The 64,637-nt window shown below is 34.6% G+C and overlaps 2 protein-coding genes across 5 annotated transcripts; both read right to left on the bottom strand.

The window, feature by feature from the left end:
• Window positions 1-32,989: 32,989 nt before the first annotated feature.
• LOC115704565 (thaumatin-like protein 1) lies at window positions 32,990-35,566 on the bottom strand. Of its 2 annotated transcripts, XM_030631772.2 has the most exons (4): window positions 35,295-35,559; window positions 34,512-35,205; window positions 33,427-33,536; window positions 32,990-33,307 (listed from the first exon to the last, which is right to left on the bottom strand). In XM_030631772.2, the coding sequence occupies exons 1-4, from the start codon at window positions 35,353-35,355 to the stop codon at window positions 33,300-33,302; spliced, it is 873 nt and encodes a 290-aa protein (XP_030487632.1). In that variant the 5' UTR covers window positions 35,356-35,559; the 3' UTR covers window positions 32,990-33,299. The 2 variants fall into 2 exon arrangements, with proteins under 2 accessions (XP_030487632.1, XP_030487628.1); XM_030631768.2 differs by having other exon boundaries at window positions 32,990-33,536; window positions 35,295-35,566.
• Window positions 35,567-38,990: 3,424 nt separating this feature from the next.
• On the bottom strand, window positions 38,991-44,139 carry LOC133028929 (uncharacterized protein At2g29880-like). Of its 3 annotated transcripts, none has more exons than XM_061108009.1 (4): window positions 40,879-44,139; window positions 39,944-40,304; window positions 39,751-39,823; window positions 38,991-39,678 (listed from the first exon to the last, which is right to left on the bottom strand). In XM_061108009.1, the coding sequence occupies exons 2-4, from the start codon at window positions 40,274-40,276 to the stop codon at window positions 39,155-39,157; spliced, it is 930 nt and encodes a 309-aa protein (XP_060963992.1). In that variant the 5' UTR covers window positions 40,277-40,304; window positions 40,879-44,139; the 3' UTR covers window positions 38,991-39,154. The 3 variants fall into 3 exon arrangements, with proteins under 3 accessions (XP_060963992.1, XP_030487636.2, XP_060963993.1); XM_030631776.2 differs by having other exon boundaries at window positions 38,991-39,675; XM_061108010.1 differs by lacking the exon at window positions 40,879-44,139 and having other exon boundaries at window positions 39,944-40,791.
• Window positions 44,140-64,637: the final 20,498 nt, after the last annotated feature.

Here is a 64,637-nt window from a genome sequence, read left to right as displayed (position 1 = left end):
GGCAATGCCAGAATGTCCAAATTATGACAAAAGGCATTGGATTCCCTGCACCTCTCTCTTCTTTTCATGTTTCCGAATCGGAATAGCTGCAACAATTTGACTTTAAAATGATTTTGGTATTAAATAATAGCACTTGGATTGGACTGTGTGTGATTATTATATATCTACACTTCCTTTCTAGTCGTTACATAAGGGGAGCCAGATAGGTTAACCCTATTAAACGTGGGTTAACATTAAGGACTCCAAAAATTAAAGAGTAATTTGCCGTATAATTTCTATAAGTATTTAATTTATTGTAACCAATCTTTAATTTTAAAATTTTAATAGTGTTATAAATAATATTAATTATGTGGATGTCCAAATCTTTTATTTATTACCATTAATGTAATCAACATTCCTTTTTTCTTAGTTTTCCTTTCTCTTAGTTTCTTAATATTTGACTCTTGTATGTATATAAATAGGAGATCACCTATTGGAATAAAACACTCAGAAAATTCTCATCTCTTCTCTATTTTCTTTCTCTAAATTATAATATTACATAATACTAATATTTCATAATACGTTATCAGCACGAGCCTCTAACCAAGGTATGACAATGTTTTTGTTATGTGATCTCGAATTGCTTCAAAGTCATGATACACTAAATATATATATATATGTATATATATATATACTCATCTGACTGAAACACATTCGAGTTAACCATTTTTGTTAATGAATTAATATTTATACAGTATATGTCTATGCTTATATATATCTATACAGATGCTTATATATTATATATGTGTGTTGACTTGTTTATCATATTATATTGTTTAATCTTATTATCTTATTCTATATTGTACTATATTTTGTTGTATTTTTTTTCAAAGTTTATGTATATGTCTAATAATTTACACTTTATATTGATATAGTTTTATCCATGGCAAACCTTGCAAAACTTGATTTTGTGGCACTTGATATTTCTGGAAAAAACTATTTGTCATGGATTCTTGATGCTGAAATCCATTTAAATGCTATGGGTCTTGGAGACACCATCAAAGATCAAAATACTGAAACAAAACAAAATAAGGCCAAGGCTATGATTTTCCTTCGCCATCATCTCCATGAGGGGTTAAAATCTGAATATTTAACCGTAAAAGATCCTCTTGTGCTTTGGCAAAATTTGAAAGAAGGATATGACCATCAAAAAACTGTCATATTGCCAAAGGCTAAGAATGATTGGTTGCACCTGAGGTTGCAAGATTTTAAATCAGTAAGTGATTATAACTCTGCAATATTTAATATCACTTCTAAATTAATGTTGTATGGAGAAAAAGTTACTGACTATGAAATGTTAGAAAAAACATATACTACTTTTCATGCCTCTAATGTGCTCCTGCAGCAGCAATATAGAGAGCGAAATTTTAAAAAATATTCAGAATTGATTTCATGTCTTCTAGTAGTTGAGCAGAATAATGAACTTTTGATGAAAAATCATGAATCTCGCCCAACTGGGTCTGCTCCATTCCCTGAAGTGAATGCTACAATTGCTGACAATCATAATCATAGTCGTAGTCGTGATCATAATCGAAGTAATAGACGTGGTCATGACCATAATCAAAGTCGCGGTCGTGGTCGCGATCGCGGTCGAAGCAATGTTTGGCATCGTAATGGTCAAAATAAAAATTCATATACTCCAATGAAAAGCACAACTACTGAGAATAAGGGAAAAGGTCCTCAAAATAATAATCATAGAAATTCTGAAAATTTATGTTCCAGATGTGGAATAAAAGGACACTGGGCACGTGCCTGTCGTACGACAAAACACCTTGCTGATCTTTATCAAGCATCTGTGAAAGGAAAGGAGAAAATAGAAGCAAATTTTGCCTATCAAGATGATGGTTTTCTCAAAGAGCCTTTGGATATTACGCACTTAGATGTTGCAGATTTTTTTAATGAAGATCTCATTAATAACAACATGAATATCGATAATGGAGATGAGAATGTCCACAATTAGTCACTTTTCTTTGTTATATTTTTTTTTTAATTATTATCATCTATTTACTTTAAGGTGTTTATTTTATTTGGCATGTTTATGTAATGAACTTTTATTATTTAAGCATTTATATTTTGAACTTATTATATTTTTTTTTGTTAATGAAGCAATGGACATTTGTCATTCTATACATGATTCTACAAATAATGGTGATGATATGTGTTTGGTGGATAGCGCAACCACTCATACAATACTTAGAAGTGATAAATATTTTTCAAATTTATCAAGAATGAAGGCAAATGTTAATACAATATCAGGCACTGCAAATTTAATTGAAGGCTCCGGAAGAGCCATTATATTGATGCCTAGAGGAACAAAAATTATTATAGATGATGCCTTATTATCCACCAAATCAAAAAGGAATCTGTTGAGTTTCAAAGATATACGTCGTAATGGATATCATATTGAGACAATAGATGAAAATAATTTTGAATATCTTTGCATTACATCTATTGTTTCAAGAAAAAAATGCATATTAGAAAAATTACCTGGTTTGTCTTCAGGTTTGTACGTTACACGTATAAGGACAATAGAAACTCATGTTATTGTGAACGAGAAGTTCACAAACCAGAAAAATTTATTTGTTATTTGGCATGACCGGTTAGGCCATCCCGGTTCAATTATGATGCGTAGAATAATAGAGAACTCACATGGTCATCCATTGAAGAACCAAAATATTCTTTTATCCAGTGAGTTCTCATGTGCTGCTTGTTCTCAAGGAAAGTTAATCATTAAACCCTCACCGGTAAAGGTTGGAATTGAATCCCCTGGATTTCTTGAACAAATTCAGGGCGACATATGTGGGCCTATTTGCCCACCATGTGGACCATTCAGATATTTTATGGTATTGATAGATGCATCAACTAGATGGTCACATGTTTGCTTATTATCTACTCGTAATGTAGCATTTGCAAGATTGCTTGCTCAAATAATCTGATTACGAGCACAATTCCCAGACTATGCAATCAAGACAATCCGCCTTGATAATGCTGGTGAATTTACATCACAGGCTTTTAATGATTATTGTATGTCAATAGGGATAAATGTTGAACATCCTGTTGCTCATACACAAAATGGTCTAGCAGAATCATTTATTAAGCGCCTCCAATTAATCGCAAGACCATTACTTATGAGAACAAAACTCCCAATTATAGCTTGGGGACATGCTATTTTACATGCTGCGACACTTGTACGCATTAGGCCAACATCATATCACAAATTCTCCCCACTACAATTGGCTTTTGGTCAGGAGCCAAATATTTCCCATCTAAGAATCTTTGGTTGTACAGTATATGTTCCGATTGCTCCACCACAACGAACAAAGATGGGTCCTCAAAGGAGGCTGGGAATATATGTTGGGTATGAATCTCCATCTATCATTAAATATCTCGAACCCACAACTGGAGATGTATTTACAGCACGTTTTGCTGATTGTCATTTTGATGAGACAAGTTTCCCAACTTTAGGGGGAGGGGAAAAGAAACAGCTGGAAAAAGAAATTATATGGAATGCACAATCATTATCTCAATTTGATCCTCGTACAAATCAATGTGAACTTGAAGTTCAAAAAATAATTCATTTGCAAAATATTGCAAATCAATTACCAAATGCATTCACTGACCTAAAGAAAATTACAAAATCACATATTCCAGCTGAAAATGCTCCAATTCGAATTGAAGTCCCAGAAGGACAATTAATTAATGATTCTAAAGCACGTTTGAAACGTGGTAGACCAGTCGGTTCCAAAGATAAAAATCCTCGAAAAAGAAAGGGAGCAAATAATCAAGATGGCCCTAATGAAGAGGCTGAAAATTTCGAGGAAGATGTTGACATAAACAAATCTCTTGAAGAGATTCAGGTACCTGAAAATATTAGCAATAATGAGATCTCAATAAATTATGTCAATACAGGAAAAGAATGGAACCGACTCGAAGTAATTGTCGATAATATTTTTTCTTATAATGTAGCGCTAGAAATTATGAATGAAAACGAGGATCTTGAACCTAAATCTATCAAAGAATGTCAAAATAGAAAAGATTGGCCAAAATGGAAAGAAGCAATTCAAGCAGAATTGAATTCACTTGTTAAACGCAAAGTATTTGGACCTATAGTCCAAACACCTGAAGGTGTGAAACCCGTTGGATACAAATGGGTATGTTTACGTAAAAAAATGAGAAAAATGAAGTTGTGAGATACAAAGCAAGACTTGTAGCTCAAGGTTTTTCTCAAAGGCCAGGTATTGATTATGAGGAGACATATTCTCCTGTGGTGGATGCAATAACATTAAGATATTTGGTTAGCCTGGCTGTGAGTGAAAAACTCGATATGCGATTAATGGATGTAGTCACAGCTTATTTATATGGATCACTAGATAGTGATATTTACATGAAGACCCCTGAAGGATTTAAGATGCCTGATGCATATAATTCAAGCAATCGAGAAATGTGCTCAATTAAATTATAAAGATCATTGTATGGATTAAAACAATCAGGACACATGTGGTACAATCGACTTAGTGAATATTTATTAAAAGAAGGATATAAAAATGATCCTATTTGCCCATGTGTTTTTATAAAAAGTTCAAGTCCTGAGTTTGTTATCATTGCTGTATATGTTGATGATTTGAATATTATTGGAACTCCTAAAAAACTTTCAGAAGCTGTGGAATATCTAAAGAAAGAGTTCGAAATGAAAGATTTAGGAAAAACAAAATTTTGTCTTGGTCTACAAATTGAGCATTTAAAATGTGGAATTTTCATTCATCAGTCAACTTATACTGAAAAGATTTTGAGACGGTTTTATATGGATAAATCACACCCATTGAGTAGCCCAATGGTAGTTAGGTCACTTGATGTAGAAAAAGATCCTTTTCGACCTAGAGAAGAACATGAAGAGCTCCTTGGTCCAGAAGTACCACATCTTAGTGCAATAGGAGCATTGATGTATCCTGCTAATTGTACAAGACCTGATATAGCTTTCTCTGTCAATTTATTAGCAAGATTTAGTTCTGCTCCAACATATAGACATTGGAAAAGGATTAAGCACATACTCCGCTATCTCCAGGGTACTATTGATAAAGGATTATTCTATTCTAATAATTGTGGGTCACAACTTATTGGCTACGCAGATGCAGGATATTTATCTGATCCACATAAAGCCAGATCTCAAACTGGCTATTTGTTCACTTGCGGTGACACTGCTATATCCTGGCGATCAACAAAGCAAACTCTGGTGGCTACTTCCTCAAATCATGCTGAGATACTTGCAATTCACGAGGCAAGTCGAGAATGTGTTTGGTTAAGATCAATGACACAACATATTCGAGGAACATGTGGATTAACATCTAATAAAGAAGTACCAACAATTCTCTATGAAGATAATGCTGCTTGCATCGCTCAACTTAAAGGAGGGTACATTAAAGGAGACAGAACTAAACATATTTCACCAAAATTCTTCTTTACACACAATCTTCAAGAAAATGGTGATATCGATGTTCAACAAATTCGATCAAGCGATAATCTTGCAGACTTATTCACGAAGTCATTACCAACATCAACTTTTGAGAAGATGGTTCACAAGATTGGAATGCATCGATTAAAGGATCTCCACGAATGCCAAAATGAGGGGGAGTAATTTCATACTGCACTCTTTTTTCCTTGACCGAGTTTTGTCCCACTGGGTTTTCTCGGCAAGGTTTTTAATGAGGCAGTTATTATGGACATCCAAGGGGGAGTGTTATAAATAGTATTAATTATGTGGATGTCCAAATCTTTTATTTATTACCATTAATGTAATCAACATTCCCTTTTTCTTAGTTTCCCTTTCTCTTAGTTTCTTAATATTTGACTCTTGTATGTGTATAAATAGGAGATCACCTATTGGAATAAAACACTCAGAAAATTCTCATCTCTTCTCTATTTTCTTTCTCTAAATTATAATATTACATAATACTAATATTTCATAATAAATAGTAAGATCTTCTAAATTTATATTCTCTCAGCACTTAGTCATTTCTATTTATTTTTGACAGTTAAGTGTCATATAGGCATATCCATATGGACACATTGTACATGTGTCACAATTTTATGGGTATGCATAATTTAATTATTTAAAAAATAAAAAAATAGTTAAAAACCATTTTAATTTTTTCTTAAAAAAATATGTACTTTTTTTACTAAATAAATAAAAAAAATTAAAATTAAACTAAAAGAAAAAGAAACCCCCTAACAAAGCATGCCTCCCTCACTATCCTCTCTCACTCACTTCTACCAAGCCAACCAAACGGTCAACCACTAGTTGCCGTCGATGGAACCTATTGGGCCCAAAATCTCTTCTCCTCCCTCACTCACTCTCCTCTCTCACTCACGTCTGCTCTGATAACCTTACGGAGCACCACCAACGCCTCTTCTTCTATCCCATACCTAAAACAACAAACTTACATTTGAAATCTTCCACACATTTCAGATCAAAAATACCAAAAATAACAACAAAATTTATAATCAATCTTAAACTCAAATTAAAAAAAAAAAACAATATGGGCAAATCAGGATGAAACTCTAGTGGTTTCTACAATCACAGTACACCATCGACGACGAGGATGAAACCCCAGTGGTTTCGCACCTTGGTTGCTACTCGAAAGATGAAGTGTTGGCGGCTTCGACGGGGATGGATCGACCTGGGCTCTCGATTGGGATGGATTGTTCTGGGCTCGCGACGGATTGGTATGAACTTCACGATGAAGGGACGAGAAGGAACGATGCCCAGGTGGTGAGGTTTGGGCCATAAGATGGAGGCGATGTCTGGGACGAAGAAAAATGGTGGTAGACAACTGCTTAGATTTAGGGAGGTGAGAGAGCACGAGAAGAAGAGAGAAATTTTTGGGAATTAGGGTTTTTTAAATCTTTTTTTATTATTATTCTTTAATTTTATAATTTATTTTTTATTTTAGATTAATTTATTTTTAAATTAATTTATTTATTATTTTTTATGGAATTAGATTGATTTATTATTTTAAATTAATTTATTTTTATGGCTAATTAGAATTTTTGCCCCCTGAACTTTGACATGTATAATTATCCATAATGGTTAATTAGAATTTTTGTCATTGAAGTTTGACATGTACCAAATCATGCCTCCTGGACTTTTAAGGTCGTTAAAAATGCCCTCTGAACTATTGAGATTGTTGGAATTAATGACTTTTGTCTAATTTCATTCAGTTTTACTATTTAAGTGATTGTTTATGTACTAAACCATGCTCCCCAGACTTTGATATGTACCAAATCATGCCCCTCGAACTTTGACATGTACTAAATCATGCCCCCTGAACTTTCATCCATGTTAGACTTTTTTACTTAAATTAGATAAAAGTCCTTAAATCCAACAATCTCAATAGTTCAGGGGGCATTTTTAACGACCTTAAAAGTTCAGGGGGCATGATTTGGTACATGTCAAAGTTTATGGGGCAAAAATCCTAATTATACTTTTATGATCAATTAGTACTCTGAGTTTGTAAAAATTATCCACTTTAGTACCCTTATGCATTTAACCTGAAGGAAATACCCTAAAGATTGTCCACCAGAGCTCGTAGTTGCTGGTATAGAAGAAGTTGTTGGTGCGGCTTTCTCAGGTTCAATGGATATGCCGGTCGAGGCAGACTTCTTTTTGGCAGTCTTTTTGGTTTTCTTTGAAACTTCTAGGGTGGAATCAGAAGTGACTTCCATGGGAGTTGTTCTCTTTTTATTACCTCGCTTGGCAGGGACAATTAGACTGCAGAGGAGATTTTCTAAACTATCCATGTATGCGAGAGAAAAAAATAATATATCAAATTCTATGTAAAGCAAGTAATACAAAGGTGGCAATATTAAAACTCCCCTTTAGAACATTACCATAAGTATCAGACGAGGAAAAACTGCTACAATAATTACTAGACTCCCTAGAATTAGGGATCATGTAACGGTTAGAGCATGAAATAGAGAAATGATTTGCCTCGAAGTTTTGAACCGTCAAAATAAAAGCATGTAAATTTTAAATGGAGAAAATATGATCGTACCGTTGAGGCATTTAAAAAGTACTTTTTAGGGGACAACTGTTATACCTATATTTAGAGCAGTAATAAAAGGTTGACACGTGTATCAAAGCTTGAATATGAACCATATCAAATTATGCATTATTAAATGTACTTAAATGACTCGTCTCAAAAAATATAGTTAATAAAAATACTCGAACTCGCCGCCATATAGTCAATAGGGAGACATGAATAATAACTATTGACTGACGAGACTAGTGAGATAAATAGGTCCATTTTGGCATAAACAGAATATATAATGGAAATATTTGGAATGGGTAGATAATGAGTTTGTAGCTCATTGACCTACATACTTGTGAGTATGTTCAAAGAATAACGACAACAACTTTAACATTCAGTCACCTTGCTCTTAACGTGTTGAAGTAACCATCTCTCTTATACCTTACTCAATAGTTAAGGTTGGCTGGTAGATGCACCATAACACACATTTCTTCACGAAGATGTTTAAAAAAGATATTATCCGAATGATGTGAATAATTGAGTACAGTCAGCATAACTGTTTATAGATAAAGACAAAGAGCGGTTAGGCGGTTATTTAAATTATCTCATGTGCACAAAAATAAAACATGGTGAATGTTCACGTTTTATGAGCAGTTACGAATGACCATATCCCAAAGGAATAACTGTCATCTTAGACTTCTATAAATAGTGACAGAATCCAGGGACTAGAGAAGGGCCAACCTTTGGAAAAATAAATAATCTTGTGATTGATTATCATTCGTTTCTGGATAACAGTTTTATTGTATTCTATATACAATTTATAAATTCTGAATAAGATAGACTCGTGTACTATAAAGATGTAACTTCAAAACCACGTAAAAAAATTCTCTTGTTATTTATTGCTATTCATTCATTTGAGTAGTCTAGTCTAAATAATCCAAATATATAATTATAGGATGAAAAAAGATATAGATACAATAGAATAACACGTAACAAATATAGGAATACGATTTTGTCCCGTGATGTACTTTCACGAAATGTATTCCGTGATGTACGACAGCGTTAGATGGGAGAGTTATTTGATCTGAGCGCTGAGGTTGATCTAGGGGTAATTAGGGTTAAAACATAGTAAAGTACCCTGAGGCCCATCTAATGTACCCCGAGACCTATCTAATGTACCACGAAATACATTCCGTGAAAGTACATCACGAGACAAAATCGTGTCCCAACAAATATATATTAAAATTTTTCTTTATATATAGCAATAATAAGGTTTCCTACAAATCTTCTCAATAAAATATTCAAAATAAGTACATCACGCTACAAACAATTCAACCGGTTACCAATTTTCTTAAAAACTTTACCCTTCCACAATTATCATCCATAAGGTTTAACTTTTTGACTTTAAAGTTCAATCCAACAGCTGAAATCAAATTGAGAGATCACACACCTTAAAATGAAGTGAGGTAATTGGCCTATTATTATTATTTGCAAAAGGAAGACTTAAACCAAAAGGGCCAAAAAAAAAAAGCATGACTCAACACAATATTAGGATAACCTGATCACGAAACAATATTAGTGACCATTGTAATAATATACTTGGCCAATTTATGTTCTAGGAAAATAATCCAATAATCCAAAACAACATCATAAAAGTCATTACATGTTTCAATTATCTCTCTAATAATATTGGTTAGATAAGAGTCACTATGATCTTTAGCTAAATATTTTTAGGATAAGAGATTGATAATCCGATACTATGATCAAGCTAGGAAAACCAAGTCTTTAACTAATTTAAGGCTCCTGAACCATACATAAAGGTCTGTTTGTCATTTTTGAAAAAATTGGAAGTTCTTTTTTGATAAAGTAGTGCTTTAAAATTATTTAGTAAGCAGTTAGAAATCAACTAATTAAAAAATTTATTAGAAAGTTACAACCAAAAATTAAACTGGTACAACTAACTTTTTAAATGTAAATTATTTTGAATAAAAAATTATAATAAATTTATTTGTACTAACATAAATTTATTTATTATATCTTAGGGTTTTTTTTTTTTTTTTTTTTTTTTTTTTTTTTTACCATTTCATAATAGTTTCTTCTTTGTATTTTTACGAAATTCTAAATAGAAATTTCGATTGCAATTAACGGAGCAACTTAAATCGCAACCAAAATTTGTATAGAAACCCACATAGAAACCACGGGAGAAATTACCTTAAAAAGCCAAACCGTAAATTTAAAAAAAAAAAAAAAAGTTAAAAAATAATACATATATATAGAGCAATTTTTCTATATTTATTAAAAATATATAATTTTTTTTTTTAAAAAATTAATATTATAATAAAATAAATAATATTTAAATCTTTAATTTTGTTTTGTTTACAAAATATTTATATTTTCATAATTTTATGTTAACAAATCACGTCAACTTAGAATATTTATTTTCCTAAACAACTTAAAAATTTGTATACTAATATTTTATTTTCAAGGGATAAAATATAATTTGAAAATAATATATAGTATTTTTAATTACTTTTTTTTTATTAAATGCACATAAATTAACACTTTTAAAAAAATAAACAAAATTATTAAAAATAAAAATTTTGTATTATAAATTTTTATATATTCATCATTATAATAAATTATATTATTATTGAAATATTTAAAAATTTATACCATTTTAAAATATATAATTTACTAAAGAGAATTGTTAAAAAGTATACTTAGTGGCTAGTATTTTTTTTTTAATATTATATAATTATTAGTGTAATTAATTATCGAATCTCATATAACTTAATAAAATAACTTTTAACCAATATCCTTACCTAACACTACTTATATATACATTGATGCTCAATAATAGTGTTGTTTCCTAAAATACTGTTAAGTAATTTTTTTTTTTTGCCATAACTCAGCTGTAGGCTATAGCCAGTTAGAGCCGCTTTTTCTTAGGGCCACAACTAGTATAATAGGAGTGTATAATTGAAAAGCGAATGATTTAAGGTGGGTCCAAACTCCAAACCGCACGATTGAAGGGAAGGGACCGAATGAGATTAAACCATGTCACCCTCTATTATATTGCCGCCTATTTTGGCAAACACAAGTCAAAAATCATATCTAGAAACCAAAGTATGTAATGTTGCCTTTGATTTTCAAAACCTCGTGAAAAGTGTCTTAAATTTAGGTGAAAGTTAACTTTTCTAAGGAACATAATGACAGTAATAAGTGCTACAAATTAGAGCTGTAAAATATTAATATATTAAATACAAATATTTATATTCTTTTGGGCCAAATTAACTCTCCAAGGGTATTCATTAAACTGTTAAAAGTGTTTAAATTGTCCGCACCACATCGTCCCGCAAAAAAATAAAATTTGAAATTTTTTACCGTGCGATTGCTGTTTGAATTTTTCCTAAACAGCGTAGTGCAGTGTGGTTTGCAGTTTTGAATTGTTAATATGCAGTTCAAACCGCACCGCAATGCACATTATAAAAGGGTTAATTTCACAAATGCACAAAAACAACAAAGAAACAACAAAAATACAGTTTCACGGAATTTTAAACATTTTTTTCGATTTTTTTTTATTTTATTTACATAAAATACGATCTTTTTATGTTGAAATTTTGTTCATTTGTTGTTAATTTTTTGTTATATGTATGCTATTTTTTTGTTATTTTTTTATTGTTATTTTGATGTTACTTTTATGTTGTTTTCTTGTTGATTTTATGTTGTTTTTGTGTTATTTTTTGAAAAACCGTAAAAATGTAAAAAAAACATTCTTTGAACGTAAAAATGTAAATATTTTACAAAAAATAGTGTCTTATGTAATTATTCCTTATAAAAATACTAATTTTTATATTTAGTTAGGTCTAATATGTAAATGTCCAATCCAAAACCCACTAATTATTGTATTATTGAAACTTAATTTTTTTTTGGGTTTTTTTTTTTTATTTATTTTTACACTTCAAAACAGTTTTTTTTTTTTTTTTTTTTTTTTTTTTTTTTTTGCATTTTTACAAAAATTCACATAGAAACCCCTATTGTAACTAGCGCTGCAACTTAAATTGCAACAAAAAATCGTATAGAAACCCTTATTGCAATTAGCGCTGCAACCACTTTAGAAACCCGAACCGTAAATTTGAAAAGAAAATTAAAAAAATAGTATATGGGGTAATTCCCCATTTTTTTTTATATTTATTTTCAAGCCTTATGATATTTTTGACAAGTGTTGCTCAAGATTTGTTGTATTTGCGATAGTTCAATTATTGGTGATACTCTAAAACGCAAAAGCCGCACCACACCAAAACATTTTTTGCGGTGTGGTTTTTGCGGTTTTTTAATTTCCCAGTGCAGGTGCGATTTGAGAAATTACAAAAACAACATATGCAGACTAGTTTGAAAAAATAGTCAAAAACCACACTACCCACACCGCGAACACTCCTACTACAAAATTAGGAAACCTCTACACCCACGAGGTGAGGTGTAGTAAATGATCCACTATAAAATCTGGAGTGATAAGATATTCTCTATCATATTTATCTAACTAGCCAACATACCGATCATTTGTGCAATTATTTTAAATATTTATTAGACATTTTAATTTTTTTAAAATTATATTTTATTTATTTATTATTTTTTTTTTTTGAGAGAAAGCTGTATCCATTTATAAATGAAAAGACAAAATCAAAGATACAAATTACATTTGAAATGAAGAACTTTTTCACAAAGCTTTCTGATTTAAGCCTAAAGCTTTGTGGAAATTAATATAATAAAATTACACAAAATTATATTTTATTTTATATTTGTTAATTGTTATTAATAAATGAAGTATTGTGAAAATTAATATAATAAAATAAAAGCTGTAAATAATATCTATTAAATGTTGTTAAGTTGAATAAATTTTAGTTTTCTTATGTTAATTTATAACAGCAAACACATTAAACAAAAAAATTATTTAATTAATAAAATAAATAACAATCAAACTTCAAAACCCATTAAATATAAGAATAATTACATAAGGTACCATTTTTTGTAAAATATTTACATTTCTACGTTCAAAGAATGTTTTTTTTACCTTTTTACGGTTTTCCAAAAAAAAACACGAAAACAGCATAAAATCAACAAGAAAATAACATAAAAGTAACATCAAAATAACAACAAAAAAACAAAAAAAAATAACATACGTATAACAAAAAATTAACAACAAATGAACAAAATTTCAACATAAAAGACCGTATTTTATGTAAATAAAATCAAAAAAATCGTAAAAATATTTAAAATTCCGTGAAACCGTATTTTTGTTGTTTTTGTGCATTTGTGAAATTATCCCTTAAATATATAAATTAAAAAACTTTATAGTTGGCTAACAAAAAAAATCACGATTCTTTGATGTGGTTTCTTAAAAATATCTTAAATACTATATACCATAATTTATGGAGTATGACTAAAAAAGTCACAATATAATTAATTCAAAAATTATAATTTAGCTATGTAAATTTAAAGAGAAAAACGTTTAAAGTCATTGTCATGACTGTATCTTACTTGTAATCACCATTATATTTAAAGTTGTTATCATCAACTTATCTCACTTATGGTCGATACTATATTCAAAATTATTATCTATCACTATATCTCACATATAGTCGCAAATCCATTCAAAATCTGATGTAATATTATATTTTACTTGTAATTATCACTATATTAAAAATTAATGTCATCACTATATTAAAAATTGATCAAACATGATCAAAATCTATAGAAAAAAAAAAAACAAATTAATAAAACTGCATCAATTTTTTTTACTATAATTCTCAAAATGATTGAAAAATATTTTTATGAGTGAGAAAAAAAATGAGAATATACCTATAAAAAAATATAAAAATGATTGTTGCTGTTACAACCGAGATGTAGAGTATTGCACATATATGGCTCGAATTCGTTAAATTTAGTGTTATTCTTTTTTGTCTTACTGCTTAATTCATTACTTAAATTCTTGAGTTTTGGGCTTTGTGCCCTACATATATAAAACTATATTTCAATGTAATCTTTTCTATTCAATTATTAATAAAAAAACAGATTGATTTTCATTACTTATTTAATGTGTTATTTGGTTCATGTGATCATTTATTTATTTGATTTATAAATTCATCCAAATCCTTATCACATTGATATTCTTGTTTATTGTGTAGTCAACACAGTAGAAAGTAATTAAGATTGTGTGATTAAATGTATTCCTATGATTTATCAGTACACATGGTTTAATTGATAGGATAATCTACAATGTAGTTTACTTGCACCTTCGATAAGTGCTATGTCCTTTCCAGGGCATTGATTAAAGTAAGCTTGGGTTTGAGGTATGGAGTATGCGTCGGAAGGGACCAATATTGAACTTGAATCAGTTGTAATAAACTTACCGTAATATTATTGAGAATATTTTACCAGGATCTAGATTAATTAACAAGTATGTTGATTAACATCCTAAATATGAATATCTCTAAAACAATGAAAATAAACACGTAAGAGTTTAAGAAAACCTTACATTAATTGCAGCGGAATATAATGACTCCTTCCGTTCAAGATCTCTAGCCCTTGATTCCTTTTGGTAGCAAAGCATTATCAAGATCTGAACCTAGATCTCTTTCTCTCCTTCGAGTTTGGTTGCCACCGTCTTACTCACTATGATTGAGTACTTTACTTGCTATGTGTGGGCATGACACTCATTCACTATAGGTTCGAATGGTGAAGAACAATGAAGGAGGCTAAAATCACTGAGGAAAGAACTCTCTCATTTAGGTTGAAGGAATAGTCAAGTTGACATTAGTTGACAAATTGTCAAGAGGATGAGATGAGAGTATCATGTTCCTTTTATAGTGTTTCAACTAGGGCTGAGGGTTGAATTATATGGATTAAAAAAAAACAAAAAAATTGGGCAAAAATACTCAAGTGTCGTCCACTATAATGGACCACTTTCTAGTTACAATTTTGCCACTTTTTCAACCACTTATTCTTCTTTCAATAATACCATATTTTTCAATTCAATCCTACAAATGTCAAAACTATTTATTTAATAATTAATATTAATTACTAAATAAAATTATCATTTATGTAATTTATTAATTAGACCATACAAAGTGTTATACTCAAAATTCGGTGAGCACATCAGAGGAAGACACGTGTCGAGCTGGGAAGAACAAATGGCTCAAACACGCAATCGTAAGTACACTTGGCATGGAACAACTCGTTAGTAACATAATTTGTAGAGTATGTTTATAACTCGGTTGTCTGAATGGTCTGCGAGACAAAAACGTACGAACTGCTAACTTATGTATCGACGAGAAACCATGAGAGTACAAGTGTGCACGATGAGGCTTCAACCTCGGCGCGTGAAAGAGAAACGATAACGATAAAAACACTTAGCGTATATTACATGGTATACAAACTAAGTATAAACAGTATGGTGAATCAAGATGACAAATAGCGAGGCATCTATCTCGCTGTAAGATGGCATGCATGCGAGGAAGATTATCTCGACACCAGAATATATAGTTGTCAGAGTTGAAACAATATTAGTCTCGGAAAGTCTGATGGCCAGCAACTGCTCGCATCAAAGTTAACCCGACTCCATTTCTAGCGAGGTATCCCCACGAGATAAGGCTTACCATATATCCTTAAATGTGCATTCATCTCAGCCTAACAAAAGCGGGATACATACAACTGTGTAAATTATAGTTAAAAACCTCATTTACTTAGCGTGATTTGTAATCAAAATCCCATGATTTGAGGGAATAATTGATGTAATTTTGTAATTTATTGTCCACTATGTAATTATTTTGCCTTAGAAAATCACTGCATCTATTGATAAAAGTTAAAGGGATTTTTTATGGGGTGTAAATGGAAATAGAAGTAAGTTTCATCTCCCGTCTTGGGAGAAAGTTTGCCTCTCCCAAAAATTTGGTGGCATTAGTTTCTAAGAGGGAAAGAAGTTGACAGAGAGAAGAAGACTCATTTTATTATATGTGTAATGCTTTACACGGCTATATGCCAAAAGAATAAAATGTTTAATACAACTTAAGTATATATAGAATAAAGGAGGCATCTGCCCTAGAGGATTGGGCCGAGAATGAGGCCCAGTGGGCCAATAACTTTAATACCCTCCCCTCAAGATGAACTATATATATTTTTTAAGTTCATTTTGGTTACAATGGATTGGAAATAGCTTGGTAGAAGGGGTTTGGTAAGTATATCAGCAATGTTGTTTTTTGTAGTGACATGAATGAGCTTTAGTGTGCCTTCTTGGATCTTTTCTCGAACGACATGGCAGTCAATCTCTATGTGCTTGGTGCGTTCATGAAAGACGGGATTCTCGGAGATATGAATGGCGGCAGTGTTGTCGCAATATAGGATGGCGGGATCTTTGTGAAAAATGCCAAAATCGCGAAGAAGTGCCAAAAACCAAGTGATCTCACATGTGGCATGAGCCATAGCCCGGTATTCAGCTTCAGCAGAAGAGCGAGAAACTGTTGACTGCTTTTTAGATTTCCAAGAGATGAGAGATCTGCCAAGAAAAACACAGTAGCCAGAGACAGACCTTCTAGTGTCACTGCAAGAGGCCCAATCAGCATCTGAAAAAAATTTGAGGTGAAAGTCTTTGCTAGACATATCAGTTTCAGCATGAGCAGATAAATTAGTAGAAGATGCTGAGTAAAAGAATAGTCCTTGACCAGAGGTACCCTTGAGATATTGTAATATTCTGTGTGCAGCAGTGAGGTGGGGAACCCTTGGATTGGATAGAAATTGACTTAACTTGTTTACGGCGAATGAGATATCAGGCCGTGTAATAGTTAAGTAAAGGAGTTTACCAATGAGGCTACAATAGGTTTTGGGATTGTCTAATGGTTTTCCAACATCGGATGAGAGCCTAATGTTGGATTCCATTGGGGTAGAGACAGAAGATGCTCCTAAAAAACCTGTGTCAGTTAAAAGTTGAAGGGTAAAAGGGCGTTGAGAGACAGATATTCCGGAGGAAGAACGACCTATCTCCAATCCCAAGAAAAAACGTAACGGACCCAGGTCTTTAAGTTGAAACACAGAGTTAAGTTGCTGTTTAAAATCAGAAACAGCATCATCATTGTTAGATGTAATTACAATGTCATCAACGTATATTAGAAGGGCAAGAAAAAGACCTTTATCATTTTTGATGAACAAAGTGTGATCAGAAAGGGACTGGGTGAAACCAGTGGATAGAAGGTAATTGCTGAGTTTCGAGTACCATTGTCTAGAGGCTTGTTTCAAGCCATAGAGACTTTTGGTTAACTTACAAACAACATTTGGGGGAATTTGTCCCTTGGGTTTATACCCTTTTGGTAGTGTCATATAGACAGTTTCATTTAAATCGCCATGAAGAAAGGCATTGTTTATATCAAGTTGGTACAGAGACCAATTGTTAATGGCCGCAATAGCAAGCATAAGTTTTAAGGTATTAAACTTTGCAACAGGAGCAAAGGTGTGAAGATAATCAATCACCTTGTTTTTGGTTGAAGCCTTTGGCAACTAATCGAGCTTTACAGCGATCAACAGAGCCATCAGCATTGTATTTTATTTTGTATACCCATTTACAGCCAATAGCATAGTGACCATCAGGAAGAGTCACAACTATCCAAGTATCATTGGCTTCTAGAGCATCAGTTTCAGTGTCCATAGCTTTTCGCCATATAGGATCTTTTGCTGCCATTTTGTAGCTGGTGGGTTCTACAATTGTATGAGCAGCGAGAACAGCGGCTCGAAAGGGCTGTGTCAACCTATTGTAAGACAAATGTTTATTAATAGGGTGAGCAGTAGAAGAAGCAGTAGTAGTATTGCAAATATAATCAGAAAGACGTTTTGGTTTAGATAAAAGTCTTCCCATTGTTGAAGTGATAGGAGGAGAATTAGACATGTTCTTAGGTGTGGAGGGAACTTCATCGTGAGTAATAGTGGTGACAGGTAAACTGTTAGGGGATGAAGTTCCATCAGATGTGGGAACATGTGGAGGGTCCTCAGAGGAGGTATGTGAATGTCCTGTAGAGGGAATTAAAGAGAGTGAGAATAATTCATTTATAGATGTTGGAGATGTAGTGTTAGCAAGAGGAAAAATATCTTCATGAAAGTAAACATCTCTAGATTGAATGATCTCTTGAGTTTCAATATTTAAAAGGTTATAAGCTTTCATACCAGGGGGTAACCTATAAAAGTATAAGGTTGAGATCTCGGAGAAAACTTGTGCCGTTTGGTTTCTAATGTCGAAGCAAAAGCAAGACAACCAATGTAACACCCTAACTAATTTAGGCGTGTTACGTGATTTTTAAACATACTGTGCAGCTCGTTGCTAATCAACGAGGTTTATGGAAAAACGTGATTAATTAAAATTTTGCTTTTTCATTAAACTTATAAACCATTTCACAAAAAGTCTCGGGATCCCGATTTATAAAAATATTTACAAACGTTTTTACTGTTCAACTTTTACATCAAAATAGAGTCGTCTAACGACAATTACAAAATCTCAGCCGTGCTGTCCCGAGGATCGTACGCTCCAGGCCTAACCGCCCCGACATGTACAATCCCATAAGCTCGCTCACGGTCCATCAGCAACTGCCTTGCCTTTACCTACACATGCAACGTAAACTGTGAGTCGACAGACTCAGTAAGAAAAGCATAAAAATATCATACATAAAGCGACCGCCGTGTCCAACACGATGCCGAGTCCCGCCATCGCCATGTCCAACATGGTGCGAGCACTACTTGCCATGTCCAACATGGTGCGGGTTTTGAACGTTCGGGGGACGGTACTATTGACAAGTATCCTCCGATCGGTCGAACCGGTCATACTCATTCTTGGTCATACTCCAGCCTGTACCGACGGGATAGGTCAATAGCACTGAACCACCAACCAGTGTCAGCCTGATCGGTCGAACCGGTCATACTCCGGCTGCTGGTCATACTCCAGCCTGTACCGACGTGACAGGGTTGGGTGGTTCGAAGCCTAAATACATATCTAATGTAATCTAACAGGCTTCCTACATGCACGCTAAACATGTAAACTACATATGCATACTGTTATACTAATCTTACCTGGATTCCGATTTCAGGTGTGCCGGTCAACCTGACTGGAACTGAAGCTGAACGGCGGACATCGGCTCCTAAACCATAAAAATCACAACGCTATAAGTGACATGCTAAATCACTTCCCGGGGACTAAAACTTGAAACTAAAAGTTTCCCTATCGATAAAAAGCATGGCAATACCCCTAAAAACCCAAAAACGAGGAAAACTAGGGTTCTGAAAAATCCCCCATCCGGAAGTCCGGTTGCCCAACCGGAATTCCGGTTGAAAAATCGAACCCCCATCCGAATTCCGGATGCTCAACCGAATTCCGGTTCCTCGCGAGAAACCAAAAATTCCCATATCTTGACCAATTCGAACCCAAATGGTCCCAAACTTTCCAGACCTCCTACATAGGTCCCAAATGACCATTCCAAGGCCTCAAACCTACCCAGAAACCTCACAAGCAAATTTCACCATTGAAGACCAAGCTTTGAGTTCAAGAACTCAAACTTGGTTAAACCCTCTAGCATGCACCCTAGCCTAGTTAATTCTACTTAACTAAGCATTAAAACACCTCTGCAAACTAACAATAACAACCAGCAATAACACAGAAACTAAACATGGCATTTTCTCACAAAAATCATCAATTTTCACATATAATTTAAAAGCTTGAACAACCTAGCTTCTCATGCTTCAAATAACTCATTTATCATCAAAAATCATGCTTGAATCCATAAACTAACAACAAAATTACAGCAGCAAGAACATATCACAATCACATGCATTTTCAACACTTTTTCACTTAAAAATTCAAGAAAACATAGAAGGACAAGTTCAAAGATCTTACCTACAATTGAATCACACTAAGAGAAGGAGAAAATCACAAGCAATTGAAGAGAAAATCCCTGCCCTAGCAGCCAACACCAAGCCGAAATGAAGAGAAAGAAAAGAGAGCTTCCTTTTTTCTAAGTTTTTTCTATTTTTTGTTAAGTGTAAAGTTGAGAGAAAATAAAGGTTTGCATGCATATAATACTTTATTTCAGCCAAGAAAAATAATTAAAATTAACATTTAATTTCCATTTAAAAAATCACATAAGACAAAATATCATTGGGGCAAAAAGACCATTTTGCCCCTCCATACTAAAACCACAAGATAACCACCAAAGGGGGTATTTTTGGGACATTCTAAATTCCCGGCCATTCCCGACATTCCCAATGTCTAAAACCCGTCCCCAACATACTAACATACTAAGTTGTGATTTCTACTGAGCCAAACGCCGCGTTCCAAAATACCGGACACCGGAAATGCGAAATATAAAAACTGCTGATAACATAATTATGCATATCTGAATTCCATAAATAACAATGATAAATTATTTAAATAGCTATAAATAATTTCCTGATTAACATAAATAACTGCTAATTTCCAAATTAACTAAGCGGGCTTTACAACTATCCCCCCCTTAAAAGGATTTCGTCCCCGAAATCTAACCTGAATAACTCTGGATATGTAGCTCGCATATCTGATTCTAGCTCCCAGGTGGCTTCTTCCACCTTACTGTTTCTCCAGAGAACCTTGACCAACGCTATGGTCTTATTCCGAAGGACTTTATCCTTTCTATCCAGGATCTGCACTGGCTGTTCCTCATAGGACATATCTGACTGAAGCTGAAGGCTCTCATAACTGATTATATGAGAGGGGTCTGAAACGTATTTTCTCAACATTGAGACATGAAATACGTTGTGCACCGTCGATAAAGTGGAGGCAATGCTAACCGATATGCCACTTGACCTATCTTTTCGAGAATCTCGAAAGGTCCTGTAAATCTAGGGCATAACTTGCCTCTTTTCCCGAAACGTTTAATCCCCTTCATCGGAGATACTCGCAAAAACACATGGTCCCCTACTCGGAACTCAACATCTCGACGTTTCGGACCGCGTAACTCTTCCGCCGCTCTGTGAGGCAAGCATTCTAGCTTTAATCTTTTCTATTGCCTCATTGGTCCGCTGAACTGACTCTGGACCTAGGTATTTCCTCTCCCCTGTCTCATCCCAGTGGATAGGGGATCTACATTTCCTACCGTACAACAGTTCATAGGGTGCCATCCCTATCGTACTCTGATAACTGTTGTTATATGAGAACTCTACTAACGGTAGGTATTTATTCCATGAACCCTCAAAGTCCATAACACAGGCTCTCAGCATATCCTCCAATATCTGAATTGTCCTTTCGGACTGACCATCTGTCTGAGGATGGAATGCTGTACTGAATTTTAGCTTTGTACCCATTGCCCGTTGCAAACTTTGCCAAAATTTGGAGGTGAATTTCGGATCCCTGTCCGAAACAATAGACTTCGGTACCCCGTGAAGTCTCACTATTTCCCTGACGTACAGTTCTGCCAACTGATCCACTGAAAATGTTGTTCTGACCGGCAGAAAATGAGCAGATTTCGTAAATCGGTCCACCACTACCCAGATGGAATCAAACATACCCGTGGTCCTAGGTAATCCGACCACAAAATCCATAGAAATATCCTCCCATTTCCATTCTGGTAGGGTTAGAGGCTGCAACAACCCTGCTGGTCTCTGATGTTCAGCCTTGATCTGCTGACACGTGAGGCATCTCGAAACGAATTCTACCAAATTCTTCTTCATACCGCTCCACCAGAAGTACGGTTTCAAATCTTGGTACATCTTGGTGGTGCCGGGATGTAGAGAATATGGAGTAGAATGAGCCTCCTCAAAGATCTCGTTCCTCAAGTCCACACTGTTCGGGACGCAAACCCTGGCTTTATACAAAAGCATCCCACTATCTGACACTGAAAAGTCCTTGGCTTGACCAGCCAATACCTCATCTCGGATCTTCACTAACTCCGGACCGTTGTCCGAGCAACCTTTATTCTTTCTAACGTATCGGATTGCAGCGTTAAGTTGTGAAGCTGACCTACCACAAACTCAATGCTGGATCTAACCATATCCTCTGCTAGCTGAGGTGAGATCTGAACCATGCTAGCCACTTGCCCGGGACCCTTTCTGCTCAGGGCATCGGCCACTACATTGGCTTTCCCGGGATGGTAAAGAATCTCACAATCATAGTCCTTCACTAATTCCAACCAACGCCTTTGTCTCATGTTCAAATCTTTCTGAGTAAAGAAATACTTGAGACTTTTATGGTCGGTGTAGATCTCGCACTTCTCTCCATACAAGTAATGCCGCCAAATCTTCAGTGCAAAAACCACTGCGGCCAATTCTAAATCATGAGTCGGGTATCGCTGTTCATAATCCTTTAACTGACGGGAGGCGTAAGCGATAACCCGATCGGCTTGCATCAATACGCACCCCAAACCCTGTTTGGATGCGTCACAATAGACCACGAACTTCTCCTTGTCCGAAGGTAAAGCTAGTACCGGAGCAGTAATCAACCTCTATTTCAGCTCTTGAAAACTAGCTTCGCATTTATCTGACCAGATAAATCGCTGATTCTTCTTTGTAAGCTCGGTTAGGGGCATTGAAATTTTGGAGAACCCCTCCACGAACCTACGGTAGTACCCAGCTAACCCCAAGAAGCTTCTGATCTCTGTCACTGTCTTCGGTCTCGGCCAATCCCTGACGGATTCAATCTTCCCGGGATCCACCTTGATCCCATCTTTACTCACTATGTGCCCTAGGAAGGACACCTGAGACAACCAGAACTCACACTTCTTGAACTTGGCGTAGAGTCTATGTTCTCGAAGTCGTTGCAGTACCATCTGGAGGTGTAACTCATGCTCCTCTTCTGACTGAGAGTACACGAGGATGTCGTCGATAAACACAATCACACAGATATCGAGGAAATCCTTGAATACCCTATTCATCAGGTCCATGAATGCTGCAGGAGCGTTGGTTAGTCCGAATGACATAACCAGGAACTCGTAGTGTCCATACCTAGTGCGGAAAGCCGTCTTTGGAATGTCCTCCTCTCGGATCCTCAACTGATGATAACCCGAACGGAGATCAATCTTAGAGAAGACCGTCTTCCCCTGAAGCTGATCGAACAAGTCATCGATCCTAGGTAATGGATATTTATTCTTCACCGTCAGCTTGTTCAACTCTCTATAGTCGATGCACATCCTCATAGAGCCATCCTTCTTCTTCACGAACAAAACCGGGGCTCCCCAAGGTGACACACTGGGCCGAATGAACCCTATGTCAAGCAACCCCTGGAGCTGAATCTTTAACTCCTTAAGTTCAGCTGGAGCCATCCTATACGGGGCTTTAGAAACCGGATCCACCCCTGGTGCCAAGTCAATCACGAAGTCAATCTCCCGCTGAGGTGGTAACCCTGGAAGTTCTTCGGGAAAAACGTCCAAAAATTCCCGAACCACGCTGATGTCCTCTGGCCGAATGGTGTCTGGCCGAGTGGTGTCCACCACCACGGCCGTAAACCCTAAGCACCCACCGTGCAATAATTCTCTCGCTGACATAGCCGAGATCACCGGGATCCGAGATCCCTGAACCGAGCCCACAAATACGAACGGTTCTTCACTTTCTGGTTGGAAGACCACCATCTTCCTCTTGCAATCAATGCTCGCCGAATATTTAGATAGGAAATCCATTCCTAAAATAATATCAAATTCGACTAAGCTCATCTCTATCAGATCAGCGCTCAACTCCCTACCATCTATCCTGATCGGCATAGACCTAATCCACCTATTGGAGATAACCAATTCTCCGCCAGGTAACAGGGTTCCAAACCCTGACTCATATCTATCAAAGGGTCTACCCAACTTACTAAAGACTCTGGCCGCCACATAAGAACGTGTAGCCCTAGAATCAAACAAAGATCGAATAAAACGAGTCGTTAATAAGAATCGACACCGTAACAACCGATGGGCCGGCATCCGCATCGGCGCGTGATCGCGAATACCCCGGCCGGAGTGGGCATCGCCGGAGCTCTCGGTGCCTCCGGCGGAGCCGGGGACATTCTCTCTTGAAGTGCCGGGCATGCCACAATGAAAGCATCCCCGCCCCTTGCACTCTCCCCGATGGTGCCTCTTTGCAGTAGGGCACTCGGGGTAGGAGAAGCCGAGTCTCATTACCACGGGACGACTCCTCTCGTTGCGGTTCCCCCGAACCTCTTGTTCGACTCGAGCCGCCGGAAGCCGGTGGGTGCCCTCTTCCTCCGATCAATGGCCGAACCACTACTCCCCGCCGAAGCCTGATGCAGGAGGGGTAGGAGCTCCGCCACCAACCGGAGTACTAGCTGACTCTGACATGCACCCCACTGCGCCCTCAGCTCGCAGTGCCTTCTCCACCATCTGAGCGTAGGTGGTGCTGTCGTCTGTGGTAATCATCAGGTCATGCCTGATCTTGGGATTCAACCCGTCCCGCATACTTCTCCTTTCCGCCGAAGTCGGCCTAAGACAATACCCGAGGCTAACCTCGCCAACCGGTCACAACCGAGTTGTATACTCGGTGACACTCATGTTCTCCCCGTTGGGTCGGGTGAACGAATTCCTTTCTCTTGGCGCTTCTAACCGCCTCGTTGTAGTACTTCGCGTTGAAAAGTTCCCGGAACCTCTCCCAAGTCATGGTGGTGACATCGTGAATCCGAGACACCATGTCCCACCATACCAGGGCATCCTCCTGGAACTGAAATGTGGCGCACACCACTCTGTCGTTGCCGGTGACACCCATAAAGTTCAAGATTCTGGTGATCACCGTAAGCCACTGCTCGGCTTTTGACACATCTGGACCTCCCAGGAATACCGGAGGTGCTTGCTTCCGGAACCGCTCATATAAAGGTTCCAATCTGTGGGCCGCCACTACCATCTCGGCACAGGTAGCGAGGGCGAGTGCCGCCGGAACTACGGCACTGGAACTGGCAGGAGCACCTGCCGTCTCAACCTCCGAATCTCGAGGTCTTGCTCTTCGATCCGGGCTTGCATCTCCGCAAACCGTAACTCCCACCCGGGGCTCCCCGATCGCCTGGGGAGCTCGGCCTGTGGCGGGTTCTCATCACCCCGACCACGAGCCCTGCCTCGGGGACCTCTACCTCGGCCCCAAGCGGTGGGGGAAACCGAGCTCCCTCTCCCCGATTCGACCCCACGCGAGTTGCCTCGACTCCTGGTAGTCCGCCCGGCGTCCATCTGGGTTAGAACCGCCTGCGAAACCAAGAGTTGGCATATCAGGTCGTATTCAAGGCGAGCTTACTAATGCCGCTTAATTTGGAAATTAGAAATGAAACATGCGCCTATTCTACTATCAGGCTACTAACATGCTTCCTAACAGGCTTTTCTTTTTCATAACTGAATAAAATAGACTACAAAAGCAATAAAGGCTTACTGAACCGTGAACCGAGCTAACTGCTGATGATGATTGTACATGTCGTGACGATCTTCGGAAGACAACACAGCGGCTACGATACCAAATTGTAACACCCTAACTAATTTAGGCGTGTTACGTGATTTTTAAACATACTGTGCAGCTCGTTGCTAATCAACGAGGTTTATGGAAAAACGTGATTAATTAAAATTTTGCTTTTTCATTAAACTTATAAACCATTTCACAAAAAGTCTCGGGATCCCGATTTATAAAAATATTTACAAACGTTTTTACTGTTCAACTTTTACATCAAAATAGAGTCGTCTAACGACAATTACAAAATCTCAGCCGTGCTGTCCCGAGGATCGTACGCTCCAGGCCTAACCGCCCCGACATGTACAATCCCATAAGCTCGCTCACGGTCCATCAGCAATCGCCTTGCCTTTACCTACACATGCAACGTAAACGCGGAGTCGACGGACTCGGTAAGAAAAGCATAAAAATATCATACATAAAACCGATCGCCGTGTCCAACACGATACCGAGTCCCGCATCGCCATGTCCAACATGGTGCCGAGCACTACCGCCATGTCCAACATGGTACCGAGTTTTGAACGTTCGGGGACGCGTACTATTGACAAGTATCCTCCGATCGGTCGAACCGGTCATACTCCCATTGCTGGTCATACTCCACCTGTACCGACGGGATAGGTCAATAGCACTGAACCACCAACCGGTGTCGGCTGATCGGTCGAACCGGTCATACTCCGGCTTGGTCATACTCCACCGTACCGAAGCGTGACAGGGTTGGGTGGTTCGAAGCCTAAATACATATCTAATGTAAACTAACAGGCTTCCTACATGCACGCTAAACATGTAAACTACATATGCATACTGTTATACTAATCTTACCTGGATTCCGATTTCAGGTGTGCCGGTCAACCTGACTGGAACTGAAGCTGAACGGCGGATTACTGGCTCCTAAACCATAAAAATCACAACGCTATAAGTGACATGCTAAATCACTTCCCGGGGACTAAAACTTGAAACTAAAAGTTTCCCTATCGATAAAAAGCATGGCAATACCCCTAAAAACCCAAAAACGAGGAAAACTAGGGTTCTGAAAAATCCCCCATCCGGAAGTCGGTTGCCCAACCGAATTCCGGTTCGGGAAAATACGAACCCCCATCCGAATTCCGGATGCTCAATCGAATTCCGGTTCCTCGCAGGCGAACCAAAAATTCCCATATCTTGACCAATTCGAACCCACATGGTCCCAAACTTTCCAGACCTCCTACATAGGTCCCAAATGACCATTCCAAGGCCTCAAACCTACCCAGAAACCTCACAAGCAAATTTCACCATTGAAGACCAAGCTTTGAGTTCAAGAACTCAAACTTGGTTAAACCCTCTAGCATGCACCCTAGCCTAGTTAATTCTACTTAACTAAGCATTAAAACACCTCTGCAAACTAACAATAACAACCAGCAATAACACAGAAACTAAACATGGCATTTTCTCACAAAAATCATCAATTTTCACATATAATTTAAAAGCTTGAACAACCTAGCTTCTCATGCTTCAAATAACTCATTTATCATCAAAAATCATGCTTGAATCCATAAACTAACAACAAAATTACAGCAGCAAGAACATATCACAATCACATGCATTTTCAACACTTTTTCACTTAAAAATTCAAGAAAACATAGAAGGACAAGTTCAAAGATCTTACCTACAATTGAATCACACTAAGAGAAGGAGAAAATCACAAGCAATTGAAGAGAAAATCCCTGCCCTAGCAGCCAACACCAAGCCGAAATGAAGAGAAAGAAAAGAGAGCTTCCTTTTTTCTAAGTTTTTTCTATTTTTTGTTAAGTGTAAAGTTGAGAGAAAATAAAGGTTTGCATGCATATAATACTTTATTTCAGCCAAGAAAAATAATTAAAATTAACATTTAATTTCCATTTAAAAAATCACATAAGACAAAATATCATTGGGGCAAAAAGACCATTTTGCCCCTCCATACTAAAACCACAAGATAACCACCAAAGGGGGTATTTTTGGGACATTCTAAATTCCCGGCCATTCCCGACATTCCCAATGTCTAAAACCCGTCCCCAACATACTAACATACTAAGTTGTGATTTCTACTGAGCCAAACGCCGCGTTCCAAAATACCGGACACCGGAAATGCGAAATATAAAAACTGCTGATAACATAATTATGCATATCTGAATTCCATAAATAACAATGATAAATTATTTAAATAGCTATAAATAATTTCCTGATTAACATAAATAACTGCTAATTTCCAAATTAACTAAGCGGGCTTTACAACCAAAGACTTTGAGATGAGTATAATTGGGAGCTTTGTTATATAGTATCTCAAAAGAAGTTTTCTTGTTAAGTAATGTGGATGGAGTACGATTTATGAGATAACAGCAGTGTTAATAACATGACTCCAATAAGGTAAAGATAAATGAGATTGGAATAATAAGGCTCTACCAACATTTAATATGTGTTGATGTTTTCGCTCAACTACAGAATTTTGTTGAGGACGGCCAACACAAGAATTGTTGATTGAGATTCCCTTGGTGGCGTAGAAGGCTGTTAGATTGAGCTCTTTAGCATTGTCACATCGAACAGCTTTAATGTTGACTGAAAATTGAGTGGCGATAAGAGCAAAAAATTGGGGAATAATGAAAGAAACATCAGATTTGCAAGTGAGCATGTAAACCCAAGTATAGCGAGAAAAATCATCAACAATTGTTAAGAAATAGCGATAACCTTCAATACTACTAACATGAAAAGGACCCCATATATCAAGATGTATTAAATCAAAAGCAGAATTAGCAAAGTTATTACTAGATGGAAAAGGAAGACGCCTTTGTTTGGCAAAATGACATATAGAGCACATAAAATTGATAGGTTTATCACAAAATTGCAAACTATTGTTTAACATAGTAGAAATGTTCATAGAAGGATGTCCAAGGCGGAAATGCCAGGGATCCTTCAAATTACATGCAGTGTTTGCAAAAACAGAAATATCCGTAGTAAGAAGACGATGATCTTGTTCAAAGAAAAACAGTTGTCCAACTTTCTTAGCTGTCCCAATCGTAAAAGTCAGGGAGGGATCCTGAACCAAACATTGATCAAAAGTGAAAGTAAATTTGTTAGGACAATGTTCAAGATAAGCATTAACCGAAAATAAATTGAATTTAAATTGAGGAATATACAAGACATTCGTTAAGACAATTTGGTCGGAAATTTTAACAGTTCCCGTTTTGTTGATATGAATCTGATGACCATTAGGTAAAGTGACCAAGTTAGCAACATTAGTTTTATTTAAAGATGTAAAACAATGAAGAGAGTGACAAATATGATGAGTAGCACCACTATCTACAATCCATAAAAAAAGGGGAAAAGAGTTGTTATTACCGAAGACGTTTGAGACCACAGGAAGGTTTTCACTGGTGGAGGGGGCGCCTTGGATTTGTTGATTGAGAAGAGAGATCAGCTGTTGACTGAGCTGGATTTGTGAAGAGCCAGCCGCGGAGGGGTCTGGAGTGGGAGTCACCGTGGCTTGATTGGCCCGAGCAGTGGTGGTGGTCTTTTTCTTGTCTCCATATCCGGGAGGAAAACCGTGTAGGAAATAACATTTGTCAACAAGGTGACCCGGTTTGAGACAGTTGGAACAAGTTGGTCGGGGTTTCTTGTTTCGAGATGGTTGGTTGGGGTTGGGTTTGGCCGAAGTAGCAGCAACAACGCCGGTATTGCCAAGGCAGCGTTGTCGTTCTTGTTGAACGACCATGGAAAACACCTTGGATAGAGAAGGTAATGGCTCGTAAAGCAAAATCTGAGCCCGAATACCCCAGTAAGACTCATTGAGACCAATCAAGAATTGAATAGTCTGGTCCCTTGTATAATAGTCTTGAACCTTTTGCATCGCGCCGCAAGTACAACCACAAGTGCAGGGAATATTAGGTTGATATTCGTTGAGCTCGTCCCAAAGAGCTTGCAACTGAGTAAAATATGTGGTGACGGAATTATCACCCTGTTTGACATTTCCAACAGCGGTTTTAAGCTGTAAGATGCGGGGACCATTGCTTTGGTTAAAGCGGTCATGGAGGTTGGACCACATCTCACTAGCAGTAGTTTTGAACATGATACTTGCAGCGATCTCACGAGATACAGACTGAAGAATCCATGACATAACCATATTGTTGCAAATGTCCCAAGCAGATCGAGAATGATCATTAGGAGGAGGACGGGGTATGGTGCCTTCAATGAAGGGGGTTTTGTTTTTTGCAGCAATATTGATAGAGGCTGCACGCTTCCATGACTGGAAATTTTCTTGACCAGTCAAGAGAAATGAAGCAATGAGATTGTTTGGGTGATCTCCAGTTCCTAGATAAAGCGGAGTACGCTCATCATGAGAAGGTCGATCAAAAACGGCACGAGATAGGCCGTGATTAACATTAAACATAGAGTTATCATTAAAAGATACATGGCTCGGATGTTCAAGATTAGGAATATTACCACCAAGAAGAACATGGCTCGGTCCGAATGCATTGTTGTGGTTCTGCTGGCCGAAAGTCGGCTGGCCAAAAATAGGGGCAGGGACCGCGGTGGTGCCGGGAAAAGTGGCCGTCGTCGGTTGAACCGTCGGGGTGGTGGTGGTGGCGGAAAAATGCGGAAGCGGATTATATGGTGAAGGTGCCGAGAAAGATGGCGCCGGCGTCGTGGTGGAGAAGATCGGAGCAGATGAGGGTGGTCCGATCGTTCCACTAATGGGGAGATCGGCACCGTTGCCGGAGCCAAAGACACCAGAAGTGGGAGGATCGGACCGGGGAAGGGGAGCTGCGATTGTGTCCGACGAAGAAGGAGCAGTCGGAGGTAGGGGCGGCGGAGCTTCGACGTCGGCGATGATGGTTTCGGCGGTGGAGATTTCGTGGCCGGAGACAGAGGTGGGTTCGGAGAGGGAGGCAGCGGCCATGGAGTGTCTAGTTCTTGGAGCCATGAAGAAGAAGGAAGGAAGGAAAGGATGTGAAGAAAATGGAGGCTAGGGTTTGGGGTTAACGTCTGATACCATGACAGAGAGAAGAAGACTCATTTTATTATATGTGTAATGCTTTACACGGCTATATGCCAAAAGAATGAAATGTTTAATACAACTTAAGTATATATAGAGTAAAGGAGGCATCTGCCCTAGAGGATTGGGCCGAGAATGAGGCCCAGTGGGCCAATAACTTTAATAGAAGTGGAATGTAGCTATGATGGCAAAATTATGTGGTCTATTGCTAGCAAACAAGATAATCTTTAGGTAAAATGGGTCAATGCTATTTACCTAAAGGAGCAGGACATTTGGTCGATTCCTCTAGAACAAGATACGAGTTGGTATTTCAAGAAATTGTTGAAGCTCCATGGATTGACTAATAAAGGCACTTAAATCAAGTTGTTTGGAATGGAAAATTTAAGGTGAATAAATTCTATACTTTTTTGATTGTAGCTGCTAAAGTTGATTATGCCTTTGCTGTTTGGAACAAATTAATTGTTCCAAAACACTTCTAACTCAGGACCATTTAAACAGGATCATGATAATACCCTCAACCTTGTGTTATGTTTTTGAGTCTGCTCCTGAAACTCACACTTGGCCAAAGGACTTCTCTGAGCTTCATTAGTGGAGTTCAAAAGCTACTATTGGTTTGAAGAATGTTGTGCTAAATGCTATTATTTCTGCTGTCTTTTATCTACTGTGAAAGAACAGAAACTGCTGTATCTTTGATTATGTTTGTAACAATGCTAAAGCAATTAGCAGAGAAGCTAAGAGTGTTGTCAAGGCTAGGGTGATGGGGTTTAACAAAGGCACTTGTAGAAAAGGTGATCAATATGTAAGGGCTGTCCTTGAAAGTTGGTAATTTTTCTTTTACATCGGTAGCTTCGGCTGCTGGCTTTTGTTTGTATTGTGTTTCTGTTTTGAATGAAAGATTCCTTCTCTTGTTCAAAAAAGAAAAAACAATATATAGGGGTAAATGGTAATATAAATAAAATTGTTTCGTACTCAAATTGTAGGAAAAACGTACGATCATGTGGTGCAAATTTTGATATGATATGTACTATATTTAGTTATTGCATATTTATTTGTTGTTTAGGAGTTTTTACTATAATTAATTCTCACTTCCAAATGACTAAAGAACTAAAAAATGATATTCCAATGAGCGAAATCCCTGATTTGAAAAAATATTTTCTATATTGTTGGCACCATTTCAAATCATAATCTATATATGCAACTAAAAAAAGAACAATTCTTTTAATTTTATGAACTATTAGTCTATTAGGGGTTGTTTTGCTATGTTTTTAGTTTTAAGAAAAGTGTTTCAAAAGTGAGAATAAAAAATAGAATTTTGTCATTTTTAAAAATTTAATGGTGTTTGACTCATGTTTTTTTTTAAAACTATTTTTAGATTTTTTTTTATTAAAAAATAAATTCAATATTCTACACCATATAACGACATGAACCATGGACCCTAACCCGGACTCAAACCTTGGAACTCAACCCCAAACTCAGACCCGAACAGACCTCGAGTTAGGGTTTGGGCTCTGAGTCCGAGTCTGAGGTAGGGTGGGGTGGGGTCCAGGTCAAGGTCCAGGTGCGGGTTTCGGTGTCCGAGATCCGAGGTTAAGAGTTCGAGTATGAGTCTGAGTCCTAATCTAGGTTTAGGATCCGAATATATGCGTAAAAATGTAATAAAAAATATGTTAGACAAAAAATTAAAATTATTTTTGAAAATAAAAGACAATATTTTAATGTTTTTTATTTTCTTTTTAGTTTTTTAAAACTCAATTTCAAAAGACTGTATTTAAAAAATTTGGTCAAATGTTATAATTGGTTTTTAAAAGTTATTTCAAAACAAAAAAGAATTTTTAAGTCAAACAGTCCCTTAGAGCCTGTTTGGTTGTGTTTTCAGTTTTTAGCTTTTAGTTTTTAAAATTATGTTTTCAAAAGTGAGAATAAAAAATAATTTTTTGTCATTTTAAAATTTAATAGTGTTGGGTACAAGTTTTTTAAAACTATTTTTAGATTTTTTTTTACTAAAAAAAATCAATATTTTAATACCATGCCATAACATGAACTCATTTGGGTCCGGGTTCGAGTTCGAATTTTGTTTGGGTCTAACATCCGAGTATGTGAACAAAAAATGTAAAATATAATATGTTAGACAAAATAAAATTGTTTTTGAAAATTAAAAAAAAAAAAACATTTTGATGTTTTCTGCTATTTGTTTTCTAGTTTTTTTAAACTTAGTTCTTAAAAAACTATTTTTAAAATTTTTTGTCAAACACTTTTTAAGTTGTGAAGCAAAGGACCCCTTAAACTCTACAATACAGAGTGATAACAAAGAAAACTTCATAATTATCTCTGATATTCAACAGAGTGAGCATCTTATGGTTTTTAAGTATTCAATAAAGTACCCTGTACCCTTATGCATTTCTATGCAAACCTCAATCCTGCAATAACAAATGTGAATCTTTCGGCCTTCAAGGATTTAAACATGTAAACTTTATATAGTTCCTCAATATGTGAAAATGAAATCTCAATGCTTTCCAACAAAACTACAACTTTGATGTAAAAGTCATTTAGATATAAAATTATGACTCTCCTATACGTATGTGAACTAAAATAAAAAAAGAACATAAAAATTATATACACAAATGTTTGTGGTGACAATTGTGAAGCCTATAAGCTCTTTACCTTATAACCAGAAGAAAGCTCTTAGGAAGAGCCATAAAGGGCAGTTGAACAAAGTATAAACGGCAGTGGTACCAATGTTCATCATGAGCTTTAAGTAATGTTTATCTGCCTGGAAGTAATGTGTCCAGGCCAATAATGTTAGTCACAAAGAGTTATAAATTGGCCATGATAGCAAAAGTGGCAGTGCATTAGTGGCTGCAAGGGCCATAAATAGCAAAGAAGAAAGACCTGTGGACGATGCTGCAGCTCCGCTTGAGTGTCGGCTTCTTAAGTACATCATGGTCTTATTCACCAGTGGTAGTGGTATCCCATCTTTTCTTGCTCCCAACACTTTCTGGCTGCAAATTTATTGTTTCATATACCACCATTCAATTAGTGTTCATTTGAGTATACTATTTTTTTTGTATAAATTTAATTATTTGCGAAGTACTCTCCACTTGACAAGGTATGACTTCCTTTGTTTTAGAGAAAAGACAAGGTAAGTCTTGAGTGTGTCAGAAAAAATAAAAGAATTATGAAGAACAATTTAATGAACAAATACGGGTTCACTACCTCTTATACTAGGACCGACTAATAGAAGAATAATTATATATGCGCACGTAATTTACACCAAAACGTTATACATACTTAATGGTAAGTCATTTTAATGAGATTGTTCCACCAGGTTAAAGTGAATTGCAACAAGTGTGTAACAATATGTGTGCGCATATCGTTAGTTCAAAATAGAAAACAAACACTAATGAATTTGGTGCTCTAATCTAATGTGTACATAGATGCCTCATGCCTCAAAAGATTATTTGAAAAACACAAACAAAATGATGCATGCGAGTGCTTGTTCAAAGTGTAAACATAATGTTATCTCAAAAAGAAACAAAAATGGTGTAAACATAATGATATTTAAGAGAACATGAAATGATAAGAGCTGTTACATCAAAACTTCTATAAAATGAACCGAAAAGAAGGACAACATTTGTAGTGATCAACATGGAGCCACATGACAATTGGTATATGATATATCTACATAACTTTGCCTGAAGGAAAATACGTGGTGATAAATGGAAAAAGGAATTAGTTAATAAACAAAGAGAGGTCCCAGCACAGGGTAAAATAATTAAATATGAATAAAATTGTCCAAAAGACTCAAATTATGGAGGGACTGGGCCCATTAGAAAAGCTTTCATCACACCCCACACCACTTGTATGCTTATTAGAGCGAAATTTCTTGAATGTGCCATGCTTAATTAATTTACGAAATTACCCATGTAAACTCATCGGCATAGAAATATGTATAGAGATGAAGATAGTAATTTTACCTCGTATAGGGTAATGGGCAAAATATAATAGTATAATCAGCGGAGGCGCACGTGTAAGTGCTGGTTTTGTCATCGTACGCGTAGCTATACGAGCGTGGGCAAGCGTGTTTGAAGTAGAGCGAATAAGGAGAAGGTCCACACGTGTCAGGTGTAGAGTACGCCTCACTACAACAAAAGCGGGGATCCCCGAACGCTTCACACGCGCTCCTACACGCTACGCTCCCTTTGCCATTAGCACGCGCCACTCGCAACGCGGTCGGACAAGCCCCGTTTAAGTCGACGAGACAACCGGTGGCGCCGCATCCACCTCTTGTACCTCCCTTGGGGACGATCAACATCGGGATGTTGTACCCGTCGACTAAGCTGACGTCGTAGAAGTCCAAGCCGTCTGCGCCGTTAAGAGTGAACTCAGCTAGTGTAGCTGGCGGCTTGGCCCCGGCTCCTTCACACTCCAGCTTGCCCGAGCCGCAGTCCCCGGCGATGCAAGTGAATTTCCCGGTTGAGTCGTGGCCGCAATGGGTCCGAGCCCATAGACGACCCGACCACGCTCTGGGTATGCGTAAGGTCCGGGATTCGCCGCTGTGGAGAACGAAGCCGGTGGTGGGGAGCGGAGCTGAGTTGGCACCGGATAGCAAGCCGGGCCATATGGTGTTCCTGCATTTGTTTACTAATTTGAACGACGTTGACTCTACCTCTGCAAGGACATAAAGAAAAAAGTAAGAATTGGGTTAGCGGGAAATCGTAGAACAGAAAATTAAAGTAATAATCTTGGTGGGTAATTACCTAAGACGAAAGAGAAAGTGAGGAGTGTGAGAAGTGACCCGGTAAGAATGATCCGATCCATAATTGAAGGAAGAGTAAGGTTGTAAGAGTTCAGAGAAAGAGTTTAAGAGTAGGAGAAGAAGTGGAAGAAGAAGAAAAGAGAAATATTTTAAAGTTGAATTAGAATCGAAAGAACTTTACTTTTCTTTTGTCCAGAGAGGAGTGTTTTTGAGCTCCGATTACCTTTCCGAAATAATTTTTTATTCAATTATTGTTTGTTATATTAAATTATTTAATATTTATATAAAAGAAAAATTTACAAAAATTAAAACACATTATTAAAAAAAATTATATATATAAAAAAATATTTAATTTTTTTTAAATTGTATGAAAAAAAAAATTATATATAAAATTAGGATTTATATTTGATCGTTTTGAAATATAATTGTATTATATATATTAAACTTTTAAATTGTTATTTTTTTACATTAAAATATTAATTATATATATAGTTTTTTAATTTTTTTTATAATTATGTGTGGATTGAATTAAATCGGTTACTTTTATATGTCAATTAACATTTAATCCGCATAAGTACGGATTTTAAATTTTCCAATCCACTCCAATTCGCACAAGTACAGATATCCATACTTTGCGGATTTAATTGAATTGAATCGTATGAGTTGAATTAAATCAGCTATTTTATGAACACTCTTAATTTCAATTATTGTTTTTATATTTCATAGAAAAAAAATTAATATTTTTATATTGGATGACTATGCAATGATAAATATAAATATATGTATGTATATACATATATATAAATTTCAGGTAATAGCTTCAGATGGAAGCTTATTTTTTTCAACATGAGCCATATTTTTAGTGGACCTTCAACTAGTGTAAATATATGTATGTATATACGTCTATTTAGATAGTTAGTCGCATAAGATTCAAATAGTATAAAAAGACACTTGAGATCCGAATAAAAATAAATATATAAATAATACAATTTGTAATAAAATAATTTAAGATTGGTGAGCAAAAAAATAGTAATTGTTGACCGAGATTTTCGGCAACTATTAAAATATGATTATAGTAGTGAGCTGTAAGAAAGCGAGATGAGGACTTTTTACGTGGTTGGGGCGTTAATGAGCCTTAGTCCACGAGTCTTTTTTATTAATGGATGTATTTAATACAGATTCCACATTTGAGAGAATGTTCTTCTCATAAATACAGAGAATGTTCTTGGTGAGTATTTTCTCTTCTTGCTCTTATGCAACCCAAGATTCTCGACCCCATTAAATGAGCTTTGAGGGGGTATTTATAGTGTTTTGGTGGGGTGATCCCTAGGATTGTTCTTACAAATGTATCTGTAAGTATCCATAAAGTTGGGTATTCCCAATGAATATACCATGGGTGATGCATGGTCAAATCCCTAGGCGCTGTAGGGTTTTTATGAGGAATGTCCTTTTTGCCTTGTGATTGACGTGACTCTTCGCAAAGTAGCCGTCGCTAGACTTAAATGATCAATACTGCAGCACTGCTGTTTGGGGGTTGTGCCGTCAGACTTTATTGCGTGTTACAGTCCCAACACGCTTCCTCCCATGCGGCATTAAATGCGACTTGATTACTCAGGAGAGGCCTGACACATCCCGGAGAGGCTTCATGCTATGCGAGCTTTCGGGAGTACCTTGTACTCCGGGTGCCTCCTCCGGGACCCAAACCCAGGGTGCTTCCTTGTGGCGCACAAAGACTTATCAAATATTTACAAGTTATCTGATCCACGTGTCCCTTTTCGACTGGTCCACGTATTTTGGGCGAATTAAGGGGCAACAGTAATCATTTTGAAAAGGGATATTAGACAAATATTATCCACATGGATTAAATATAAAATTCAATTTCTCTTCTTTCCCATCTTTTCTCTCTCACCTAAATCTTTAGGGAGTGTTTGGTTTATAGTTGTAATAGAATTGCAACAAATACAATTTTATTATATTTTATAAATATATAAAATTAATCTAGTTTTATATTTATTTATCAAAAAATACATCTAACTAATTTTATTAAACAATAAAATAAGTAAATAAGTTTAGAATTTTAAACAATATAACTAATAAAATTATTATAATGTATAATTAATTAATTGAAATAACGTTTAATTTAAATTTAAATTAAAATTTATATAAAATATAATTATCTAATTTTATTCATACTTTTAAATAATTATTTAAATTATATTTTAATAAATAAATTAAATTTAAATATTTAAAATATTTTTCTTTCAAAAAAATATAATTAATTAATTGATTTAACATTAGTTTTATTCATTAACATTAATTGAAAAATAAAAGACAATCGTTGAACGGACAATTTCCGTTAAATAACCACATTTAATATAAGGGAAAAATATTTTCAAATGTGCAAAATTTTCTCTCCTCTTTAATTTCATATTATAATTAGTTTTTTTTTTTTTTGAAAAGGTATATTATAATATTAGTTGAAGATTATATTTTAGTCAAATTAGAGGCCTTGGCCCCTTTATTTTTGAAGCTTATTTATTGTTGCCTTTAATTTGAGTTTAGTTCTTGTATAGTGTGTAAGCATCTTAATCTCTAAATAATAGACTTTCTTTTGTGCTTTTATTTGTGGTATTACAAAATATATACCATGGGCCTGTTTAGTACGCAGGATTGGACTGAAAATGATTGGACTAGACTGGACAAGATTGGAATATGCTGAAAGTAATTCTATGTTTGGTTTAAAAATAGACTGGACTATTATATTTATTTTCTTTTAAAAAAAAAAACTTAAATTAAAATAAAAAATATATAATAATAAAAATTAAAATATATAATAATAAACAAATAAAAATGAATAATTCACAACAAACAATAAAAATAATTTAATTATAAAATAAAATAAAATAATCTATCCTATATAATCAAGTATATATCGTAAATATATAATAAAATGTTTTATCATATTTTTTATTAATAAATAATTAAAATAGTAAAATAAAAATACTTCAATAATATAAAATTGTTTATCTTAAACACTAATTTAATATAAATATTAATTTTTTAAAATATTTATATAAATTTTCTAATAATTTAAAAACAATACATAATTTTATTGTCATATTGTTTTTCTTAGAATTAATTTAAGTTATTATTGTTTGATTAATAATATGTTAAATTTTAAAAACTCATGTATAATAATTTAAAATTATACATTTTCACTAATTTTAATGAATAAGTTTTTGATAAAAAAAAAATATATAAATAAATGTGTGATAATTCTTTTATTTAAATTCTTATTAAATTTAAAATATATTAATAAAATTAAAATTAAAAAAGCGATAAAAAAAATTCTCACATGCATGAGATTATTTATCCCACCCTGCTGGATGGGATAAATAATCTCACACAGATGAGGTTAGCTGGATTAGTTATCCAGATTTTTAACATGCCCAAATACTGGATTAGACAAATTTGCCTGTTTAATCCAATCCAATGCTGCTTACCAAACGTGCCCTAAAAGAACTCACTACCAATGACAACTCCACATCACATAATACATAGCATGTGCTTTCCATTTATAGCAATGCCTGTTTTCATGTTTAATATTCATAGTTCAGATCCTCATCCTCAACCTCAGTTTCACCGAGATAGGTCCAACTCAGTTTGATCATCGTAATAACTAAAGTGAACAATAATATGATCAAATATTTATATTTATATAGCGAAAATTGGAAGGAGAATACTCTTGAAGAAGCAATAACATTTCCATGTTAATAGGCCAAAAGGGGCAGTCAAGTTGAGTCTCTCCTTGATTAAGTAATACAAGATATCACCTACAGCAAACAAAAAGCAAAACTAAGACTATGAAGCTGGCCATTGAGACCTCAACCAGATTAACCGCCGAGGTCCTTTTATAGTCATGAAAGCAACTGCATTTTTGTCATCCTTAAGAACATTAACAGCTTTTGTAAATTCCATGTCATCAAGCTCTTCAATTCCTTGTAATTCCTCAAGGCACTTTTGGTACAGTGTTTTCTCACTAAATGCTTTTCTTTGTGCAGCTTTTAAGTTGGCCGAGCAAAACATTTCGTATAAGGTGTTTTCTATGGTCTCTCTGACCTTATAGCATTTTCTTCTTTTATGACCACACATTGAAGGAGCCTCGGATTTCAGCTTCATTTGTTGCCTATTATTATCATCATCGTCGTTGTCATTGTCATCTATTCGGATCATTGAATCCGAATCGGGGGTGCCATCAACTACCTGGGCTGGAAGGTTAGTAGGCTCTGAAGATCGAACTGTTTCAGTATTACTATTTCCCTCTTCAGCTGTCACTAGCAGTCCACTTGGGAATTGGTGTTTCATAACGGATCTTGATTCTCCTGCTTTAGAATAGGTCAGGGAAATGAAACCTACTTGAAAAATGCTATAGAACCAATAAGTGAAATTAAGATCACCTTCAAAGATAATCGCCATTTGGTTGTAAAGAGGAAAGCTCTTGCGTCTAAAAGGCCTTGCTTCACTTTTTATCTGCAACAATAAGCTTGTGAGATTCTTTAATTGCATTAAAGAGAAAGAATGATTCTTTTTTTTTTTTTTTTGAACTTAAAGCCTAAGTTTCTAATATTCTGTAAAAAAGATCAAACTCACTGCTATGTAGTTGTCCCAAACTTTATCATCAGCCACAACCATTTTTCGTATTTCGTCCCAGCTAAAGCCAGTGTGACTAAGAAGAGTTTTAACAACACCATAGTCTTTCTTCATCACATTGTATCGGTTTTTTATCTGGTTCTCTTCTAAATTCATGCTAAACTTCTTATTAAAATCGCGGGTTACTGACCTAATAACTTCATTTTTGAATTCATTATAAGCTGTTCTTCCACAATTGTGCTGTTCAATGAAAAGCTGAACCAAACATGCATCGCGAGATGGAGTCCACTCTGCCTTAGAGCGCCCAAGAACTCCTTCCTGTGCAGCAGACATTTTGCCTTCTGGTTCGCCAATGGCACAACTGTAAAAAAAGATAATGAGGATTACTAACTCAACTTAGCTGATAAGAGAGACACAAATGGAGACTCCATTTCAAAAGCTTCTTTTTAGACTCAAACTCGAAGAGTAGAGCTCCGAACGTTGGCAAAGAACTAGGAAAAAACTTCATAGTTTGGCAACTTAGATGATTTTTTTTTTCTTGTTCTTTCACTAAAGGGCATTGTACCACACTTGAAAAGGGCCCAGAGCAAATGGCAAGGCACTTTCAAATTTCGTCAAATATCACAAAAACAACCATCTTATTAAAATTTCATTTGACAAAAGAAATGGTACACAACACAACAATCTAGTCCATTCTAAAGTATTGAATACACTAAACTTGGCAGATAAGGGAAAAGTAACGAATTTTCAGTAACCCCATAAAAGCTGTATAAGCCTATAGATTGTAGCCATTTATGAATAAATACACCTTTCATGGCACTAAAACCAAAAAAAAAAAAACACAAAAAAAAAACCTCCAAATGCACTGAATTTTCAGTGGAAAAGAAAAATAAAATTGAGAATGTAAAAACTTCCATGCTCACTAAGCTCATAACCTGTGCCTCCCTAGTAAAATGTTATGATCAGGTGAGACCGAGCAGCCATGCTCGGAGCGCCGATGACAAGAAAAGACTGAAGCAATGGAGAGGAGAGTAATGACAGTCTGTCAGAGGTCGCGCGGGAGTACCACTATAAAAGAAGAAGATGGGCTCTGCCTCTGATGTCAGACATGTACCCGAAAGCCCATAATCCCGCAATGGCCCCATTTACATTGGGCTTTCTGGTCTAACTGGAAAACTTTCCACTGGGCTCATAATCCCAATATTTAGTGATTTTTTTTTGTTTTTTTGAAAACTTATAGAAATACTGTAAAATTGAAAAAGTTTACAAAAATATTGGGACAGAATTTTTTTATATTTTTTTCTGTACTAACTTTACAAATATACTGTGTTTAAAGTTTCAAAATTATAAAAATATTGTGTTTCTAAAAAAAATAAACAATTCAAAAATAACTTTTGAATAGCTTAACAAACTACATGAAAACAATTTTAAAACAATAAAAATATAATTACAAAATAATAGAAAAATATTAAAACATTGTCCTAACTGGAATAAGCAAAATAATATCATCACTTCTGAAAGTACTTTTAATTCTGAAAGCTAAGTAATTAATTTAACAATATATCTTGATGAGTTAAGTCTAGAAAGATAAATCAATGAACACCAGATTTACAAGTTTCCTCCGCATCAAAAACACATTCCAATCGAGTAGGGCTTGGTTCCCCAAGAATCGGGTAAAGTAATATTCACTATAAATCGTTTAATTACATTCACTAGTTCTAATTTTACAAATTAAATAACATTATCTGAAATGACTTTACACAAGATTTAACTAACTCTTGAAAACAATCAAGAGCACGGATTTAAGCACACTTAGATCCAAGAAGACAAGCTGCACTTGGTTCCACCAAGATGAAATTCCTCCAGCAGATCAGTCTGAACTCTCTTCAGACATTGCAAATTCACACTTCTTTAACCTCTGAAGATCCAATGAATTACTATCTGCGAGTCACAATCAAAGAAACACAGAAAAATATTTTGCCCTAGCAGAACAAGAATCACTAGAAGATGCTAAAAATGAGAGTTAGTTAGAAAAAGTAATATCCGCTTAATATATACCATACTTTGAAAAAACCAACTCAGCTAACTAATTCAACAGTTCAAGCCAGTTGGCGCAAACTGAACTGAATAAAAGACAAAAGAATTAAAAAAGTTTACTTGGCAAACTATATATGAAATCAGACTAACTAGAAGCAACTAAGACCAACATAGGTGAACAACTCAATAGGCCAAGACAACAACCAGAATTCAATATACTAAAATAGTAAAAAGCCACATAATTTGCCATATAGAAAACATGGTACTTACAATCTTCCCCTTGGCAAATTATGATCAACGACCAAGCACAATATTCAGGAAGAGAGACACAAAGTAACAAAACACAAAAATAAATGCCAATAAAAAAGAAGAACAATAAGACAGTTTACCAACTGACAAGGTTAAGTTTAATAGACAGGCAAAAACAACCAAACAAAAAACTAAACCCAAAATATGAACAATATTTAGAGTATTTGTACAAAAGATGAAACACTTAATCTCCCCCTCGATGATCATAATTACTCACTGCTGGAATAGGCAACAAGAGATGTAGAGGAAACATGTACTAAAGTAGCATCGTCATCAGGAACAGAAGAAAGAACATCAGTGGAATTAGGGGTGGGCATCCGATCCAATACAACATTTTTTTCCTCATCCGATCCAATCCAATTAGTGATTGGATTTGGAAAATCATTGTCCGATCAATCCAATTAGACCTCAAAATTCAATCTAATCCAATTCAATTACGAATTGGATTGGATCGGTTTTTTAATTGGATATCTAATTACACAACTAAATTTCAATATTAACCTAAAAATATGAATAAAAATACGTAAAAGCTAAGTATCACCCTTTATTTAAGTTTAATACGTCATAAATATATTATTCTTTTAAGTGTAATGTAGCTAAAAGTTTTAAATAATTAAAACAACAACATTTTTATGTAATAAAATAGAACAAAACATTATAAAAATAAATATACAAAACAATCAAGTGTTACAAATTCAACATACAAAAAAAATCTAATAAAATATAATAAATATATATTATATTTTCAATATTTTTTATTATATAAATAATTTTTAAATATATAAATGTAATTGGATTGGATCGGTTTTTAATTGAATTTTGAGATTGACATCCAAAAACCGATCCAATCCAATTAAAATCCAACTTTTAACATCCAATCCCATCCCATTATAATTGGATATCAAACTTTTTGTAAGTGGACTGGATTGAATTGATTCGATTGAATTGGATTGTATTAGATGATGCCCACCCCTAAGTGGAATGCTCCCCCTGGACCCCAGCAGTTGTTGAATCCTTCTGAACATTTGCAAGACCTTGCTCCCCCTAGATATCAAAAATAATGTTCTCCCCCTAGACATATGCGGTAACTGGCTCCCCAAGGACAGCAGCACAACTAGAAGGACCTTGATCAATACCCATAGAAAAAAGCTAAATATTAGACTTAGGGATAGAAGAACCATGGTCCATATCCACAGATGGATCTACATCCATATCGATGGAGAGATCTCTGGGGAATGCACAGAGAAAGCACCATCACCATCTGAAGAACTAGAAAAGTCACCATCACCAGGAACATCAGGATAAGTCTTAGAAGATTTTAAAACTTTAGTCATAGCAGACAACACATCAATAGCAGCCTTTTCAAATCGACTCTGCTTGAGTTGATCACGTGCATAAGTGCCAACAAAATCATTCACCCAAGAGAACAACTAACTTTCACTACAAAAAGGAGTTTTTGCGTAAGTCAAACTTGTTGACCGACGCAAAAGTCAACCCACACTTTTTTGCTTCAGTTATCCACTGACAAAAATAATTATTAATTAGCGTTAGTTATCTATTATACGCTAAGATAAAAACCAAAGTAAAAGATGAAATATAAAAATATAAATATACATTATTAGCGTCGGTCCACAACTGACACAAAAAGCCATTATATACACTATTGGCGTCAGTGCACAACCGATGCAAATAGGCATTAAAAAAAGAATCAGTTATGGGCTTCAATCTATTTTAAAAAAAAATCTAACCCTAAAATATAAAACTAACTTCTAGCCCTAATTTTCTTCTCAGTCGCCCCTCTTTCATCTCCCTCTCTCCACCCATCATCACCTTCATCTTCTTCCTTTCTTCTCAACCCAACCCAAATCATGAACCTCCAAACTCTGACTCTCTCTTTCTCATTTTTTTCAAGTGGCATTGGAGCTCATTGTTGGCATCATGGAGCACAGAACCATCTCCGCTGCCCTTGCCCTCTCTCTCTCCCTCTCTTGAAAATGGAGTTTTCAAAAGTGAGATTCATTATTTTTTTCTCATTCCCTGACTCACATGCCCAACTCCAGATCCGGTCTCTCTCTTTCTCGTTTAAGTTCTCTCTTTCTCTCTAATTTTTTTTGCAGGCAGTGGTGGTGGTCCGGTGGGATGGTGGTGGTTCGATGTGCTTTTCGTGGTACAATGGGTTGCTGTGGTGGTGGTATTTATTACTGTTATTGTTGTTGTTAGATTGTTGTGGCAGTCTGAAGGGTTGTGGTTAGGGTTGTACATCGGTCGGTTTGGGCAGTTTATTCTATATATTTTCTAACCGAATCTAAAGTTCAGGTTGCTAAAATTTAAGTGCAACCCGCCCAATTTAAAAAAAAAATTGTAAATCGACCAACAGTTTGGGCGGTTTGGTCGGGTTAACCCACCCAAACTGGCCAAACTTTTTTTTTTTTAGTTTCAAAGTCAAAATCAATAAAAATTAAAAAGATAAATTAAAAATATCAGATTCCACCAAAGTACAATACAATATATATGAATTTAAAACTAACAATTAAGTATAAAACTTTATATTATTATATATTTAATCATTTATGTTATATATAATAAAAACTAAAAGGTTAAAAAAAATCCAAAATCAGGTTGGTCGTTTAATTGGGCGGGTTGGACCTATTTTCAACCCGCCCAATTAACAGATTGGGCGGTTTGAAATTTTTTCGGGTTATTTCAGTTTGTAATTTTTTTTCAGTTTTTTTAGTTTGGTTTGGGCGGTTTATTCGGTCTGGGTGGTTTACGAGTTTTTTGGTACAGCCCTAGTTGTGGTGGTCTGTTAGTTTATGTTAGCTTCGGTTCATAACCGAAGCAAAAACCAATTTGCGTTAGTGCTTTACTATTTGCTTCGGTTAGGAACTGAGGAAAAAACTTTTAGCATATGTTACTAAGTGAAGTAAAAAATAAGACTATTTGCGTCTACGGTTATAGCGTCAGTTACACAAACCGACGCAAATTCTTTATATGTCACTTAAAAACTGAAGCAAAATGATATTTTTGTAGTAGTGCTTGCCAAGTTGCAGGACTAAACCCTTCCAGAGGAGCTAAAGGAACAGTCGAGGAAGAACGGCCATTAGAGGCAAGAGCCTCACCAGTAGCAGGAACATCCATAATAGATAATGGCAAAGGCTTGCCACACATAGGGGAGAAACTTTTGCCAAGAGTAGGAATAGGCAAAATCTTGTCATGCTCAAATGTAGTAGGAAAACCTCTTTTTACCACACGATTAATCAAACTTGGATAAGGCAATGTGTGTTTCATCCCTTTTGCAGTAGCAAAGTGTTGGGCTTTGTGCCCTAAATAAAATTCTATTTCAATGTAATCTTTTATATTCAATTATCAATAGAGAAACAGATTTATTTCATTACTTGTTTAATGTGTTATTTGGTTCATGTGATCATTTATTTGTTTATTTGATTTATAAATTCATCCAAATCCTTATCACATTAATATTCTTGTTTATTGTGTCATCAGCACAGTGGAAAATAATCAAGATTGTGTGATTAAATGTATTCCTATGATTTATCAGTACACAGGGTTTAACTGATAGAATAATCTACACTGTAGTTTACTTGCACCTTGGATAAGTGTTATGTCCTTTCTAGGATATTGGTTAAGTAAGCTTGGATTAGATGCATGGAGTATGCATTGGAAGGGACCGATATTGAACTTGGACTAGATATGATAAACTTACCGTAATATCTATTCAATTCAATATCACCTAATTGATCCTAGATTAAGTGATCTGAATCCTGAGATGGTTAGGTTCTAGTTCAGTTATATTATTTGTGCTCTTAAATCTGTTCGTTAAAGTCGACCAAATGGTTCTTCTCGTGACATATAGGTTAAGGACATGGTAGTTCAATTAAGTGGGAGTGTTAATCATAGATACGGAATCTATAGCTTCTATTTAGATATAGAAGTCAAACGGTGATTTCCTTCGAGCTTGGCATAACAAAGATAAATGGTTGAGTAATTATTTTAGTGATTATATTAGTTCAGTGGAATATCATTTATAGGTAGCTAAGTGTTTTAAGGATAAAATACATTGAAGGGTGTAATGGTAAATTAGTCCCTTCTCAATGTAGATCATCAATAGAGGATCATTGATTACTATGATAATAACAAATGGATAATCTTATAGCGTATCTATATCGTGGAACATATAGAGCGTTCTATATAATTGAGAGTGCAATTCCAAATCTATAGTGGTGCAAGGAGGAATTAATAAGTTAGAAAATTTACTTGATAAATTCTAGATCTGCTTATTGGAAGCTCGGTTATATAGGCCCATGGTCCCCATACTAGTTGAGACAGACTGCTTGTAAGACTCAGTTAATTGATTTATTAATCAATTATAATTTTAAAATTAGACTATGTCTAGTTTATGAATTTTTTACTAAATTATGGCTTGATTATGAAGAAAAAGAATTTTAGGGTTTATTTATTAATTAATAGACTTTATGGAGTCTAATTAATAAATAATATAAATGACAATTTTACTTGATAATTAATTTAATTATTAAATAAATAGGTTTGACATTTATTGTAAAGACCGCTTAGTTTAATTTGGAAATTAGCAGTTAATCACGTTTAATTATGAAATTATTTATAGCTATTTAAATAATTATTATACAGTTATTATTGAATTCAGAGAATGCATTTTTATGTCATGTAGTAGTTTTCATAATTTTGCATTTTCGGTAGTTTGGGACGGTTTATTAGACATTGGGAATGTCGGGAATGGCCGGGAATTTAGAATTTCTCAAAAATACCCCTTTAGTGTTATTTATGTGATTTTAGTGTGAAGGGGCAAAATGGTCATTTTGCCCCATTGTTAGTTTGTCTTGTTGTGACTTAATAATTGAAAAATAAATGTTATTTGATTTTAATTGTTGGCTGAAATAAGGGGGTTAGGTGGCATTTCTCTCATTTTATTCAAACTTAGAAAAAAATAGAAAATTTTCAAAGGAAAACTCTCTCTCTTTTCCTCTCTCTATTCGGCCCTTTGAGCAGCAAGAAAAAGGGAATTTTCTCTTGGGATTTTAGTGATTTTTCAGCAAGTTAGTGTGATCATTGAAGAGGTATTTATTGTCTAGCTTTTCTTCCTTTGTTTTCTTGAAAAAAAATGATGAAAAATATGAGTTATGCATGGATGAATTTAATGTTGTTGCTGCTGTTAATTGTTGTTGTTGTTGTTTCCATGTTTAAAATGTTGATTTAAGTATGTTTAATTAGGTTGAATTGCATGCTAGTTACTCTTGCTCAAGTTGGATAGATTTCTTGTTAAAAAGCTTGAGTTTTCAAAGAAAATTTGTGTGAATTGTTGCTGTAGTTGTTGCATGAGTTAGGTTTAAGTTTCTGCTGTCTCTATATGCTTGATTATGAGTTTGAATCATGGTTTGATGCTTGTTGGAGAGCTTTAGCCAAGTTTGAGTTTGAAACTCAAAGCTTGGAGCTCACATGGTGTTTTTCAATTCTGTGCATTCTGGGTTGTGTTATTGCTTTAGATATGTTATTTAGGTCCTATAGAACAGGTCTGGAAGGTTTGAGGTTGTTTGGGTGTGATTAGTATAACAGTATGCATATGTAGATTACATGTTTAGCGTGCATGTAGGAAGCCTGTTAGATTACATTAGATATGTATGTTGGCTTCGAACCATCCAACTGTGTCACGTCAGTACAGGCTGGAGTATGACCAGCAACCGGAGTATGACCGGTTCGACCGATTAGGCTGATACTTAGGTTGGTGGTTCCGTACTATTTGACGTATCACGTCGGTACAGGCTGGAGTATGACCAGCAGCCAAAGTATGACCAGTTCGACCGATCAGGCTGATGCTGTAACACGTCGGTACAGGCTGGAGTATGACCAGCAGCCGGAGTATGACCGGTTCGACCGATCAGGCTGTTACTTGTCAATAGTACTGTCCCTATGAACGTTCAGAACTCAGTATCGTGTTGGACACGGCAGTTAGGGGGACTCAGTATCGTGTTGGACACGGCAGTTAGGGTTATGATCAGGGGTATGAGCGTCTGATCATGACCGGGATTTATGTATGAGTATTATTATGCTTTTCTTACTGAGTCTGTCGACTCACAGTGCTATGTTTATGTGTAGGTAAAGGCAAGACTAGAGCTGATAGACCGTGAACGATCTTATGAAGATTGTACATGTCGGGGCGGTTAGGCCTGGAGCGTACAATCCTCGGGACAGCAAGGCTATTTTTGTAATTAGTCGCTAGGCGACAAGTATTTTATATAGACAGTAAACTTTTGTAAATGATTTTGTAATCGGGATCCCGAGTCTTTTGTATAAATAATTTATAAGTTTAATTAAGAGCAAAAATTTTAATTAATCACGTTTTCCATAAACCTCGTTGATTAGCAACGAGTTGCACAGCATGTTTAAAAATCACGTAATACGCCTATGCTAGTTAGGGTGTTACATTTATAGGATTGAAAGTGCGAAAAATGGTATTTGTGAAAAATAGATAAATAATTGAGAAAAGTGGCAAAAATCTAATTAGTGATGGACCCACATAGGGCCCGGCCACTAGGTCCTATTTTTGCTCTATTTTTATCATTTTTCTTATTCTAAATAATTCAATTCTAACCCTACGTGAATATTTATAAAAAGAAGAGAAAGCTCTCACTATCCAAATAATGCTTCTATAGCTTTAAACCTAGTTTTCATTCTGTCAGACAACTAGTATTTTGAGACTTCTTCTTCTTCTTTTCTCTCTACTAATATCAAAATTCTTAGTGTTCTTCATCCTCAAAATTTGAGCATTGGTGATTGAGTGCATGCCCACCCATAGCAAGTTAGTCCTCAATCATAGTGTGTAAGACTGTGAAGAATCCAAACAATTGAAGGAGTGTCGGGCTCAGATCTTGATTATAATCTGCTATAGAAAGGATACAAGGGTTAGAGATCTGAGCGCAAGGAGTCATTTAATTTTGGTGTAACTAATGTAAGATTTCTCATACCTTTTACGTGTTTATTTTTTATCGTTCTAGAAGTTCATATTTACGATGTTAAAAATATACTTGTTAGTAAATCTAGATCCTGGTAAAATAAATTCCAACACAAAGTTCACTATCTGATCATACATGAGTGAGAAAAGATCAATATTGACACCAGTGCCCAATGCAAATAAAAACTTGGATGTGCTATAGTTGATAGTAGAGGTGTGTGAATTTGCCCACCAGTTTGACAGTGCAATTTTTTAAAGAACTCTAAAAAACTCAGTGAGGACTGTGACAGGTAACTCTTTCCCATTCGAGACAAATTCAGAATTTTTAGTGATCTTAGACCCTATTTCTTTAAAAGAAGGCTTATAATCCTCATTGAAAACAAGATTGGGAATGGTTTTGATTTTCAAAAGACAACTAATAGTGGAAGGGGCAAATTGAAATCAATTTCCCCGAATATAAGCAAGATATAGAAATTTACTTTTCTTGTTCAAAATGATATCATCAAGGTTAGCATAGAACTCCCTGACTAGATTCTCATTTGGCTGTTGCAAATGAGTGGCAGACAATAACCACCATCTTTTTTCAATTAACTCACGGATTTCAGGAAAATGCTTCAGTTTAACTCGATATTCAGGCCATAAAGGATAAAACAGACATTATCCTAAAACCTAAGTAGCTTGTCATTCGAATAGAAAGGCGTATTTGATTTGTTTGTCTCGGACAAACTAGGGTTTGATGATGGATTTAGTTGAAAACTTTTGGCTTTCTTAGGGATAGGGATGCAAGGAGAACTACATGAAACTGATTTCCTTTTTGTCGAGGACTTAGGGCCATAAGGCTTGGATGGGAACGACTCAGTAAAGTTCATGGAGGGATCAGTAGGGGAAACAATGGTGGAATGAGGTGCAACAAAAGGGATAGACATAGAACATGTAAAATGCTTGGGTAACCTAGAAGAAGATGAGACCTTACCTTAGTCCAGTGTGTAAGGGGACGAGTGTAAAGACCACTTAGTTTTAATTGGGAATTAGCAGATACTTAGGGCTTAATTATGAAGTTAGATTATTATTTCTGATTTATGATCTTATGGAGATTTATTTAAATTCAGGATGTATGACTTATGCCATATATAAAATTTTATGTTTTTGCATGTTTTATGTCTGTCAATATTAGAATGCAGGTGTTTGGCCTTTAGAATCACATTTTAGTATTTTTGTAGTAGCGGGGTAACTTAGATAGACATTGGGAATATCGAGAATTTATTTGAGATTTAAAATGACAAAAATACCCCTAGGTGTAAGTGGCCTTCTATTTTAGGCAAGGGGCAAAATGGTCTTTTGCCATTTTATGATTTTGTCCTTTAGTGGAATGTGTTAGAAATAGGTTAATGCTGAGATTAAGTCTAATAAAACTACATTTTATCTTTTTGGCCAAAATTATAGAATAATCAAGATAATACATTTCTCTCTCTCTCTCTCTCTCTCTCACTCTCTCTCTCTCTCTCTCTCTCTCTCTCTCTCTCTCTCTCTCTCTCTCTCTCTCTCTCTCTCTCTCTCTCTCTCTCTCTCTCTCTCCAAACTCTCTCCCTCTTTCTCGAGCTCCTTAGAAAATCAGCAAGGGTTGGGGATTTCAGCTTGAATCGAGGTATTGTAGCTAGTTCTTGGTGTATTCAAGTGAAGATAAAAACCCTTAGATTCTCCTCTTTGTTTATTTTATGTTTTTAGTTGAATTCTTGCATGTTTTCCTAGAATTAGGATTCTGTGGTATGATTGAGGTTTGAGATTTCTTTTGAAGTTAATTTGAGGTGATTTAAGTTAGATTGAATTGAATTGGTGGCTGTTTGTGAGGTTTGTTGAAAGAGCTCAAACTTTGCTCTCACATGGTGGATTTTGTTTCTGGCTGTTATGGTTGGTTTTGTTGCATGAATTCTCTTTGTTATAATGTAATTAGATGATCTGGAAGTTATTGTGAGGTTTGGGTTTGAATTGAAGGGTGTAGGTAGTTTTTGCACTGAACCGAAATTCTGGTTCAGGCGGACCTGTAGGAACTGGAATTCCAGTTTGTCCCTAGGAAACCCCACAGAACTGGAATTTTGGTTGGGGAACCGATCTACCGGTCGGGGCATTTCAGGGAACCCTAGTTTTCACCTTTTTGCAATATTTATGGTATTGCCATGTTATCCATCGAGAGGGAAACTTTTAGTTTCAAGTTTAAGTCATCGAAAAGTGATTTAGCGTGTCACTCATCAATTTTACGAATAATGTGATTTAAGGGCCTGTAAATCGTCGAGCAGCTGTTCCACTCAGGTTGGTCGGCACACCTTAATTCGAGAACGAGGTAAGATTAGTATAATGATATGCATACGTTTACATGTTCAACGTACATGTTAGTTAAGCCTGTTAGATTACATTTTAATAGCGATATCAGTATATTTAGTATTATATTGGATATCGATGAATGTATGTTGGCTTAAGTACTATTTGATAGTATCACATCGGTACGACTAGAATATGACCAGCGTACCGAGTATAGGCTAATATTATGGTCAATAGTACTATCGTATGAACGTTCTTGACTCGATACTGTGTCAGACACGGGGATAGGGTTATGGTTGGGTGTATGGACACCTGATTATAATCTGAGTTATAGTTATGTTATTGTTTATGCTTTTCTTACTGAGTCTGTCGACTCACAGATATTATTTGCATATGTAGGTAAGGGCAAGGATAAGGTTGAGCAGCCATGAGAGTGAGCGGGTGAAGATTGTATATGTCGGGGCGGTTAGGCCTAGAGCGTACGGTCTTTGGGACAGCTGGTTGTATTTTGTATAGTCTTTAGGCGACAACTTTTGTATTATGCACTATGAAACATTTGTAAATATTTTGTAAATGAGATCTCGGTTATATATATGTTATTATTTTTGTATTTATAAGTAATTAAATAAAGTTTAAATTATTCATAATTTTCAATAAACTCGTTGTTTAGCAACAGGCTGCACAATTAAGTTAAAATTACGTTAACACGCCTAAACTAGTAGGGTGTTACAACGAGACCCAAATAGTGAGGAATAGGGACTCACATCCTTCAATAATGAGATGAAGCATCATAAAAAAGAGATGACATTTTGACTTTGTGACACGCCTTTTTCCCCATAATTGAAGTTTCAAGAACACACCTAAGAAGACACACAAAGAAGATGAACAGTACCTCAGAATGGTTGAGTGTTTGACTTAACTAGGAAGAAATAAAAATGTAAAGTGAAAAAGAAAATAAAACCACAATGGTAACTTCAAATATTTATTAACAGTAGAAGACAATGACAAAAATTCCCTTTGGCCCATTTAAGAAAATATTGAAGTCCATTAACACTAAAAAAAGGGCAACAATCTCAAGATCAAAACACAAAAAACACCACGAAAAAATAATAGCAATGGTGGAATCAAATGTGGTAAAATATTATGTGAAAAAAAAACCCAGAATGAGCAACCTAAAATTACTGATAGAGAAAGGAAACACTAGACACTAGACATTAATGCTCAATTGAACCCAAAGAAAGACACATTGACACCAAACACAACATAATGCAAAAGAGCAAGGAAAGTCAGTCAATAGAAGTTGGACTAAACTACCAACAAGATCACATATATATTGTCAACGAGAATCCAAATAGAGATGTAAACAGTAATGTCACCATAAGTGTGTGATGTGTCTTCATGTGAGACACCAAGAAACTAATCAAGGTAACTCACTCATCTCTCTTAAGAAAATCATTTGATTATTTTGAACATATGTCTTTTGATGATTACTACACACAATGACTTTTTCCAACCAGGTGCAGTTTTCACGCTTCCATAGAGATGTAGCCGTCACCCTATGGATTTTTCTCAAAGAGTAACAAGAAAAAGGACCAAACTTTTCAAGTCACGCAATGGTACAAGGTTAGCTCTTCCCAATACATTCATGGACGGTAGCATTTTCAACTAGGACAACATACTGTTCACAATTAAAATAAAAAATCTAATAATAGAATATATTAAACCTATCAACCAAAAAGACCAACAATCATTGACAAATAAACTTCTGACATGAGCACGATTGTGAAGATGTCTAGAGGTAACTTTCACAAGGTCAGATGGTCCACACACCAATAGAATGTCTAAGATGAGCAAAAGTGTGAGCATCTAATGCCTTTGTGAACAGATCAGCATGTTGGGCACCTGTGGACACATGAGTAATAGTTAAAAGCTTAGATTCTACCGTTTGCCTAATAAAATGATACCATATGTCAATTTGTTTTGTACGAGAGTGTTGTACTGGATTTTTTGAAATATTAATAGCACTTGTACTATCACCAAATAGTACCAAAGAGTCTTACGGAAATCCACAATCAGTTACCATTTTGTTGAGCCAAATAAGTTGAGTACAATAGCTCCCAGCTGCTATAGACTCATCTTCGACAGTGGAAAGGGATATGGAATTTTGTTTCTTACTCAACTACGAGACAAGATTATTTTTGAGATAAAAACCCTCCAATGGTACTTTTACGATCATCTAAACTCCCAGCCCAATCTGAATCACTAAAACCAATAATAGACATGTTGGTGTCTCTCGAGTCCCATAAGCCAAATTCAAAAGTCCCAGACAAGTATTTGAATATGCATTTTACAAAAGATAAATGGGACTGTTTAGGATTTGCTTGGTACCGAGCATAAAAACTAACACTAAAACAAATATCTAGATGATTGGTTGTTAGGTAAAGAAGACTCTCTATCATGCCCCTATACAAGGTTGGATCAACAAACTCACCAGACTTGTCTTTACTCAATTTAGTTGTGGTACTTAAAGGGGTAGGGGCATGTTTAGTGTGGTCTAAGCCAAGCTTTTCAAGCATCTTTTTGATATATTTGGACTGAGAAATGAAAATTCTCTGGCCAGTTTGTTTGACTTGTAGTCCAAGAAAGAAACTAAGATCCCCTATAAGACTCATTTCAAATTCACTAGTCATGAGATTAACAAACTTGACAACCTTCATATCACAAGTAGACCCAACAATAATGTCATCAACATAAATACCTGGTTGCAAATGCTTGATAAATAAAGTATTATCAGCAGTGCCTCTTACAAACTCATGAGAAAGAAGGAAAGAAGTTAACCTGTCATACCATGCTATAGGAGCTTGCTTAAGGCCATATAAGGCCTTCTTGAGTTTATACACATGATCAGGATACTTGGGATCCTCAAAACCTTGGGGCTATTTTACATACACCCCTTCTTGAAGAAAAACATTAAGAAAAGCACTTTTCAAATCTATTTTTGGCAGTTTGAACTTTAAGAAGCATGTCACGACAAGTAGTAATCGAATAGATTCAAGTCAAGCCACTGATGCAAATGTTTCCTTAAAATCCACTCCCTCAACTTGATTATATTCCTGAGCAACACGCCTAGCCTTGTTCCTGATAATAGTGCCAAATTCATCAGATTTATTCTTAAAAATGCACTTACTACCAATGATATTTACACCATCTGGTTTAGGGACTAAGCTCCATACTTTGTTCCTCTTGAACTGCCCCATCTCATCTTGCATAGTATTATTCCAGAATCCATCTAGAAGAGCCTTAGTGACATTGTGAGGTTCCACTAGAGAGACATAACAAGCAAATGCGATGACATTTAGAGCCTTATTACATGTCACCATTTTGGCATTTGGATCCCCAATCATGATTGTAGGTGGATGAGCTTTTTGAATCTAGGTTGGATGTCTTTTCTTATATAACCGAGTATGGGAAGAATTATTAGGATCCCTACTGGTTATTTGATTATCTGAAGAGACCTTAGTAGCTAGTGCGTCTGCTGAAGTGCTAGCAGTATTCTTAGATGACACTGCACGTCTTTAGATGAGAAAGGCCTTGATGTTTCAGTTGTCTTGAACATTAGACACTAAAGGCATCATTGATATATGTGGACTAAAAGGTTCATCAGTAGGGACTGAGTCTAAAACTTCCAGATCATCAAATTTCACATTCATTGACTCCATCACTGTGGAAGTTCTTTTATTATACACACGATATGCACAACTATTTATAGAATATCTGAGAAAATTCTTTCGTCACTTCGAACATTGAATTTTCAGAGATGATCTCATTCATTAAAATGTGCAAATGATTCAAATTAGGAGTCTTATCTTTCCACTGCTCATAGGCAGTTTGAGTAATGCCTGTACCCAAATGAACTCGGTTACAAATATAACATGTTGTATTAACTGCCTGATGAGTTCTTATTTATCTAATAAATATGACTAATTTATGTATTAATATTCTTAAATTGATTCTTTAAATTATTGATTAGTGTGATTATAATTTTTTTATGATATTTTACAGACTAATCATGCATTTAGAGTCATTTGGAGGGATGTAAGTATATTTTGGTAGAAAATAGTGGAAGTCGGCGAGCTCAGTTTTATAAGGTAGAACTAAATTGCAAATTTTTACAACTTTAAATGCAAATCTGGATTTGGATCGCAGCATGAAAGTTTTATATCTTGTTCTTAGATTTCCAGAACATCTTGAATCGTCTAATTCTAAGTTGTATTGAAAACGTTATGGCCAAAATACTAATCAGGTGACAGAAATTTTTCGGCAGCGAGTCATGGCCGCGGGGAGGAGGTGATTTCTAGGAAAAATTTGAATTTTTATCTTTTTTTAAGTGAGGGGTACGAATTTTAGAACTGTTGAACTACAAAATTGAAAGAGAAACTCATAGAGAGAGAGAGAGAGAGAGAGAGAGAGAGAGAGAGAGAGAGAGAGAGAGAGAGAGAGAGAGAGAGAGAGCAAGAAGAAGATGGAGATTGCGACATCAATTGTTCTACATCATAGTTTTTTTTCTTCTCCTTAAACTCTTACTTTTTATTATGATTTTTATTATAATGTCTAGTTCAGAGTAGTTTTTTTTTAGTTAAGGGTTATTTCAAAACCCGAGACATGAATCTTTTAATATGATGAATGTTAATTTTTAGTTTCTATTATATCAAATTGCTTCTATTCTTTTATGTTCAATGTTATGATCACTGTTTTAATCTTTGTTTAAATGATCACTAAATTAGGTTTTACTTTAATCTAGTGATATCTTAGGATTACTATACACCTGATAGTCTAGGATTATAAGTGTTTGTGATAAATTGCAATTTCTAATATTGTCAAAGGTATTTTAATTGTGATGAAGAATGGAACTTAGGTTAAATAAATTATATGCTTTATTAATTTATTGCATAGATTAATCTATCTCCATTGAATTTAAAGCTTTATCTAAGTTAAATAAATTACATGCTTTGTGGATTTACTGCTTAGGTAAAAGAGTTAATTATTGAGCGCTTCACCATGATTATATGTAATAGGGAGATTGAGATAATTGACTACTTTAGTATTATCTGCGGGATTAATAGTTTGCTTCGTGGATTTACTGCTTAAGTAAAAGAGTTAATTATTGAGCGCTTTGCCTTGATTATATGTAATAGGGAGATTGAGATAATTGACTACTTTAGAATTATTTGCGGGATTAATAGTTTGATTAGAAATTTGAAATTACATTCATTATTAGGAATTAAAGATGATTGTTGAGGGTAGAGATTAACCTTTAACTATTTATTTCATATCGTAGTATCTCATTATATTTGTTTTTTTTTGGTTATTGAATCTTTATAATTAAACCCCCTTTTTAATTCTTGTTACAAATATTTGAATAATAAATTGATAATAGTCCTTGTGGGATTGACTTGTATTTACCGTTATACTAAAGTAATTGGTAATATAGAAATAAAATAATTAGTAAATTGTTGTGGCTTACCACACTCATCAAATTTTTGGAAACGTTGCAAGTGACTATTTTATTCAATTTGTTATTCATTTTTTTTTTCTTGTTACTAATTTGTTCTTTGAGTTGTGATTTTAATTTTTAGATTTTTCTTTATAAACATGACGATGTACAATCAATAATACTGTGATCCATATTATATCTCGTCACAAGTTTATTAATATAATTCCTACTACGACACTTGCACATTTAATCAACAATGGAGAGACTATTCTAGCGCTTCCTACTGTGGGATTATTCAATATGTTCAACCAACTTCTTACTATCCTCCTGTAGCACCACAAGATCAAGATCATTCTCTTACTGATCTACTCAACACTTTGGTGGCTTCTACTATTCAGATGGAACAGATAATGAACAATTTCAATAACCTACTCATGTTGCACCAAATAGTGAAAAGGCAACTATTGCTGAGCTGATTAAAATGTTTGCAACTAATACCTTGCAGTTTGAGCAAAGCTTTCATGAAACTATGCGGAGCCATCAACAATCTCTGCAAAAGTTAGAGAATCTTGCGGAGCCAATAGAAACATCTATGAGTGGGTATGAAATTTAAAGTTCAAATACTTTACCTACACAAATAGAAGTACCCCAATAGAGAATGTCAAGGCCACAACGCTTCAAAGTGGTACACAACTTGAATCACCACCACACCAAGAAGTACATAAGTTGAGTCTAACTAAAGGAGTCAACAATTCATCCCTTGAAGAGTCATCTCCACCAAAAGTTAAATCTCCTACTTTAGTTGGTCTACCATCATTAAAAAAGTCATACAAACCAACTGTACCAACTTATGTCACTCCTCCACCTTTTCCAAGTAGATTGAAAAAATTTCAGAAAGAGGAGAATATTATCCCATTTTTTGTACTTTGACGAGACAGTATATACTAGTGACACGTGTTTGTCATTCTTTACACTTGGGTGGAGAAATGTTTCGAACAGAATTCAAGCAGCACATCTGCACGCACAAAGTTTGCTTGACCGAGCAGAGCAAAGGGCAGATGATCTGAGCCGTGCATCAAGACTTAACCACTTCAGGTTTAATATCGTGAAGCTCAAGCACAAAGGAAATCCCTACAATCATGGGATTGTATCAAAGGGATATGGCAAGTTGTCCCAATACCCCATTTCATGTATTCTAAATATGTAATGTATGTTCTTACCAATTATAGTTATTGTAAGCAAAAGGGCAATCTTCCCTCGTGTATTTAGCCCTATAAATAGTGATCTAGCTTCACTGAAAAAGGGAGCAAAAGAATTGCTTTAGAGAGAGATCTAAGAGAAAACACTCAGAGATTTCATTGTGAGAGCTTTGAGAGAGGAAACACTGTGTTCTTTATTTTCAAGTCAATACAATTTAAGGGAAGTAGGCTATTACCGAACTAAAGCGGTCGAACCTCTTTAAAACCTTATGTTCTGTATCGTTTACTGATTTTTGCTTTGTCTTAATTACATTTCTTATCACTTATTAATTGACTTACTATCGTTGGCTAAAAGCGAGGTCAACATTTTGGTGCTTTCATTGAGAGTAAAATTTCAAGCTTTCTCTTTGTCTTAAGTTTCAGCAGACACATAGAATGGTGGTGCAAACTCGCTAGGGGTGAAAATCGGTCGGTTATGGTCGGTTTTTATAATTTTATAACCGACTGGTCGGTTACGGTTTTTATTTTACGAAAACCGTAATCGACCGTTTAGAAATTATAACCGTACAAAACCAACAGTACGATTTTTGGCAGTTTTTCAGTTTGGCGATTTTAGACAGTTTTTGGCGGTTTTGGGCGATTTATTGTGGTTTTTGGCGGTTTTGGTATTTTTTTATTTAACTATATTTTATTTCAAAAACTGAAACCGACTGCCATGTCAAAAAAACTAAAACTGAAACCGACCGCCAAATTTGGTGATGACGTGGAACCGAAAATTCAATTACGGTCTGGTCGGTTTGATGGTCGGTTTCGGTTTATCGGTTTTTATGAACACCCCTAAAACTCGCAGAGGTGTGGTTGACCAGAGTGAATCATTGCTGAAAAATCCTGTCTTGCAAACTCTTGAGAATACAAGGGTCCCACTAGGAACCAATCCTGAGCAGCCAAACACGCAGCTACCTACTGTGGGTGTGTGTAAGTGGTATTTGTGTAAATTTTTTTATTTAGATTGTATATTTGTTTATTTGACCAGCTAAAAGTATTTTTGTAATATTGTTATTATTTTTTAGTTAAAACTGAAAAAAGTCCATATATTTTTGTAAATAATTTTTTTTAATTTGTTGTTATTGATGGTAGAATTATTTTTGGCACTATTTTTGAGTGTCAAGATACTCTAACAAACTATAACTGCTAAACAAAGTCATAATTATTTTTATTAATTTCCTTATTTTCTTTTCCATTTAATCATAATTGTGTTTTTAAAGGCTATGGGTTCAAAATCTAATGCTATAACTCATTCTAGTTTTCACAATAACTCTTCTTAACATAACCTTTTTGGTTTTCAAAACCACAAAGCAAAGCAATACCACAAAGCAATATCAAGTATGTATAAAGAAGCTATTGAGCAAAAAAAAAGTACGTATAAAGAGGCCCTTTAATGTGTCATCTAATAGTGACATATGATCTTTGCAAAAGGATAAAAGAGTTAATCAAGTGTGAGAGAAGACAAAATTAGGTCATTTCATTTCACCTAATTCTAACGAGGATCCCCCCACTGCCACACTCACAACAAACAAAGTCATTTTCAAACACAGTAAAGGGGGGGTTAATATGCTTCAAAAAAAAAAAAAAAAAAAAAAAAGGTGAGACAAGCCCCAACAGTTTTCTTTTTCTTTTTTACCACTTTTTATTTATTTATTTTCTGATTTGTTATTTTCCAATTGACAGCTTTTAATGTGTTACATAAAGGGCACTAAAGATAAACACATTTTCATTCATTAAAGATATGACACGTTGGTCCTTGAGAAGGCTCTACATAAGGAGGCCATAAAGGTAAGTGAACATTATATTGTTTTTTAAAATAAAAAACATCTTGCAACCATTAATTTATATATTTTTTATATAGTATGTTGTATTTCCAAATGCAGTTGACCATTATTGAAAAAAAAATAAAAATTGAGAAGTAGAAAGACCAATGGACCCACACCTTGTAATTGAATTTCAATTCATTGTCAAATGTAGATTTCCAATCTCATGTCTCTTAAGTACCCAAAAAAAGTAGTGAAGGTGCCTCATTGTTCAAAAAAAAAAAAAAATCAGTTATTTTCATCTTCAACAACATTTGGAAAAAGTTAGTACCGTTTTGGAACTTTAATCATTGCTAAGGATAAAGAAAAAGCTATTTCTGAAATCTCTTTAAGCAAAATCTTCAATAAATTACCCAAATTATGCATATAGTATTAGCAATTAAAATGAAGAAAAGTTCTATTGCCCTTTTTTCATTAAGGATGTTCCTAGAATTGCATTCTCATCATTGAGACTGGATTTAAGCAAAGTGAGTTTGATGAGTTTTATGATGACTTTCTCTGATACATATAAAAGACTCACATATATGTACATATATAATCACCTAATTCATGCAATTTCAAATCAATACATGTAGCTTAAGAAATTATTGTCCATCATAGGTTGACTTAGCATGATCAATATTTTCCCACTCACTTCAATTGAGCCTAGCGTGCTAAACCTTTACCACGCTAGATCATAATAAAGGAGATTGTTTTGGGGTTTTTTTTTTTTTTTTTTTTTTTTTTTTTTTTTTTAAAGATGCATATATTATTAATTAACTTTTCTTGATGAGAATTTGGACAATATTAATGAGTCCAATGATAAAACCTTTTATAATTTGGTCCCCCACTTTGTAAACTTCAAATAAGTTGAACGAAACAAGTTATAACAAGTAACATGCTTTGTCTATATTTGTCATACTTGTACTATAGTTATTAGAACAATGTCATTTTCTCTAGCTCGCTTTCATCCCCACCTTATAAACTTCACATACAGTTCTTAGGACAATGTTCAAACCAATAACATGCTTTTGTCTATGTTTGTCTAACACATTCCACCATTTGACCAACCAAGAATTTTTCTCCAAAGATTCAAACTTTAAAAGTTTTAAGGGTACAATATTAAATTTCATATTGGAAAACAATCACCTGGCTAGACTCTTTTCATCTTTTTTTAATTGAAAGTATTAAACTCTTAGGGCTAATAATTGTTCATTTTGAAAATATGAAAATACTCTAGCTAGCTCACCATTGGGTTGGAGGATCATATAGTGTTATGGTGGTGTCAACCACCCCAGATTAGTCAAGGGAGACAAAAGTCACAGGGATTATAGAGCATGACAATGTAGAGGGGGTGTGCCCTACATGTACAAAACACATAAATATGTTACTCTGCACCAAACATTGTTTTTTTTAAGTCATGCTATAGTATTTTTATAACATTATATTCTTTGCATATAACTATACATCATAGCTGTTTTCTTATTTATTTTGAACAGGCAAACACACATTATGCTCTATCATCATTGTATTGATGGAATTGGAAGGTAATCAATAATTGTGATACTTCTTCAATTTAAAATAATGTTAAATGATTTTATATATTGTAACATTTTTCTTCGTGTTTTCTTTAGGCTATGCACATTTTAAAGGAAAAAAATCAACAATTACAAATTTTAATGAATGATAAATTTGCTTGTTATATCTAAACTTGTCAAAGAACAAATATAAATTTCTCAAAGATGGCCACTTAGCAGTCATTTAAAAAATCATTAGCTTCTAACTCTAAGGACAAAAACCATACAAAATCTCCATATAATATATTGTGAAGAAACTCATTTTGTATGTATACATGAATTTAGACAATTGTACCGAAATAACTTCAGACACCAAATTTAAAAAATATTATTATTATTATTATTAAATTTAAGCCAGAACAAACCAGCACACTTTTCATATATTTTGTTTTGGTATCTTCGTAATTAATAGTTATAGTTTCTTTTAAGCAAGCTATCGATTTGAGTTCACACGCTTGTATTAAATAAAAAAATAAATAAATCATGATATTTGTCAGAATTAAATATCTGAAGAATTTTAAGAGAAAAGATGATTGCTTCAATCTAACGGGACTGCAATTGTCACTAATAATAAATACGTAAACACAATAAAAGAAAAACATTTAACTCTTGTCAGTATATAAGTGTAAAGAAGAGGTATGAAAGTAATTAGAGAAAAATAAAATGAAATAAAAATTAGTGTGCAACTTGAAACAAATCAATACAAGTAAAAGGGTATCCAAATTAAATAATAAAGAAAATGCTGTTTTGTTTTCCAAGGGCACATGATCTGGCAATTCTCTGATAGCTTTCTTCTTATTATACTGTTGAAATATTTGTCAATATGTGTAAGTGAATATATACACATATGTTAAATACAGTAGTGTAAATCCTTTTCTAAAGTGTTTTAAAATATTTTAATAATATTGACAGAAAGTAAGGTTGAAACTATTTATCTCACATTCTGTACATGTAACAAATTATTTTAATCTTGTTTTAAAGACACTAAATAATTTTAACTTTTTTTAAAAAAATATACAGTATTACATACAAATATATATATTAAAATGATTAGAATGTGGAAAACACTAGGGAGGGCATCGCGCACCATAAAATCTCGCTCAAATATATATGTATAGAAATTATTGGTATTAAATTGAATTGGGGTTTGAGCATATGGAGATAGGGATTTGTCCAAGTCCCAAAAGCTTAGGCTAAGGGGGCCATGTGATAAAAGTAGCTTTCTTTCTCATGTAAAGCGACCACGCCCGTTTGGCTGCAATCATGTGGTTTGCTTTGTTATAATTTCATTTCAATTCACACTTTTCATTCTTTATTTTTCTCAATTCCATCCCTAAATTTCTTCTTCTCCACCCCTATATACGTAGGGCTTGTTTGGCTACTAATTTTGTATTTGGTTATGCTACAAGACTCAATAATACTAATCAAGTTAATTCTATTTATATTTATCTCATCTAGCAGTGTGGATAAATAATCTATTTTGATAGAATTAATATTTTATCTTTCTTTTAAATTTTTAATTTTGTAAATATATTTTAGATTTAAAAATAATATAAATAGGAGAATGAAAATTTTATTTATAAATTTATTATCAAAAACATAGTTTTTAAAATTGAGAAAAATATATAATTTTGAGTTATCATATAGTGGTTATTAAAATTTTAAAGTGATATTAATTAAATAATATATAATTTTATTCTAACTAAATAATATAGTACTATATAGTATATTTTTTTTAAATTAAAAAAATAATATTTAGAGAGAAAAATCTAATAGCCATGATCAACAATTTTTGAGTTGTTTAGTTATTGCTTTTGTACTTTTGTGTATTGTTATGTGATAGTTGAAATAAAATCTTTTCTTCTTCTTAAAAAAAAAATATTTATATCAAAGTAATATTTATATTAAATTAACTAAATGATTAATTTAAAATATTACTTGACATAAATATTTGTTATTATTAAAATAATTTTATTTCATTATTACATTATTTTTTTATTATAATAAAGCATGATATATTATTGAGGATTAATATTATTTTGGACTTGCATTTTTTAAAAGTTATTGATTGGACTCTCTGTTTTATTGAATGACAAAATAGACATGTATTTCCTAAAATGATATAAATAGGACTCTGAGCTCAATTTTGATAATTTTTTTTTTCTAATATAACCAACTTGAACATAATTTCTAAGACGAACTGTTGAAGTACACGTAACTAGTTTTGTCATAACACCTCTAAATCAGGTTATTATCAAGTTTTATTTTAATAGAAAATTAGTTCATGGGTACTATTTAGTACTATTTTAGAAAATACAATATTTATTTTATCATTTATCAAAACAGAAGGTCCAGTCAGTAACTCTTACAAAATACAGGGTCTAAAATAATATTTACCCTATTATTTAATTTAATTATCATATATATTTATTAATACATATGATATATTAATATTATTTACAGAAATTTATTATTTAATTTATGACTCAAGTTTTATAGTTAAAATAAAATTTTATGCTATAATTATATATTATTAAATTATTTTTTCAAAGAAAAAGAACAAATAGTCCAATCAAATCAAACATTGAATTACATTTAACATATTTCAATATAATCCAAAATCATTCTCAGCCCAATCCAAACAGATGAATTATGATTGACATTCTATCATCCTTTGCACTAATCTACTATGATTGGTAAAATTTAATATTAAATATCAAATATTACATATTTTATTTTATATTAAATGTAAATTTAATATTAAACTAGACGAATTACAAACAGATGGTGTTAGTATCAAATATTGCTATACTAACTTTACTAATCATAAGACACTCTTTCAACATTGTTTCTTATAAGACACTCTTTCTACTAGCTTTACTAATCATAAGTTCATTTATCTTTTTCTCCAA

The sequence above is a fragment of the Cannabis sativa genome, unplaced genomic scaffold (assembly GCF_029168945.1).
Source record: "Cannabis sativa cultivar Pink pepper isolate KNU-18-1 unplaced genomic scaffold, ASM2916894v1 Contig3, whole genome shotgun sequence".
In the NCBI taxonomy this organism is placed as follows: Eukaryota; Viridiplantae; Streptophyta; class Magnoliopsida; order Rosales; family Cannabaceae; genus Cannabis; species Cannabis sativa.
The sequence above is the reverse complement of the archived record's forward strand: the minus strand, read 5'-3'. Positions and strand labels throughout refer to the sequence as shown.

Coding starts and splice junctions, on each gene's coding strand:
- LOC115704565 (XM_030631768.2), bottom strand. CDS start 35,355: ATGGATCGGATCATTCTTACCGGGTCACTTCTCACACTCCTCACTTTC. Junction 35,206..35,294: donor CACTTTCTCTTTCGTCTTAG/GTAATTACCCAC, acceptor ATGTCCTTGCAG/AGGTAGAGTCAACGTCGTTC. Junction 33,537..34,511: donor TGCCCATTACCCTATACGAG/GTAAAATTACTA, acceptor ATAAATTTGCAG/CCAGAAAGTGTTGGGAGCAA.
- LOC133028929 (XM_061108009.1), bottom strand. CDS start 40,276: ATGTCTGCTGCACAGGAAGGAGTTCTTGGGCGCTCTAAGGCAGAGTGG. Junction 39,824..39,943: donor TTTGGGACAACTACATAGCA/GTGAGTTTGATC, acceptor TTATTGTTGCAG/ATAAAAAGTGAAGCAAGGCC. Junction 39,679..39,750: donor AATGGCGATTATCTTTGAAG/GTGATCTTAATT, acceptor CCTATTCTAAAG/CAGGAGAATCAAGATCCGTT.